General features: G+C 33.1%; 5 protein-coding genes across 9 annotated transcripts; 4 read left to right on the top strand and 1 right to left on the bottom strand.

Moving 5' to 3' along the window:
• The first annotated feature begins 10,312 nt into the window (after nt 1-10,312).
• Nucleotides 10,313-17,112, top strand: LOC132294520 (shaggy-related protein kinase alpha). 4 transcript variants are annotated; one of them, XM_059792413.1, is made up of 13 exons: nt 10,313-10,663; nt 11,600-11,761; nt 11,943-12,035; nt 12,598-12,657; nt 12,738-13,010; nt 13,705-13,779; nt 14,493-14,549; nt 14,635-14,775; nt 14,870-14,920; nt 15,429-15,524; nt 15,633-15,716; nt 16,539-16,641; nt 16,730-17,112. In XM_059792413.1, exons 2-13 carry the CDS (start codon nt 11,648-11,650, stop codon nt 16,810-16,812), a joined length of 1,230 nt encoding a protein of 409 aa, XP_059648396.1. In that variant the 5' UTR covers nt 10,313-10,663; nt 11,600-11,647; the 3' UTR covers nt 16,813-17,112. The 4 variants fall into 4 exon arrangements, with proteins under 4 accessions (XP_059648396.1, XP_059648395.1, XP_059648394.1 ...); XM_059792412.1 differs by having other exon boundaries at nt 11,603-11,761; XM_059792411.1 differs by having other exon boundaries at nt 10,314-10,568.
• A 1,281-nt stretch (nt 17,113-18,393) lies between these two features.
• On the top strand, nt 18,394-22,443 carry LOC132294521 (zinc finger CCCH domain-containing protein 3). The gene is made up of 5 exons (XM_059792414.1): nt 18,394-18,618; nt 18,740-18,801; nt 21,062-21,143; nt 21,456-21,515; nt 22,113-22,443. Exons 1-5 carry the CDS (start codon nt 18,489-18,491, stop codon nt 22,220-22,222), a joined length of 444 nt encoding a protein of 147 aa, XP_059648397.1. The 5' UTR covers nt 18,394-18,488; the 3' UTR covers nt 22,223-22,443.
• Nucleotides 22,444-23,431: 988 nt separating this feature from the next.
• On the top strand, nt 23,432-26,561 carry LOC132294522 (polygalacturonase At1g48100). The gene is made up of 6 exons (XM_059792415.1): nt 23,432-24,566; nt 24,671-24,838; nt 24,925-24,969; nt 25,070-25,277; nt 25,367-25,448; nt 25,864-26,561. Exons 1-6 carry the CDS (start codon nt 24,174-24,176, stop codon nt 26,363-26,365), a joined length of 1,398 nt encoding a protein of 465 aa, XP_059648398.1. The 5' UTR covers nt 23,432-24,173; the 3' UTR covers nt 26,366-26,561.
• Nucleotides 26,562-36,815: 10,254 nt separating this feature from the next.
• LOC132294523 (uncharacterized) lies at nt 36,816-41,994 on the bottom strand. Of its 2 annotated transcripts, none has more exons than XM_059792417.1 (5): nt 41,809-41,994; nt 40,591-40,877; nt 39,259-39,363; nt 39,111-39,155; nt 36,816-37,249 (listed from the first exon to the last, which is right to left on the bottom strand). In XM_059792417.1, the coding sequence occupies exons 2-5, from the start codon at nt 40,855-40,857 to the stop codon at nt 37,010-37,012; spliced, it is 657 nt and encodes a 218-aa protein (XP_059648400.1). In that variant the 5' UTR covers nt 40,858-40,877; nt 41,809-41,994; the 3' UTR covers nt 36,816-37,009. The 2 variants fall into 2 exon arrangements, with proteins under 2 accessions (XP_059648400.1, XP_059648399.1); XM_059792416.1 differs by having other exon boundaries at nt 40,591-40,860; nt 41,809-41,988.
• A 4,711-nt stretch (nt 41,995-46,705) lies between these two features.
• Nucleotides 46,706-48,110, top strand: LOC132286341 (protein NIM1-INTERACTING 3). Its single transcript, XM_059788668.1, has one exon. It carries the CDS (start codon nt 46,916-46,918, stop codon nt 47,339-47,341), a length of 426 nt encoding a protein of 141 aa, XP_059644651.1. The 5' UTR covers nt 46,706-46,915; the 3' UTR covers nt 47,342-48,110.
• The last annotated feature ends 5,183 nt before the right edge of the window (nt 48,111-53,293 follow it).

Genomic DNA, 53,293 nt, shown 5'->3' on the forward strand with positions numbered 1-53,293 from the left:
AAATTTATTTGTTATATATATTTTTGAGGATTATATTGTGCATTCATTTATTTGGTTTTTATTGATTTTCATTTTATATAGATTTATTAAAGGGACACTACCAGAAATAATGCCTAATTTTTTTTTCCAATATAAATCTAGGTTTTTTTTTTTTTGAAATTTATTTGTTATATATATATATATATATATATATATATATATATTTGAGAATTAAATCACCCCTCTCTAATAGTTAGTTAACGGAAGTTAGTTAAATCACCCCCTTTAATAGTTGAGGGGGGTTTTTTGACCCAAAAAAATAGAAAAGGGGGGCTTAGTGAAAAACACAGATAGAAAAGGAAAGTTTAATGTAGTTCACCCTTTAATCTAGTAGTTATTATAGAAAGTGCGGAATAATTTTCTTACTCCACGATAAACAAGAAATCACTATTATATATATATATATATATATATATATATATATATATATATATATATATATAAGTGTTACTTTTAAAAAATGAATTAGTGTTTGGTGATGATGTAAATATATATATTTTTCATAAATAGATCCTTCTATATATTTTTCACCTAAACTTACAAATAAAACTTTAAATTTTAGTTTTCGTTAAAAGCCAAAAAAATTCTCTATTGCGTAAAAGTATTTTTCAAATAAAGGAGGAGGGAGCGTGAAAGGCGCAAAAATTTAAGCTAAGTGAGAGGGAACGACAGTGAGAGCTCGCGGAATGCAAGAGCGGAAGCAGCGCGAAGTGACAGAACGATACCGATTTAGAAGAATTATGTGACTTAGTGTACAATAGTAACCCCAAATACGCATAATAATAGAAACAACAATTAATAACTAAAGAGATTCCCACTTATGGACTAATAGGAGAATAAATATAATCAAATAATTTTACTTTTGAATTTAAGTACTTTTATTTAAAATGAGATGATAAACACCAAAAAATGCTCCAAATAATTTGACGAATTAGGCGATTGTTTTTTAATAATATAGGAGTATCTTGTAGTCCGACAATAAATATCCATGGATCCGTTAAAAGATAAAATCTCATCCTCTAAATTACTACAGGACTTTCTACACTTGGTTAGCCATAATCATATTATTAAGAAATTCTTCATTGTGTATTTATTGTATGGTTCGCAATATCAGTTCTGATTGTGGTATCGGTATCGATCGCGATGTAATAAATTTAGACAAAGTTAATATAAATTAGCCAATATAAATTACGTATCAAACTTAAAAAGAGATCTTATATCGATCAATACGTGACGAAGTTACAACGAGTCGTGAACGAACTATGAACTATTTAGCTAAAGCAAAGTTCTCACAAAATAAGATTGTGAAAAAAATATTCCTGTTGACTGTTGTAGGTCAAACTTGATGTGTTTTTTTCAAATCATGTAAGCCAAATCTGAAACTCAAGGATAAGACTGATGTGTCACGAAACTGTTAGTGGAATCCTAACATTTCATAAGTGCTCGTAATTCATAAATCTTAATCATAACAAATTACCTTGATCATGCAAATTATATATTGAAGGTTAATAATCTTTGGTATTATTTACATATAGAGGTTGCTCTCAAATGTAAATCAATTTCTCATGTCTGCATTATTTTATTAGGAATCTTAATCTTTTTTGTTCATTATATATGTTAATTATTTTCTGATTTAAACAATTTTTTTTTTGAAAATAATCAAATTATACTGTGGCATGGAAAACAAATTCTAAAAGTCTACCAATCAATTTTGAAGGGTTGAAATTATTGATGTTACTTATGGTCTGAGTCTTGCTGTGGCAAAAAGTCTTGTGCTGGTGGAATATTCGCATGTTCAAATTCAGCACAAATAGTGATTCCGACGCTCTAATTGGCAGCCTAAGCGGTCATATGAAATGACAGCAATGTCCTTATGAAAACTTCTGGTCTTTGTGGTTTTGGTTTGCAACTTTTTTTTGTCTCCTTTTTAATTTTAATATTCCCCCGTATGTCAACTAACGAGGCTCCTCTAAGTTCAAATTTTCTAATTTTTTTTGTAAAGTTAAATTGTTAAAAAATTGATATGTGATATTGCTTAAAGATCCTTGATTTTCATTTCCCCTGAAACATTGTTTTTAAAATTATGTCATTTTAACATTTAAGAGTTCAACTTATGTTAATGTACCGTGAAATGCAAAAAAAAATATAATTTGAAAAGCGTGCAAATAACACTTAACATATTTAAATCTCTCTCTTGTAACGTGAAAAGTGAGCAAATAAGGATTTATTTGTCAGTTAAATAAAGTGAGATAGACATAAATAAAAAAATACCCCTTAAGATTCTCTTTACAAAAATAATAGAAGATAAGTAAAAGTTGAAATTACTTAAAAGGGCTTACACAAAATTAGAGAATAAAATCAAATGAAACATAATGTAAAAAATAATAAATAAATAAATAAAATATAATGTAAAATATATATCTTTAAATTAAATAAATATTTTTTATTATTATCTTTATATAAAAAATCAAATGAAATATAATTTATATATATATATATAAATATAAATTCAAGTGCCAAATCATATTCATAAGATATTTTCTTATATTTGTGGCCCACATAATTTGGACACGTAATTTATTTCAAGACTAATGTTATATTATTTGGTCAACTTATAAATTACTTTTTTGGTAATTAATGATTGGGCAAGTGTTTTCTTATTTATTCCTTACTTTAATGGAAAGTGAAATTAAGTTTACTATAAGAAAAACTGATCTTCGCTTTGCCTTTATAGAGTGAATATTCTCATCAATTATGTACATTAATGAAACAACACGTATAAAATTTTATGTGTGCAAAAGGCTAAGCCAGAGAAATCATTGTTTGGAGTTGCAGTTTAGCACTTTTTTGTTCTGCATAGAGGATCTTGACAGATTTGTAATCACAGATCGAGGTATTTATATTTAATTATATGTTTATGCATTATAGACATGCGAAAAAAATAATAAAGTTTTAAGATATTGGGATTCATGTTTATTTATAATTAATGTTTGACAAGAATAATTATAGTTTACATAATTTACTTAATAATATATAATTAAATATAAAAATACTATATATTTTATTTTATACGATGACAAACCCTTAATGTCTGACCAAATATTTCATTTAGAAGAGTATATAATAGGTATAGACATTTAGGTGTGTATATATTCGTCTTATTAATATTTAATTTTATTCTTCTTTTTTTAAAAAATTAATATTTAATTATTTGATCACGTGAATATGATAAAATAAATTACTAACACAATATGTAAATCACTTTTATGTTTTAGAAAATATTAATACTTTTATAAAAAAATATATATTATTGCATTTATACACACTACACAGCAGAGGGCCTCTGATACACACTAGGATTTAAGTACAATTTTTGAAGAAAGATAAATTTAATTAATTTATTATTTATTATTATTAATATTAAAAAAATATATTTTATATACCTGTTATAGAGAAACAGGGAATGAGAGGAGGTGAAAGATATCCTCATATTTCAATTTTTCATGTCTGAAAAAAATATATATATAAACATAAATTAGAAAGAAAAAAAAAATTATAGGGTAGTATTGTTATTAAAGAGTTTTTTTTTTTTTTTTTTTGTCACATGATCCACACCTCATTTTTTTGAGTCAGAAACCCTTAGGGCTTGCTTGGTTTGTAACTCTAATTAAAAAATTCAGAGAATAGAAAATTATATTTTTTATAATTATCTAAAAATAGATATTTTTATAACTGATTTTTAAAAAATTGAACCAAACAAATCTATGAGAATAAAAACTGTCTTCATAATCACAAAACTATTCACCTATTAATGTTTTGTCATAGCATCTCCAGCTCTCCAGCAGTATGTTAAGATATATTACCCCATCACCAATGTACACACATATTTTCTCTCTCCTCCCTTTTCCCACTTGCTGTTCTCTTTCTTCTCTCTCATTCCTTTATGCTTCTTTGTTTCCTACTTTTCTAGAGTGCAATAGAGAAATCTATAACTAGAGGCAAGGTAAGAACTACTCGGCCATCTTTTATTTATTTATTTATTAATAAACATAATTTGATTCATCACTTTCGTTTGATCTTATATTCTGTAATCATACTATAGATTCTAGGATTTTTCTTAGATTTTTTATCCTTTACATTCTATTCCAATGAGATAAATATGTACTAACCAAAGATTAAATATATATTTTAATCACATAATTTCTACATATTATTATTTGTTATAAGTTAGTATTCCGGTGGCGATGGCGTGAAAGGTTTGTTATTGGTGGGATGAAAAAGTGAAATATAGGGAAAAATTATTATTTTTTTTCTAATTGAGGAGAATTGGAACGTGAGGATTAATCGCTAAAAAGTAAACTGAATAAAGTAGGTTTGTAAAATTTATGTAGGACCCTGTGTATGACACGTGGTTGATTGTTATTGATAATAGTTTTTTACACAAAAGATATAAAATAACCATTAAAGTTAAAAATAGTTAGTTTAAAATTTTTGTATAAATCTACTTTGACATATTAAATTTACATAAAAAAATTTAATAAATAGTTAGAGATGCTCTCAACTTTAATGAGTTCGTTTCTAATTTTCTCAAATTATTATTTGGTATCAGCATTTAATTCTCCCGATGATCAATTCCTTGGGTTCTTTGATATTTTATAGCTTGCTAAGGATTTCGTCGTTTTTAATGCAACTTTGTTTCAGTCAATTCAGTACTATACCTCACAAGTTTTTAATTAATTTTTTAGGACAAATATAACGAAAGACAACTGTCAGTTGACAAATTAGTTTCAACTAACCCCAAGTGGCAACAAAAGACAGTCATCAGAAAATTCATCTTCAATTTATTAGGAAGACATCAAATTTATTGTGAGTTTTTTATTTGTTAAAATAAAAATAAAATAATAATATAAATGATTGAAAGTGCCAGTCACAAAGAAATACAGAAAATAACTCGTGAAAAAGAAGTGCATATATATTAAACTATAAAAATGCAAAAATGCTTCTGCTTTGGGAGAAAAATGCTTGTTGAAGATGTTGAAAGCTTATCCACCAAAAGGTGTAGGAGTCTGTTGAAGGCTCAGTTAACTTTCATAGCTTTTTATTGAAAAAAAAAAAAAAAAAAACAGTGGAAAAGAGGGAAGAAAACAATGTTATTTGAAAATTTATAAACTTATGTTAAACCAAGTTAACTAATTTAAAGAAAGTTTGAAAACGATACCTTATTAAGATAAAAAAAATTCACCATGCTTTAACCTGTCTCTTCCATATTTTCCAAAAAAATTTGATCCCTCTCTCTATTCTTGCTCATTCTCACTATTGGGGGAATATTTTCCACGATATGGAGATATGTTTAGATCTTACTGGAGGGTTTTATGACCACATCCACCTCTTCCATAATTGGCTAGATCTACACTTAAGCCTTTCACATCATCTTATCCTATATTCTCTCCTAGAAGTCACATAACTATAAATTTTTTATTTATACTTTTTTTTCTCTCCTCACTTAATCGATATACATAAATGTATTTTCGAAATTTTTCAGTTTTATAGGCCGGGAAGTCCCAGGCAAGACCCACAACCGGAGTTGTAACGCACGGGGACAAGACATTTGACAAAGAAGGGGTGTCATGTCATCTACACCATGAACGAGCCGGGACCATGTGGTCTCAGTCAAATAACAAGTTGTTACGTAATTAAAAAATTAAATAAAACAAAGATAACCACAAGTCATGTAATGAGTTCTTATTGCATTTAATTATTTGGAATGGTGGGTCTAAGCGTATTAAAAAAGTTTTAGTAATACTAGCGCACTTCAGAATATATTAAATATAGGGTAAAGTGCAAAAAAACCCCTTCAACTATTGGCCATTTTACAGAAAATCCCCATGATCTATTAATTTAACATATAAGCCCCTTGAACTAGCCAATTTGGTGTAATTAACCCCATCCGGTGATCAGCCGGTTGAATTTGGCCGTGAAGACGCACGTGATGGGTCACGTGACAACCCAAATTTCTTTAAATGACCATACAACCCTTTACCTTTACACCCAAAACAATAAAACAGATGATACCATCACCACCGTCCGATCCGTCCCCACAACTACACCTTCAAGGCTGAAGATGGCCGGCGAGACAGATCCGGCTGTGAGGATGGAAATGACCGGTGAGATAGATCTGGGTCTTGGACTTGGACTTGTAGCGCGGCAAGCTTGAGGATGTTGATGGCAGTGAAAAGCCGGTGAGAACAGATCCGACTATGGTGGATCGAGCTCACAGCGGATTTGGCGGAGACAAGAAGAGAGTTGTGAGAATAGATTTGGCGGCTGTGTGTTGAGCTCTTGGTCGGCGTGGATTCGGTGAAAGCCGGTCGTATAGATGGATGACTCTTGGCCGTGAGGTGCACAAGCTTGGAGATGGAGATGGAGATGGAGGTGGAGGTTGTTGTAGAGCCGATCCGGTGGCAGTGGATCTGGTTTGTCGTTTGCCAACAATTCCAATCCTTCTATGAGCGCACTTCTGGCTCTTTGATCGGATCCTTTGGAGGAATTCTTGTGTTTATACTGTTAATCTTGTTGTCCGATATAGCCCTTTCTCGACCTTGACGTGAGATGATCAGTCACCCACTCTTCCAATCACTCATGCTCATCAGTGCATCTGTGTATTTCTTTTTCACGTATGTCTATTCCAGTTTGTTTGTAAGAGTGAATGTCAGTGGCTCTTGTCATCTGTTTTGATTTGGATTTTGGAATGATATATTGGGAAATCTTCTGGAAAAAAGTATTTATCTCTCAGTATTCATCTTGTTCATAGCAATATGTCGCCCGCCGCCACCGTCGACTGCAGCAGAATTAGGTTTCGCCGCTGCATCACTATCGCCTTTCTTCTTCTCTTCTGGCGGCAACCAGATCCTCGGCTTATTCGACATCTTGAAGTTCAATCCAATTGCAGAGCGCCATGGATTCACAAGGCACGAATTTATGAAATTTTTGGATGTCGTCGACGCCGTTGCCGGTCTGTAGGAGGGTGCCGTCGGGAGGAACTGAACAAAAGAACACCACGTGTCGGTGAGGGTCGGATTTGGTTGGTTTGGAGGTCCAAGATGAAAAAGGAACTGAACGCCGGTCTGAAGTTTTTTTTTTTTTTTTTTTGGAAACGACGTAGTTTTATGTAAGGGATAAAATTGTCTTTTACTATTTTCGTTTACACTAATTGGTCGGAGATGTCACATTGGGGGTTAATTGCACCAAATTCAATAGTTCAATGGGGTAAATTATAGTTCAGGGGGTTAATTGTACATGGCTAATAGTCGAAATGCGTTTTTTGCACTGTACCCTTAAATATATTGGATGTTATTCTTGTGACTGGTAAATATGTATCAAAATACTCCGAGCCTTCTTCTTGCCTGTATCCTTTAGCAACAAGCCTGGTTTTATATTTATCTATTGAACCATCAGGCGTTTTGAACTTTTGAAGTATCTAAGACTTTCTAGATCATTCTATAGAAGCTGTACAATTTTTGCCGCATCGAAGAGAGAAAAAGTTGTCCCGGTTCTGCTTTCAAATTGATAAAATATAATGCCTAAATTACCCTCCATGATTTTATGTAAATATAATGCCAATTTAGTGGACCAAAATAACCCTAACAGTCCTTTTGCTTTAATGACATGTTTGAATGTTTTATCTACTTCTTTTATTTGTCTCTATGCTTTGGTAATTTGTTACAAAAAGAGGAAGAACAAATGTGATGTTAAGGGGGAGATACCCTTCGTGCCACCTTGGAGTTGCCATGGGACGGGTTGCACTAACTGTTTGAAAATGATGGCAGAAATGATTTTTTTGAAAATGGGGAGTAGCAAAAGATGCAATTTGGGTCAAAAATTGAAGAAATCAAAATGCAAATTTATGGGTGGTGTTCAGAAATGTTAAAAATATTGGGCTATCAATTAAAATATGCTGAAAGATCCTAAGAAGCTTTGATTCACTCTCTTTTTCTGAAATTTAAATTGCAAATTTTTTCTCTTTTTTGAAATTTAAACTGCAAAATTCCTCTTTTTTCTGAACCCAAATTGCAAAATTCCTCCCTTTTTTCACTCTTTTTTTTTTTTAAAAAAAAATCTAAATTGCAAAATTACCTTTAAAAAAAAAAAAAAAAATTTAACTGCAAAATCCAGCTTAATTATTCCCCCAATCCCCAATTTTGGGAATAAGCAAGAGCAAAGAGAGGGAGCAATCTTTTTCGAAAAGATAAGGAGGGAGAATGAAGATAACGTTGTTAAAGTATAGTAAATTTTTCTTATTTTAAAACGATGCAGTTCAAACTTTCTTTAGGTTAGTTGACGTGATTTAACACAAGTAATAGATAGATTTTAAATGTCACCTGTTAATCTGCATAGAATTCAACTTAGGATAATTTAGATAAAATTTTCATTATTTGTGTAAAAAAAGTACAATAGACAAATGTATTCTGAGATGATTTTAGGTTCCATGGTTGATTTTATTGAAATTTATGTTCCTTAATTCATTACTTTATACTATATATATATATTTTTTTTTTTTACAATGGGATCAAATACATTATGGTATGATTAGATATAAGATTGGATCAAAGGTAAATTAATATAAGATATTATTAGAAAGGACGGGATGATAACATATTTGGTCACCCAATCAATACAGTTAGCATATTTAATTACGTGGTAGATCAATATCGAAATCACATGTTTCTCAGAGAATTTAATATGTGTGTAACATATATATATATATTTATTTATTTAAAATTTTAGAATAATTGCAGTTTATTTTTCTTCTCCTTTCTCTTTTTCAATTTTTACTTCATTTTCTCTTACATCAACTTTTCTCTTTTCAAAGCAACAATTTCTTCCCTTATTTTTTTTCTTATGGGAATTTTGCTTCTTGTTACTCCCCTTATTCCAAATACAACATAAAATAAAATATTTACACTAAGAAAAACAAACTAGTATAAGAGTCCATTTGACATTGTTGTAGCTATATCACTTTATTTGTAGAGCTATCAAAAAAAAGTATTACTTTTGAAAAATAAATTAGTGTTTGGTGATGATGTAAATATATATATATATATATATATATATTTATTTACCCAAACTTACCAAAAAAAAAGTTTAAATTTTAGTTTTGGTTAAAATCTCTCTATCCAAAAAAACTCATCTACTGCGTAAAAGTAGTTTAATTTTAAATTACTATTTATTTGATTTCCGTCTTTATTTGTTTTGTGATAAAATACACTTGAAGATAATTTTTAAATTGAAAGCATTTTTGGGATGTACAATAGTAACCCCAAATGTGCATAATAATAGAAACAATAATTAATAACTAAAGAGATTCCCACTTATGGAATTAAAAGCAGAGAATAAATATAAATCAAATAATTTTTACTATTGAATGTAACTACTTTTATTAAAATGAAATATTTTATTTATCAAATAAGGTTCTCCCATCACATTCAAAAACTTAACAGTTGTAGTAGTCTCCACTCATACAATTTGATTACCATTCTCTTATTCGAAATTGGACTAAATTCCTAAGGCCTTTGATGTAATTGAAATACGCATTCATTTATTTAAAAACTCAATTTGTTTGGTAATAGTATATACCAATTTATTTATACGGTAACATCGAATTAATGATTGAACCTAAATATGATACCAAGGGTGGGTGGGCGTTTGCTTATTTATTTAAAAATTTAAGCTGTTGAGAAGTATTACATTACATACCCACTCATTTATGTACACTTCAACTTTCATTCAAATCGAACGTGGTACAAGTTTCACGTGTAACACCAATCCTATTCATAGACAAAGAAAAAGCTAACATTAGATTTAGTTGTTTTACGAGAATTAGAAACAAGCATGGTGAGATTATTTGTCTTGAACATAGACAATTGTAATGTACACTTCACTAGTTCACCGTCCTTAACCTCCATGAATAGAAATCCCACTCAAATTGTGCCCTTATTGGAAAGGATAGGTGCCCCATTTTGCTCAATGGCCACCCACAATGATTGCCCTTTTGTACATTTTTGTGGCTCCTTTTCCTTTCTCTCTTCTTTAAATGGTAAAAATTTAAAGTTGAGTTTGAACGGTCAAAAAGGCTATAACAACAACCAGTACTTGCTTACAAAGACTCAAAACAAATCAAAGAAAGTTTTAAAACACACACAAAACCATTTTTTAAACAGGGTTTTCGTCTGTGACTGTCAACAGCACATTATTGCACCACACAGAAAGCCAACGCAAAAACAAAAACAAAAACAAAAGAAACACACAGTTACACACACGCATACATATATCTATATGTGTATGTATTATTATATGAAAATACGTACTAGTAGTAAATAAATATACCCACCTCTTTCTCTCTCTCTTTGTTAGGCTCCTCTCTCTTTTCCGGACATGACATGCTCTCATCTGCACCACTAATTCTCACAACTATCAGATCGATGATTTGATTGTTTCGTTCTTAATCTCCGGGGAGGGTTCTGATTCGATCGGTACGATTCTCTTCCCTGCGGTTCTCTCTTGGTTTTCTAGGGTTTTGTGTTCGGATTCCGGATCGGAGAATGTTGACTGCGATCTTGTTTTCGGGGTTTGTTGATCTGGATCTGCACATCTTTTTTTTTTTTTTTCGGTGTATCGATCTTGTTTCCTGTTTTTGATTTCGTGAAGATCTTCGTTTTCTGTTCTTAAGATTTGTTATTTTTATGTTTTCTTTTAAACTTGTCTCTTGGAAGTTTTTTTTTTTTTTTTTTTTTTGTGTGTGTGTGTGTGTGTGTGTGTGTATATGCATGTATCAAATTTAATTATTATATACAAAGTTTGGAATACATCCTTGTTACTGTGTATTTATGTTTTCTGAACTTCCCTTTCTATGGTGTATGAATAGATCCTATAATTTTTATTCATGCTCTCTCTCAAACAGACACTTGAAGAAGTGTTTTTTTTTTTCCTTTTAATTTATGCTTAATTTTTACTTGTTAAGACAAGTTAATTCCAGGAAATGTTGTGAACAGCAGCAAGTGTGTTGGTTGTTATATTTTGCTCACTGTACTTCCTGGTGGGTCGAGTCTAGACTTGTCTGCAATGGGAGGTCACAGTTAGAGGGCAAACTTTTCCTTTGAGGGGAATGATCACAAGTTCATCTGTATAAGAAATTGATATCAATAATAATGGGTGCCTCTCTATCTTTTATTTTTATTATATATATGTACGGTCTAACAGCTCCTTTATTTCTTTATTATTATTATTTTTTGGATTTTCATTCACTTTTTTCCACTTCAGATATTTTCTCTGTGTTATTGTATTCATAACTTCTGATATGGCTTGATTGTTGTCATTTTAACTCCTGTCTATTAAATTCCTTTTTAATTTCTGCAGGATTATATTTTGTTTATTATTTTTTCTCAATTAATTAAATATAAGTGGATACTTCATTAATTAGAGAGAGAACAAAGAAAGAATAATTATGTTTCTGGTACATAATTTGCTGTTTAAGATAAGTTTATTAATATCATATCCATTTCAGCAGGTAAATGACTTGTTAGGGTGTAACAGTGATCAAAGTTTTTAGCAAATGGCTTCTGTGGGTGTAGCACCGGCGTCTGGTTTGAGAGAATCCAGTGGCCATACTGGTGGTGTTGATAGATTACCTGAGGAGTTGAATGACATGAAAATTAGGGATGATAAGGTACATTTGATTTAAAGTCTCTTTCTGTATCTCTTTTTACTCTCTAGTTCTCTTTTGCATGTGTGTTCATGACCTTGCCTGTTTCCATGCTGTGCCACACGATTTCTTGCTACCAAGTGTGTGTTTACTATTTTATGTTTATTATTTGCCATCAGTTGATATAGATGTTCTTTATTTTTAGGAAATGGAGGCCACAGTTGTTGATGGTAATGGAACAGAGACAGGTCATATAATAGTGACAACAATTGGTGGTCGAAATGGCCAACCGAAGCAGGTATTTGCAGCAGCTGTTTATTATTCATGACTACTTTTAACGTCTTATCAGCGTGTTTTTGAGGAACTATTTTAGATTGTTCATTATTTTTGTGCTATTTACACCCTGAACTATATTAATTCCTTGATTTCTGAGTTCTGTTACAGTATATATATTTAAAAAATTTTTAGTGGATCACTCGTTTTTATAGAATTAGCGGGCATGTTGAACTCCGTATTACCTTGTCATTTTATTTGCTATTAAGTTTTCTTGTCTGAGATGAAAAGAATCTGAAACGTTATAATTATTTAAACAAATTAATTTCGTTACAACATTGCATGCTTAACCTTCCACACAAAGTAAATGTAAAACTTAACTGGTGTGCTATAGAGTATCCACCTTTGGTCTTCATTACGCGATACACAAGGTCTCACCATTTTAGTCATGCTTCATCACTGTTTATTGTCTCTCAAGATCATTCTCTAGTTGGTATGGGAGATTTTTTACGTTACTATTATTTTTCTCAATTTTATCAATTAAACATGTTTTCCTCTAATTCAAGCTTCTCTGTTAAAAAATTTAGACTATTAGCTACATGGCTGAGCGTGTTGTCGGACACGGATCATTTGGAGTTGTGTTCCAGGTAAGGTTTTTTATTAATATAATTTTCCTCATACACCACAATTACGATGCTGTTATATGCTGATCACTTTCTTTCTTTAGGCGAAGTGCTTAGAGACAGGTGAAACTGTGGCAATAAAGAAGGTTCTTCAAGACAAGAGATACAAGAATCGAGAGTTACAAACCATGCGTCTTCTTGACCACCCGAACGTTGTTTCTTTGAAGCATTGTTTCTTTTCTACAACTGAAAAGGATGAACTTTATCTTAATCTGGTACTCGAGTATGTTCCTGAGACTGTTCACCGTGTAATTAAACACTACAATAAGTTGAACCAGAGGATGCCATTGATATATGTGAAGCTGTACACATATCAGGTATCTTTTTATTCTCAGAAATTTTAGGTGGATGTGGTATTTTTAGTTGTATCTTTGGCTCTTTTCCTATGTGAACTACATTTGAGATCTTGACAAGCTCATGTATATGCAAATTGATCCCTTTCTTTTCAAAAGCTGCACATATCTTCTATACAGAACAACCTCATCCGACCAAGCCCGCAACATGTTTCTTAACTAGATCTGATCTTCCTTGTATGATCTAATGCATGTCTTCCCTTCTATTGACTTTTCAAGAGAGAGAAGTTTTTGTTGATGGTTTGAATATTTTGAACTGCCTTCAAATTTTCATTATGCTGTTAATGTTATTGATGATAGCATGAAACACCATTGGTGGTTTATTTTGAAATTTGATTTTTTTACTTTTTGTCTTGGCAAGGAACTCACCCCCACATACCCCTATGAGGACTCAATTCTTAACCTTCTACTTTGGAAGTTGAGGAAGTGTCATTGGGCTACAACCCTTGGATGATGAGCGTTAATTGTCGTTTTATTGTTTTGCTTGGGTTTCTTACCCCCCACACCCAACAGCAACACAGACACAACTATCCCGTCAGAGGATTGATTTATTCAAAAGTTAATCTTGTGGAGTATAATGTGTTGGAAGTTAATCTTGTAGAGTATGATGTGTTTAAGTTAATCTTGTAGAGTATGATGTGTTGCTGATTTTTGGCAGATCTTCAGGGCGTTGTCTTACATTCATCGCAGTATTGGAGTATGTCACCGGGATATCAAGCCTCAAAATCTTTTGGTATGCTTATTTATTTATTCATTTGTTTGCATGTGATTTGATAAATTAGTCTTAACATTGCTTGCCCTACCGCATATTAGACTATTGGTTCACCATGTCCCCAATATAGTTTATGGACTAGAATTATCCACGTCCTATTATTCCTATATAGTACAGGCACTTTTACAACCATGTTCCAGCCTGAAATGTGTGGAAATTTATACACGTAGGAATCTGGAAAGAGGCCTAGGTTTTGTTTGGCATCTTAGAGTCATAGAGTGTTCCCATTTTGTTTGGGAAGAGTGTTCAAATGCGTAAATCACTGGGATATTACCACTGTTAGGAAATTATTGCCCACAACCTATAGTGTTGTGGATTTCCATTTATTTCTTATCACCATCCAGAGGAAATAACGAATGATTTAGTTTTAGTAGTTACGGGCAGGTAATGATTGTGGTGATTAGATTTCATTTTTATTTAACTCGGAAAAATGTAAACAATTTAACGAGTTTGGGAAATTGACGAATATTAAAAAAAAAAACTTTTTTAAACGATGTTCAGAACAACATTAAGCCTAAATTTTGAGCCTTGTCTTGGGAAATAAACTTATGTCTTATTCTTATGTCAGTATGCTTTTCACAATTCTACTATTATCTCCTGCGGCCCACTTTATATACATTTCTCCCAGCACCTTAACAGCACTTTGCATCTAAGATCTCTGTATCCTTGTGCAGGTGAATCCACATACCCACCAGCTCAAACTATGTGACTTTGGAAGCGCTAAAGTTTTGGTTTGTTCCCAGCTTTCTTGCGCTCTTGTTGATATTACTGTCATTTTGGCTTTTGGTTGGAATGCTGACTGCTGTTTCTTGACAGGTAAAGGGGGAGCCCAATATTTCTTACATATGCTCTAGGTATTATAGAGCACCCGAGCTTATATTTGGAGCAACTGAGTATACCTCGGCTATTGACATCTGGTCTGCTGGCTGTGTTCTTGCTGAGCTGCTTCTTGGACAGGTAGGTAGATGGTTTGTGTTCAAGTTCTTTTGAACTTTGAATCCCTGAACTTCATGATGTGTTTTAGATTAAACTTTCCTTTTTTTTTTTTTAGCCTTTATTTCCAGGTGAGAGTGGAGTTGACCAACTTGTTGAGATTATCAAGGTAATAAATCTCTCTCTCTCTCTCTCTCTATATATATATATATATATATATATACATATATATATATATTTCCAGTGCATTATAAATCTTTGTAGCAACAAATTAATCAATTTGGGAGAGGACTTTGTGGTTTGGACGGTGAAACCAAATTTTTTTTTTTACAAACTCGGTGCACTTGTTGCTGCTGGGAATTGCCATCTGTGAACAGATTATGTTTTTCCTAATGCTCGGATCTGGACATATAGATTAACAAACCAGCAGTTGATTCATTGTATGCCATTGGTTGGTACTGAATCTTGTGAATGACCTGAAACAAGCACGTTAATTTCCGAGTAAGTTTGGGTTGATAATGACACGGAAAGTGGCTCTCTTTATGTTGGATTGGCAAATAATGATGGATGCTTTCAATATCTTATCATTCTTTGCCGAGGATGGCATCTTTTAGTTTCTCATGTTACGTGACAGTGTTCATTCATTTTGTCTGACACTTTTTATGTGAATTTTGCAGGTACTGGGTACGCCAACAAGGGAGGAGATTAAATGCATGAATCCCAACTATACAGAGTTTAAATTTCCACAAATTAAAGCTCATCCGTGGCACAAGGTAATAGGAACCAGAAATTGCTAGTACTAGTGTTTTGTTTTTCTTGCACTAGTTTTTTCTTTGCCTCGCGATGTATTAGTATATATAATCATTTCCTTTTCTTATCAGATATTCCATAAACGCATGCCTCCAGAAGCTGTTGATCTAGTTTCAAGACTGCTGCAGTACTCTCCTAACCTACGGTGCACAGCTGTGAGTGAAATCTCTCTCTTTAATTTAGTTACCATCTTCTTTTTTCCTCTAGCATCTGTCCTAGCAAGGATCTTCTTTGCTTTGCTTTCTTTTCTTCACGGGCTAGGCTATGATTATGTTCACATGACTGCTTGTCATAGTATTAGATTTTAGCAAACTATTTAATGATGTTAAAGAATCACACATGGTTCACTACTTTTCCTTTTCTTTTCCTTTAGCGGTTTTTATAGGGTGGGGGATGCTGAGAGGTTGTTCATATATATCATTTGTCATGCATTTGATGTATAAGAATCTAAACAGAAGCATGTCATTGGTGCCATATGGGAATTATTCTATTCTTAGACTACCTATTTTGTTCTGTTTATTCAGAGGCATAATTCCTATTATCTATGAAGTGGAAGTTGATGATAATATTCCTATACAAGACAATTTATTTGTAATCTTAGAAATTTTCATAAAACCTGAGTGAGAGAGAGAGAGAGAGAGAGAGAGGAGGGGGGGGGGGGGGGGGAGGGTGCGGGGGGGGGAGGGTGCACTAAGGACAATTGGTTATTGCACCGATACAGATTTCTTTTGGATTCGAAATGGAATGTGCCACAGCTTATTTAGTTAAATTTGTTCATCCTACCACTTGAAGTTGGCTGTGAAAACATTTTCTCTATTGAACTTGATTGTCTGCTCGGTTGCTACAATGTTATATACTCATTTCATGATTTTAAACTATACAGGGTGATAAAATAGCTATGTTAGGTTCTCTGTTACTATTCATCCTTTTGTGCTAATTATTCTATTAGTAACTTGATGGGGTTGGTTTTAATGTAGCTGGATGCTTTGACCCACTCCTTTTTTGACGAGCTACGTGATCCGAATATGCGCCTGCCAAATGGACGATTTCTCCCTCCACTATTTAACTTTAAGCCTCATGGTATGAACTCATTAAATTGTTTCTCACATTATCTTTGTTGTCCTATAAACGTTTGAGTCATTTTTATCGGTATTGTTGTGCCTTCCAGAGTTGAAGGGGGTGCCAGTGGAGATTCTGGTGAAATTAATACCAGAGCATGCTCGAAAGCAGTGCCCCTTCCTTGCGTTGTGATTTGATGAAGAATGTTACAAATCAACGAGTATTTCCATATGGAAAGCTTTGTGTTTCTTCTCTCTATCTATGCCCATATGTTCTTTTTCTTTCTTTCTTTCTTTTTCCCCCCTTCTAATGTTTCGAATTTGTATTATCTTGTTTTGTAAAAGCAGATTTAGGAAATGATGCGACTTAATTTTGCCCAAGCCTCATTGGGTGTTATGATTACCCTGTTTCTGTATCTCCAACATATTGTAACATTACATGGATAAGTATGAACATCTGTCTAAATATATTTGATATTGGGTTTCCAGTGTAGTTTAGGAGATTAACAGCGCGATCTGGAGTAGACTTGTTATATAGGTTTTTGGCATGTGCAGTCTTTAATGGTGTCCTGAAACAGGCAACAACAGCGCAATTAGCGAGTGAGGGTGATTGGAAATGGAGTGTGTCTTCCTTGTCATATTACATGGATGTGCAGAGAGAGACTAATTGTGAATGGGAGAGAAGGAATGAATTCCGTCTTAAATTGTATTTCAGAAATAAATTGAAAATATGTTTGATGATACATTGTAAAAATGTATTCAAAGTGAAGGGTCCATTAGTAGTAGCCTAGAAAGCAATGTGATGATGTGATGTAATAACAAGAGCCCCAAATGGAGAGTCATGTTTTGCAATTGTACTGCATGCATCTTCATTGTTCCAAATGGAAAGTCACATGGAAAAACAGCCTATAAAGCCGGAACAAATAACGGAAGAAACACAAAAAAATTTGAAACAATACGTATGCATCAAGAACATAAGGTACAAAGAAATTAAAAATAGAAACTAAAAGATGACAATCTAATCGTGGCATCAATGGACGGTTAAAGGCAATACAAAGAAACTAAAAGATGACAATCTAATCGTGGCGTCAATGGATAGTTCAAGGCAACATTCTGAACTGCTAGCCCCCGGGGCATAGCTATGATGGTTGACTGCTGTGCATGTTGAGGGGCCGGTGCGCGTGGCACAGGTTTGTAACTTGGGGTGGGTCCCTAAGGGGCCTTGCCCAGGGGAGTTCCTGAACTGCTACATTATCTTATCATGTCTGACATATTGACAAGAATTTTTTTTTGAAATGGATTCATTTTTGGGTTGAATGACAAACACGCTTCCTTTTCAACATAATTCTAGGTGGGACAAGGCTCCCCTTATAACATTCTTTCCCACCCCAACTTTACTCTCCCCCACCCGAACTCCACTGGCAACACCCTAATTGCAGTTGGGTCATTCGAGTCTCGTAGTGATTGGGCCACCCTACATACCCGGGTATGTACCCAGGATATCTCTGAACTAAACACTTGGCATGACTCCGGATCAAGGATCGACTCTAAAACCAACCGTAACGGATCAGTGCTTCGCGATTTGACTAAAAAACTTAAGCTATTACGTGCTAACACACAACCTATATATACCAAATTACTTCCCATCAGAATCACCGGACCTTGTAACAATGGTCCGTTTGCTATTGACGTATCAGATTTAGCACTCATTCAACCAGGTTTCGAAACTCAGATTGTTATTGGACTTGGAGAGACCCAATTACCCAAATTTGGAAGGTCCAAGTCCAGCGAAACATTTGAAATACCAGCATTCTGAAAAATAGTAGAAACAATAGGGAGGAGAGGAAAGGAAAAGGAAGGAAAAGGAAAATGCCATTGGGAAAGTACTACTGCGACTACTGCGACAAACAATTTCAGGACACGCCTTACGCTAGGAAGCGCCATCTCGAAGGTCTTCAGCACAAGAGAGCCAAAGCTCTCTGGTACGACTCCTTAAGAGGTCTTCAGCTGCACTTCAAACCCTAATTTTGATATATATGTGTGTCACTTCCGAGCTCTGTATGTTTATTTTAGTTTTCCCTTTTTTTTTTTTTTTTTTTGGTGTGTGTGTATATTAGCAGATCCCAACAGCATTCATCCGGAGTCCTTTGGAAAAGGAGTCTGCAATCGCTTCGTCAGAACGGTACCACTCTCCAATCTTAATGTTATGTGCGCATTTGTGTATTAATGTTTGTCATACTTTGATTTGTGGTTCTGTATTTCTATTCTGTTTTCTGATTGCTTTTGGTGTTTCACGTTAGAAAATTTTCACCTTTCTCGTCTTCGGCATGATATTCACTTTTTTATTTTGTGAAATTACTCTCTCTCTCTCTCTCTCTCTCTCTCTCTCTCTCTCTATATATATATATATATATATATATATATATATATATAAGCAGTCTATTCATGCCTGATATTTGTTTTGGGTTTGCTGAATATGTGGCGTGATTGGGGAATATTTTAAAAAAAATTCCAGAAATTATTAAATTGTTGGGATGAAACCGAGCAATATATATTATTTGGATGATACAGTGATAGCAATTCTGTAAAGTTTGGCATGTAAATGACGACTTACGATTTATGCACCTATTTCATCTCATACTATACATTTCCCAAGCAGAGTGGCCTATAGTTTTATTTCTATGTATTATTATTATTATTATTATTATTTTTAAAAAATTAAAAAAGGAAAAGATAAAAGAAAATTGCTTCAACTGTGTTTGGAATGAAGGGATTTGGATTTGGAAACGGGATTGTTAGGAATTTGCGTTGACAACGGAATTTAAAATGGGATTCAGAATCGATGGGATTTCAAATCCCAAATTTTACCCATTTCAAATCCCATCCAAAAACTTAGGATTTGATACTTACATATTGTACAATTACTTATTTCTAGAAAGCTCTCATGAGAGTGGTTTTGAAAACATCTTATGGTCAAGAGACGAGCACGTTGGCATGGTTGAAGGTACCTTGTGGTCAAGAACACCCAGGCTTATATCTAGATAAGTGTGGTTAAATATATGACATGCGTGAACACAATTGTACTTTTTCTTAAGGAGACACTTAGTGATATGTCTCAATGGGGACAGTATTATCATCCATTCTGTGTTCACTAGGAGAAACCTGACCCTTTTTTTCCTCCTTAAGAGTTGAGTATCAAAAAGGAGACCAAACAAATGTTTACTTATAGTATACATCAGCAGAGATAATATTGCATTGCCACCCCTAGCAACTTTTTTAGATAGTCTATAGAAGGATGAGAATGCTTCTTATGAAATTCTAGAGATTTATCAATTGATTTTTTTTTTTTTTTACTAGTTGATACTCACCCCTCCCCCTCCCCTTCCCCCAAACACACACACACACATTCACAAGGAATTGTTTACACCCAAGAGGAGTCAAACCTTACACCTGAAGCTTCACGAGGCACCAGGGCCAAGTGACTTACCCACTTAAGCCAACCCCTTGGGGTGATTGATCAATTGTTTAAGGATATGCAGAAGCTGCTGGTTATACTACGTAGATATTTGCACTTCGTCTTGACGGTTATGGCAATTTCTATTTGTTATAATCATTATAAGGTGGTAACTCCCAACATACAATGGGTCTGGTAAATGGATGAGGCATTTCAAAATTTAGCTCAAGTTTGCCCTTTCTACAGCTGGGTTGAGATCACCTGCCCAAATGGGGCAGATTGGAGGTCAAGTTGGCTTGATTGCTAATTGAGCATAAGCAACACCAAAGTGGCTGAACGGTTCTTGTAAACACATATGTAGTATTAATCAGGGAATTAATCAGGACAAGACTATATTTGTTGTTTCAATATTTGTTAAAGTGAAAGAGATTCTTCTTTAGGTTTTTCTCTCTCGGGTTGTGAGAGGATTTTTAGCGCTTGAGATTTCACTTTATGAGCTGTATGTTGAATCATTTGTTGCTCTCGTTCTCTCTTTGTTTTTCTTCTCTCTCTTTTGTTTCCTTTGAAGTGTAAAAATTGATATGATAAAATATATAATCAACCATTTTGTAAAGATCTCATTTGTTTTTTGTTTGTTTTTTTACCACTTGTTTTGTTTTCTTTCTATATGGCATGTTTTAAAAGAGCATGCATATGTCCATTCATTGGAATCCATTGATTTTCATCTATGGATTATCTAGTTTTAAACTACTTGTTAGATTATTGCTGCATACAGTCTAATTCAATGGGTATATGAGTTTGTGTGCTTTATTGAAGAAATTTTGTGTGAAAGAGATGTCCCATCAACTATTTGTTGGGTGTTGATTCGTGGGCTATTTATATTATTGTTTTTTATACATAATTATGAACAAAGAAGAGTTTACTTTGGCTTCTAGTATGCTACTCTGGTCTGGATTATTATGTTCATTCATTTCCTTCTCATGCTCAGGGATCTTGCCAGTATGGGGATTCTTGTAAATATTTCCATCCCAAGCAGAACTCTCAAAGTTCGAGTGCACAGGGCATGGCAGGTAATCTCTGTCTTCTTATTATTCCTTCTCTCTTTGATCCCCCTTTCTGCTCTTTTCATAGAAATACTGTTCTGAGTTATGTTAATTTCATGGTCCAAATTAGCTCTGGTTGATGGTATTACGAATGTCCCTTTTGATTTGGAAATCCATAATTTTAGAAAAATCTTATAACATGAGACCAGGATATTTGAAAAGGATTTTATTTTCCTTATTCTTTATTATTATTATTATTATTATTATTATGGGTCAAGACAATTGATGAGTCAAATTTTATAATTTATTTGATCTGACAATTCTTCATAAACTGCACAGATAATATTCAGTCACCTAGCGTTCCGAGGAATCAACTAGTTGGAGGCGCCTCTTTGCTAGGCAAGTATTGGCATTGGTGATAGTTTTGATCATTGGGATCTTGAACCATATTTCGGAATGCACAAGACCAATGCCTTCAATTTCCTGCATCAGTTGAAGGTAGAGCTGCAAATGAGCTAAGCTAAGCCGAGCTTCAATCTGTTCGGAATAGGCTCATTTGTTTGTGGGCTCAGCTCAAGCTCCGCTTGGGATCGTGGCAAGCTCAAAAAGATAGGCTTGGGTTCTACTTTTCATGATTTTGAATAGCTTCACTGTGCTTGTTTAATAAAATTAGCCGAGCTCAATCATGTTTTTTTGGTCAGACTCAGTTTGAGCTCGTGTTAAGATTGCCTGGCTCATTTAGTAACATAATATTTTCAATAACAAATTACAAACACATGTAAAACATGCTGATTCTGGGCTGTTCGAACAGCCCAGAATCTGTTGTTTTACTTAATGAATGAACTCGAGTTGAACTTAAAACAATCTGAATCTGGGCTGTTCGTGAATAGCTCGGTTCATTTGCAATCCTAGTTGGGAGCTGTTTGATTATTTTAATTCTCTTTATCTATTTCTAGCTTGAATTATTTTATCTTATATTCTTAGTTGTTGTAGCAGGTGATATGGTCAGAGACAGCATGGGAATCTCACTGGGAAATTTACCTCCATCCCTGAAGCCTCCTCCAGAGGGTGGATATCCACCTCTTCCCTTTATTGACTGGGGATAGGTCTGCCACTTCACCTAGGAGTACTTTCTTGGTGTCAATTATGACAAACTCTTTTTTCTTTTTCTTCTTTTTGTATAAATATAGTCAGCTGCTCTATTCCAGTGTAAAATGTTGTTAGTGGATAAAGGCAACTTGAGGGTATTTTCATGCTCAAGGAATATGTCTTTTGACTTTAATGTTTGTTGAGTTGATGAACTGAACGGACTCTGTTTTTCTTCTTATTCTTGCATATACTCCCAGTATGAACCTTAGAATATGGGCGGCTCGATCCTCTCCAGCAGCAGGTCCTTGATATAGCGTGCTGTAAAGATTTTCAACGCACTTAAATCTGTCTTTAACACATTTGTTTTAGATATCAACAGCTAAATGTGTTGAAACGCGATTAAACACCATTTCATCGTTTTTCTATGCGGAAATCTAGAATAAATGTGTTGAAATGTGTGATTTAAATGCGTTGAGAATCTCTGGAACCACTATAATGAAGTTTCCGTCTCGTCTTCATACGGTTGTTGTTTTGGTTCCTTGAGAACCATAAGCCTCTGGTATTTCTGTTGGATGAGGAGGTTTTGGAACACTACAAATTTGTTTAGGTCATCAATAAAGTATGAAGACAAATGTGCTCCAAAAAAATTCAGAGAAAAAAATGCTGATACAAACAGAACCGTTGATAATGAATGGTTCAAATTGAACTGAAATCTACCAAGTCCCTATAGGAATAGGAAAGTACCAGATTTTAAGTGAGTGCTATTCTCTATAGGAATGCAAGTATAATATTTTCTTGCCGCCCCCACTCAGTTTGGGCCATAATTAGTGTGATTTCTGTTGTCTCATACAAAGCATTATCCAGTTCATTTTTTAATAGATGGAATCCAAATTTAAAACCCCATTACCAATCAGAGACTGTCAGATATAAAAATAAATAAAAATGGTGAACCAAAGTGGGCATCAACAAGCGTCAGCAAAAGAAGCTAAACAGAGATATGCAAAGCACACAAAGCTATTAGTCGTTATGTTATGCTTACTCAACACCAGCACTTTCCAAAGTGGTCTGTTCATGGCCTCGTGAAAACAAATAAATAAGATGAAAAGCATTTTTAGCAGGTCAGCCTTATAATCATGCTTAAGTTTTGCATTAAGCTCAAATTAAGAAAGTATTGTGTACATCTGACCCTCGGACTTAGCGATAACGACAAAAGCTCGAGACCGGTATTATCTACGATTGGTATTTTTCTCAACACCCAACAGAGGCAGCACCAACACACATGATGGTCTTCCATTAATATTTGTAATGTCTTCTTGCAATGTATTTGATGATGATAGTACCAAAAAAGGGTTCCATTCCAACAAGTTGAAGCAACATATTTCTTTGGCTAGGTATACTAGTTCAGGGACCAAAGAAAGTGAGAGTAATGGGAAGAACATGGGGGGTTCTTAGGTTTACCACTGTAGGTTCCGATACATTCTTATTCCCTACACCTTTTTTGTATTGAAATCTCATGTGCAGACTCCACAATCCTCACCAGAAAAGACCAATCTTTAAATGGAACTGGTCGGTTCCGCGCGCATTAAAATAATTTAATGTGCATACTGGACTTGAAAAGTAGCTTTCCACTAGGAAATTCCTAGTATAAAAGTCTGACTTTGTATCAACTGATGATTCTGCAATATCCTAAGCATGCAGCAGCTAAGTTAGTTGTGTGAAGTACTCAAGTCTTGCAAGTGGTTTTAGTGCTTCTGGTGGTCACACATACACCTTCAATCTTGCTTTCTTTCGGCTTCCGAAAACGTGGGCATCTTGATTCCATCATTCTATGGTTTTGTAGGGCTTTGACAAATAAACTCTTGAAATCAAATGTCAAGTTTGATCTTCAAAACCTAGTAAAAGGACATTCTTGATATAGGAATAGTAGTGGCCTAGTTTTCTTGTTGCTCCATTTTGTTCTCTCTATATATGTACGAGACCTTATCTCAGCAAAAAGCTAAGCTCGCTATGGACTCCTCTAGGAATTTTATCTTGTTTTTCTCCATTTTCTTGTGCTTTTTCTTTCTTCCCATTCAGGGTAGACTCCGCGCATTATCACAGATTTCTCTACCTCCCTCCCCTGCACCCGAGGCTTCTTTGCCCGGTTCCAATGGGAATTCACCTAATTCTCCAGTAGTTTTTAATGTACTATCATTTGGTGCTGTTGGGGACGGCGTGACTGACGACACACAAGCATTCAAGATGGCTTGGGACGCTGCCTGCCAAGTCGAATTAGCCATTGTCCTCGCTCCTCGTAGCTATTCCTTCATGATACAATCTACAATATTCACTGGCCCTTGTAAAAGTGGCTTGGTCTTTCAGGTATTGTGGACACTCCATTATATTCGAAACTTTGCCTTACAAATTTTAAGAGATACTGATAAGTTCTTAACATGTGTTTTTCTTTGTTGATTGATGTTGTAAAGCTCGATGCGACTCTTATGCCACCGGATGGACCAGACTCGTGGCCTAAACAAAACAGTAGGCGACAATGGCTGGTCTTCTACAGACTCGATGGGATGTCAATGCAAGGGGGTGGCCAAATAGATGGTCGAGGAGAGAAATGGTGGAATCTTCCTTGCAAACCCCACAAAGTAAGCAAACTTTTACTTGTAATATATACATATATGTATGCTTTCAGAAAGCTCCCAATTGACCAATCTGTCTATTATTGAAACAGGGAATAAATGGAACTACACTTCCAGGTCCTTGTGACAGCCCAGTTGTAAGCCACACACACACATTTCACTAACTTTCTACAAGTTCTATTCACTTGGTCATGAAAGTAATCATTTTTTTGTTTTTTTTATTTATTTTACTTACAGGCCTTGAGGTTCTTTCAGAGCTCTAACTTGACGGTCCAAGGACTTCGAATCAAAAACAGCCCCCAGTTCCATTTTCGGTTTGACAGTTGCCGGGATGTTCTTGTAAATTCGCTTTACATAAAAGCACCTCCACAGAGTCCCAACACGGATGGAATTCACATAGAGAACACATATGATGTAAAAATATACAATTCAGTCATTGCCAATGGTAATTCAAGAAGCTTTCAAAAGTTATTCCTTTTTGATTTACAACTCTAGATCAAACTCATATTGTTTCTTTCCTAACCTGTTGTGTAGGTGATGACTGTGTATCGATTGGAACCGGTTGCTATAATGTAGACATAAAGAACATCACATGTGGTCCAAGTCATGGAATAAGGTACTTTCATTGCCCTTTTTATAATCTCTGTTCTTCAGGCTTTAGTTTCTTAAAGAAACAAGTTTTGGAGGGAAGTTTAGGCCTCTAAACTAGTCTCTGATCAACTTTAATATATATAAATCATTTTCTATAAATGTCAATTTTACCCTTTTATTATTATCCCAATTTAAACATAAGTGAACAATGAACATAACTACCAAAATTCTGATGAACAGAACTACCAAAATTCTGATACACTAGCCATTTTTCTGACCTATCCGTATTTGTGAATTTTACATGGAGTTAATAAGACCATGTGGAGTGTCTCAGAGCTTCACACCCACAATTTTTTTTGAAGGCTATGGCCAAAAACAATCCCTTTTTGTCATGAGGTTTCAAAGTCTTTACAAAATCAAATACTAATTTCTTGGTGCAGCATTGGCAGCCTAGGCAGCCGTAATTCCCGAGCCTGTGTATCAAATATCACAGTGACAGACTCTACCATCAAGCACTCTGATAATGGGGTAAGGATTAAAACATGGCAAGGTGGATCAGGAGCAGTATATAAGGTTACCTTCAACAATATTCGCATGGACACTGTCCGGAACCCCATCATGATTGACCAATACTACTGTCAAACCAAGGGCTGCATCAACCAGACTTCTGCAGTATCCATTTCCGACATCTTGTATGAAAACATTAAGGGTACTTATGATGTCAGAAGCCCGCCAATTCGTCTGGCCTGCAGCGACACAGTCCCCTGTGCCAACCTCACTTTTTCGGAGGTGGAGTTGCTTCCTGCTCAGGGACAGGTTGTGTTGGATCCATTTTGTTGGAATGCCTATGGAGATCTGAGGACACTCACCATTCCACCAGTTTATTGCTTGTTTGAGGGAAATCCAGCATCGATACCTCAAAATGATATTTACAAATGCTGATTAAAATCAGTTAGATAATGTAAAGTAGATTTAGACATATCAGAAATGCAAAAGCTATAGTTGTATCAAGTGAAAATTCAGTAATGAAACTAGGTAAAGACTTAAAGTTTTAAGAGTATAAACTTGTTTATTTTACTTTTGCCAGCAATTTGTGGTTCTGTTCTTAAATCATGGATTTGGAATTTCGCCAAGGAATATGTTATTGCAAAAAAGAGTTGATAGTTCAATTAATGTAAAATTCTTCCTTTCTTGCAGTAGGCATATTGTCACTCCAAAACCACTCAGAGTGAAATGACTAACGTATAGAATCATTAAATACACTTCAAAAAGGTTCTGTTTATAGAGAAGTTCTACAATATTTTAGTACGTATTTCGGGATTTCTCAACCGTTGAATCATTTATCAGATGAGTCTTACCATCGCATTCAATAGTTGAGATACTCAGGTCACGATATTCTGAAATATCTATTAAAGAAGCCTTCACTACTAACTTCAACACGCTTTATTATGTAAGAATAGTATTAGAAAATTTCTCTAAAGGTCGTAGTAGTTGTGTTTTTATTTTTTTTATTTTTTCAATTACTAAGTATTCTAATCCTGAAAGAAAATGCTTATTTTGCACATGTGGAGTTTAGTCATGGTTTGGAATATTTAGAATCTTTAGTTGGACTTTTGAAAGAGAGAGACAAGAAATTTGTGTAATGTAGTTCCTTGTACAGAGTGAGCAGATCATTAATTAGAGGCCCTTACATGCAAAGTCGATGGTGTTGACAGTTTAACCAAAAAAAATTAAGAATATGGTTGTTGTGGACTGTTTAACCTCTGACCAAAAAGTGATGCTGATAGATGATATCTGTCCTTTTAGCCTTAGATGAAGACATTCTTTCACCAAAAGAGATTGTCCACAATATAGGCATGGGCTATTTGTATAAAGTGCCCGCATGCATGGGGTGGTGCATGGATCATTATCATAAGCTCTTGGCCAGTAATTGTTGAGAATTAAATCTCTTTTTTATCACATACAATATAAATATTAGTATCACATCATTAATAACACATACACAGCTATATCATACACAAATATGAAGATAACAGTCATATGCATTCACGTACAACACAATAGCTTTTATGGTTCACCAATTCTAGGATTACGTCCATGAAAAGAGATTTTACTATTATATATCAATGTAGAAAATATACAACCATAGATGTCAAAACCCCACTCACTCATTTATTAACTTTTTCAGTCTACATTATCAGGAATTACATATATTCTCATCTCAAAATACTCACCATTTCAAGCCCTACATCTTTCTCCTGTCTCTTTCCAAACCGTTATTTATTTATGGAGTCTTCAAACTCAATTCTTGTTAGACAAGAATTTCACAACTTGCTTAATAAGGAGTTATCATATCAATCATCAACTCTAAAGTAATAGCCTAATAAGCCACAACTTCCTTCTTACGTCTTTAGTCTTACTCCACAAGTCTTCAAGCATCTAAAACGAAAAAGAAAACTGCGTCCCACACTCATCGAGCAAGTGCAACTAATTTTTTATTGTACTTTCTCGAAGCTCACTACTGCCCAAGTGCCAACCGATTGCAAATTAATTTTCAAAATATATTCTTATCAAGAATTTGAGCCACAACCCAACAATTAAAAGTGTTTAATTATCAAAGTAGACATATTATTAAAGGGAGATCGGAAGTTAGAGCCACCACCACAAATAATTTTTTTTCACAATTATTTGGAGTCATTCTACTAGATTTAAGGTCATAACCTTAATCAATTATCTTGACATGCAAAAATAAAAGGGTAAATTGCATCAACCCTCCTCGTTATATTATATATTTTTTAACAAAAAAATTAAATAAAATTAAAAAAGATTTAGTGCAAGACGCTACAAGCCACGGAAGATTTATGCAATTCACCCCAAATAAAATAACAAAAAAAGTTGGGTAAGGCTGCCCCACTAAACATTTTTGGATTATTTGTGTCATGCGTGCAAAGAAAGCATGTATATATGGATGTACACATACAAATATGAATGAGTAATGATACATGATTTGATCGTTGGTCACACCCTCACTAAATTTATAAGAGCAATGAATAACGTAACGATGATTTTATCATATTTAATGATATTATGATGATGTTATTTTTTATTTAGTATAAAATAGTCAAATGTGTTTTACTTTCAAACTACTTATCATAATTTAAATATAAATAGACTTAAGGCGTATTCGGATACATATGATTGAAATTTGAAAAAATTTTAGTTCAATTTTTTTTAATTATTTTATCAAATTCTATCAAGCCTCCAATTTTATGTATATATGAGTCAACTTCATGTTATGTTGCTAAAATTGTGTGTGTGTGTGAGAGAGAGAGAGAGAGAGAGAGATTATTCACGCAGGGGAAAGCCGAAAAAGCAATTTATAGCACATCCCACAACCTCAAATTAGAGATCGACACCTATTGCTTAGGGAAAGCAAATCGCTTGACCCAAACTATTGGTACTATGGAATTGTGTGCTAGAGATGGTACCATGCATATAACTCTATTTAATTTTTGCTCTAAACATCATTAAAAATAAAGTTGATTGGTTTAATTTTAATTCAAGTGGCTTGGCAAAGTCAATTAATCGCAGTCGTAGAAGTGAAGTATGATTCAAAATTGGAGGACAAAATGATAATATAGGGATAATGAGAGGAGAATATGGGATAGAGCACGTGAAAGTGAGAGGTTTTTGCACGCTTGAGAATGACACCCATCAATTGGGATATAGGACTGCAATTGCCAGACGGCTATACATGATTAGACCCCCTCTCTATATCTGTCACACACACACACTAACACGTACGGGTGTGTGGATCAACTAGTAGACTTGGGTGCTCCGAAAAAGTGTCCAGAACCGTGCTTAGTGTGTACTTCATCTTATACGTTTCTGACTTTGATACTGGGTTGACGTTTAAATTGATTAATTGACAAGTATGAAACCAGAATAGATTTTTTTTTTTTTCTCAATTTATGAATTAAATAATTAATCTGTTTTTCTAAAATTAAGAAAATCTTTAAAATGTTCTTTCAAATAAAGATTAATTATAAAAAACTGATATTAGTACTCTAATATATTTCTGGCTCTGAATTTGACAATTATTAGTACGTCTTCTTATTTACAAAATACTTTTCCCACCTGTGTTGAGAATTCTTTTGATCACTCCATAATTGTTTAAATATTTATTGTCGTGCCGATAACTAATGGTTAAAAATTGAAAGGGATGAAATTTAGAATTGTAGTGCCAAAACTAATATTATTCTTAAATTGGTAGTCTAACAAACAAGTTTAAAACTTGAAAGGGGTGAAATTTGGGTATGAAATTTGGAAAGGATGCTGCGCACCACAAATCCTCCGATCCTCCAATATTATTGCAACTCACCGAATCAACTCACCTGATCTCTCCCTAGTCCCCCTTCACTATGAAGACAAACAATTGTCGTCTTTGCTTCTCTAATTTGGTGTCTACTCTTTTATATATATATATATATATTTGCATCTTTTATTCTCTCTACTCTTTGAGTTTATATATATATATGTATATAAAGTGAATGAAAATTCATCTTTGTAGAAATAAGGGAGAGGGCAATATAGTTTTTTTATTTTAATAATACAGTGAATTGGAGTGCCACGATATCAACTCCCTTTTAGAGAATAAATTAACATGTTCTAATTTAATAAAATTGAATAATACATAATTACAAAAAATAAAGGGTAAAGTTGATAAATTTTGATACGCTTTTCTAGAATCTTTGAGTGTATCCGGTAAGAGTGAAAAATTTTGACACACTTTTTTAGAATCTTCTTCCAAGAGAGAAATCTTGAGAAAATATAAAAAACGCTTACAAGAATCTATTTTAGATTTTTCTAAATGTTATTATGTGACTAAATTGCACTAAAGATCTTATATATCTAAAATAAGAAAAGTAGATTTTTGTAAGAATATATATTTAAAGAAAATAAGAAGGTGGAAGTGCACTATAAATTCTTAAGGGCTGCCTACAATCAAAGCTAGCAAGCTAGAGTATTCCAATCTCTCTATTGTAGCTTCATCTATGGGATTATGGGATTATGGTACAGTATTGAGAAGACAGCTTTGGGCTGAAATTATTTCTCTTTCAAAGCAAGAATGGGTGAACTGAGGTTGTTACTAATTGATTTTAATGTCATTAGATATAGAGATGAAAAGATTTGAGGTTATAAAATAAAAATCATTAGAGGTTTGCGGATTGTCGATGTCGTGGTGGTGGTGGTTTTTTGTTTTTTTTTTTTTTTTGAATTTTCGAAGGTTATTATATATCACCTACAGACAATAACTTTTACATTTAATCGTTGTTACTCAAGCTTTAGTATTATTATTGGTTTTGAAAATAAAACTTTTAGTATCATTCCCAAATTCATTGTGTTGTTTATTATTACTTCAAAAAAAATAATGGATTTTTTTTTTTTTTTTTTTTACAAAAATTACCTACTGAAAAATATATATATAATGAAAGATGCAACTTAAATATGATAATTAATTAGAAAACATTATATATGTTGTTTTCTTCGGTCATTATTGGAATGATCCCATGGACGATGCAATATATATAGGATACAATTAAATTTATGATGTGTTCAGTAATACTATGTATTACTCAATCGCATGAAGAGAAGTATATACAATTTAATGTCCCATATTTTGGACTCTCACTGCCACGTCATTCGGCTTTTTTTAATTGGCAATTTTTTTATTTATAGAGTTAATCGGGGAATTACTTGACTACATCATCGGATGGAAATTTAATTTTTACTAGCAATTAATCACTGTAACTTCTAGGCAGGTTGGATGTAAAATTTGATCCATAGCTTTTAATGAGTATGACAAAGAAAAAGGTGAAAATTAATTGAGGTACTTTTCAGGTAAAAGTTTTTTCAGTTTTGGCTCAACTTAATTAAAATTGACTCTTGAGAGTGAAATACACACTTTGAGAGAGATTTTAAAAAGAGATTTTAAAGTTGTGACTATCTAATTCCTTAATAAGTGTAGTGTATTAAATCAATGGAAATTCATCGCCCAAGATATTGCAATTTTTTAGAATATGCAAATAAGATTAGGTTACTCTCTGTATTAAAAACACGTGTTCAAGTCTTGTACTTTTCCTTAATAACTCATAACATTCTTGTCATGAAAATAATAATAATAATAACTTTATGCTAACCATCAGTGAGCAGAGAAGTACAAATCACCTATCTTACACACGCTTGTGACCAGTAAAATTTTCACCAATTTGTGTTCCTAGATATTTTCATTGTTGCTTTTTTCGTTGTGCTAACACAAATGAAAAAGGTCTTCAAGACACTTCTTCTCCTGCTAACTTAGCTTCTGTTTATATCATCTACCAAAAAATAAAAATAAAATAAATAATAGATAGACTGAATATATCATTTGTTTATGTCATTTCCTATTAGGCTCAAGGAGAAGCCTAATTCAATTAAACCCTCTTCATTAATAACCTGCTAAAAAAAGGATGGGGAATAGCATGGAGTTGCCTGTAAGTGATACAAAAATGGATTTAGGCTGATGCAGTTGATCTTACTTTGTATCTGCATCAAGTTCTTATATGCAGGTTACATTCAAAGGCATGATTATCACAAAAGTAATTCAGTACCTAACTGCGCTATGAAAAGGAATCCCAATGAAGTTGGGAGAACTAAGAAAGAGAAACAGAAATAATACTGTTACGACAAACACAACGAATTAAGAACAAATCAAATAACACAATAAAAAAGTAAACACGACACAAAAGAAAAATACAAAGATTTGACGTGGTTCGACACAATTTGTGCCTATGTCCACAGTGAAGATCCGGCAAAAGGTTTCACTATGTGAAAATCAGGAGAGTACAAATTTCAGCCCCTAAACCCTAACTCTCGTTCTCACCCTCCAAATTTCAGCCCACTCCAAACCTTAAGCACCGTTGTATATTGGGCTACAAGAGAGTACTAAATGGGTCCACAGCCCACACAAAGCTCAATCATCAGATTGTCAGGTCACCCGGAACCAAATTCAAGCCACAACATCACAAATATAACTAAAAATGATCAAAAACTGTAAAGTGGAGGGAATGATAGTACACAAAATTGCAAACGAAACGGCCAGCATCATTGGAGACCATCACTTCATAGCCCATTCCTGCTAATGCCTTTGGAAATCTCCTCAACTGGAAGAGAAGTCTGCATGCACTTTAAAACTAGAAAACATTACAAATAATGTAATATAATTGGAAGGCAAAAGTAGGATACAAAAATCAAGCACAGGATAAATCAAAACACTCCTCCTACAGAGCCATTCACATTGGTTGGATTACGATTTACATTCAAAAATAGAGAGGCGATTGCCAGATAACCCTTCAAAAGATATGTTCCATCACCAAGACAACATGAATTGTGAAATCTAGAGAGAATTGAGGGGGGTTTTTGTTTCTTTTATACACATACTTTAGGTGAGTTGTTATGAGAACCTCAGAATTGGTACGTGACCATTCAATAATGTTCTTTGAGTATTGGTAGAAGAATTTAAAGGAGTAGCTGTAGAGATATCATCACATGATAGTGTATTTATGCAATTATTATTATTATTATTATTATTATTATTATTTTTTAAGGTGGTTTTTAATGGAATTTTAAAACATATTATGATTTATTAAAAATAAAATAAAAAATTTAGAAAAAGAAAATTAGAAACACTTGAACCCCAGTCAAAAATTATATTTTTGTATATAATATATATATGGAAGGTAAGTAGAAATCACACATATACCCATGTTTCCATAGATACTTGAACCCTAAACTTTCTTTTGAGGAGTAAGAAGGGTCCATACGGCTGGATCTTAATTAGAATTTTTTTTTTTTTAATGAACCAGAAACCGTCCTTAGTGGTACTTCATCTTATGTGTTTGACTTTGATACTGGGTTGAGGTTGAAATTGATTAATTGACAAGTATGATGAAACCAGAACAGATTTTTGTCAATTTATGAATTAAATAATTAATCTATTTTCTTAAAAATAAGAAAATCGTTAAAATGTTCTTTCAAATAAAGATTAATTATAAGAAACTGATATTAGTACTCTAATATATTCCTCGCTCTAAATTTGACAATTATTAATATGCCCTCTTATCTACAAAATACTCTCTTTACAGGTTCTTTTGATCACTTTATAATTGTTCAAATGTCCGCCGAAATGAAAACTCTAAAGGGATGAAATTTAAAATTGCAATGCCAAAACCACCAATATTATTCTTAAATTGGTAATGCAACAAGCAAGTTTAAAAATTGAAAGGGGGTGAAATTTGGAATTGGATGGGGGAGGATGTTGCACACCACAAACCCTCCAATCTTCCAATATTATTGCAACTCACCGAATCAACTCATCTGATCTCTCCCTAGTCTGTTATCTTTGCTTCTTTAATTTGGTGTCTACTCTTATGAATATATATATATATATATATATATATATATATTTGCATCTTTTATTCGCTCTACTCTTTTTGCCTTTGTGATTTCTCTCAAAAACATTTATTTAAGAGAATGAAATATTATTTTTCATAACATAGGTGTAATGTTTCAAGTAATTTTTTTGAGCAGGTAGTTAATTTGTTTCGTCTTGTTGGAGTTCAATGTAATGGGTTCTTGATGATGGTTTCATTAAATCTGTTTGCGTAGTGTTAAAAGTGAAGAGAGAACATATGAAAAAGAGAGAGAAAATAATATATATATATATATATATATATATATATATATATAATGAATGAAAATTCATCTTTGTAGAAATAAGGGAGAGGGCAATATAGTCTTTTTATTTTAATAATATAGTGAATTGGAGTGTCACAATATCAACTCCCCTTCTAGAATCTTTAAGTGCATCCGGTAAGAGTGATAAAATTTGATACACTTTTTTAGAATCTTCTTACAAGAGAGAAGTATTGAGAAAATATAAAAACGCTTACAAGAATCTATTTTAGAGTAGTCTAAATGTTATTATGTGACTAAATTGCACTAAAGATCTTAGATATCTAAAATAAGAAAATTAGATTTTTGTAAGAATATTTTTTAAAAAAGAAAATAAGGAGGTGAAAGTGCACTATAAATTCTTAAGAGGCTGCCTGGAACCAAGCTAGCAAGTTAGAGAATTCCAATCTCTCTATTGTAGCTTCATCCATGGGATAATGGTCCAGTATTGAGAAGACAGCTTTGGGCTGAAATTATTTTTCTTTCAAAGCAACAATGGGTAAACCGGTTAGTAAGAGATTTTAATGTCTGAAAATGTTTGAGGTTAGAAAAATGGAATCACCGCATGAAAGTTTTGGGAATTTTTGCTTTTTAAAAATATACTAGAAATTATAAATTTCTTTAGGTTATTGTACATTACCTATGTGCAGTAACTCAAACTTTAGCATTATTAATGATTTTGAAAATAAAACTTTTAGTATCATTTCCAAATTCATGGTATTGTTTATTATTACTTAATAAAAAAAAATGCTTTTTTTTATTTTTTTATTTTTACAGACATTACTTACTGAAAAAATATATATAAAAATAATTACTAACATTTTTAGGATAACCAAGGTAACCTAATGATAAAGCCGAGTGATGTGTCGGGCAGTAAATATATTGTTTTCTTGAGTCAATTAAGGAATGATCACATGAAAGATACAACATAAATATGATACTGAATCAGAAAACATTATATATATATATATATATATATATATATATATATATTGTTTTCTAGTGTCATTGTTGGAATGATCACATAGAAGATGATCACATAGAAGATGCAACATATATAGGATACAATTAAATTTATGATGTGTTAGTAATATTACTCAATCGCATGGAGAGAAATTTCAACCAGTATATACAATTTATTGTCCCATATTTTCTACTCTCACTGCCACGTCATTCGGCTTTGTTTAATTGCAAACTTTTTATTCATAGACTTAATGGGAATTACTTGACTTCGTCATCGGATGGAACTTAACTTTTTTACTAGCAATTAATTACTGTAACTTCTATGCAAGTTGCATGTAAAATTTTGATTCATAGCTTTTAATGAGCATAACAAAGAAAAAGGTGAAAATTAATTGAAGTACTTTTCAGGTAAAAGTTTTTTTATTTTTGGCTCAACTTAATTAAAATTGACTCATGAGAGTGATATGCACACTTTGTGAGAGATTTTAAAGTTCTGACCATCTAATTCCTTTAGAATTGTGTGCATTAAATCAATGGGAATTGATTTGAGTACATATAAATTCAACATTTTACAAACAATTGCATGAACTTTTTAAAATATGCAAATAACGTGTCTAAGTGATTAGGTTGCTCTCCGTATTCGAAAACTCGTGTTCAAACTTGCACCTTCCCAATAACCCGTAACATTCTTGTCATGAAAATAATAATAATAACTTAATGCTAACCATCAATAAGCAGAGGAGAAGTACAAGTCACCTATCCCACACACACTAGTGACCAATAAAATTTTCACCAATTTGTGTCCCTAGAGATTTTCATCGTTGCTTTTTTCGTTGTGCTAACACAAATGAAAAGGTCTTCAAGACACTTCAAAAATCTCCTGCTAGCTTACTTAGCTTCTGTTTATATTATCTACCTAAAAAATAATAAATAAAAAATAATAGATAGATTGAATATATCAATGTTTATGCCATTTCCTATTAGGCTCAAGGAGAAGCCTAATTCAGTTAAACTCAAATGCGCATATGCAGGTTACATTCAAAGGCAATGATTATATAACCAGAAGCTAATAGGAGATGCAGGTTACATTCAAAGGCATGATTATCACAAAAGTAATCCAGGACCTAACTGCACCATGAAAAGGAATCCCAATGAAGTTAGGAGAACTAAGAACGAGAAACAGAAATATTATTGTTACGACAAACGCAACGAACTAAGAACAAATCGAATAACACAACAGAAAAGTAAACATGGCACACACAAAAAACACAAAGATTTGGCGTGGTTTGACACAACTTGTGCCAATGTCCACGGTGAAGATCCGGTGAAAGGTTTCACTATACGAAAATCAAGAGATTACAAATTTCAGCCCCCAAACCCTAACTCTCATTCTCACCCTCCATTATGTGATTTTCAATGTCTCTCTCCATCCCACTCCAAACCCTAAGCACCGTTGTATACCAGGCTATAAGAGAGTACTAAATGGGTGTCCACAGCCCACACAAAGCTCATTCATCGATTGTTGAGTCACCCGGAACCAAATTCGAGCCACAACATCACAAATATAACTAAAAATGATCAAAAACTGTAAATATTAAGAGGAACTACAATTTACTCACAAATAATTACAAAAGTGCTTGCACATTGAAACAATAGCTCAGAGATGGAAAAACATTGCACAAAATACATTAGATGAATTCCACAAATGCATTTTCAGTTCACATACATTTAACTGTTCATTAGAGCAGAAAAAATCGATAAGCAGCCATCCAACTTCCATTTACATGGCCAATAAGAATACAACCATATTTGCTTCTGAGCATAAAGATATGACAGGGAGTTGGTGGAATACTAGTACAAAGAAGCAAGTACCTCCAACAAAGAAGCAGCGAACTGCATTTGTGTCTCCTCATCAATAATCGAGAAGGGTGGCACGTGCACAAAGAGCGACTTGATCCCATTCTGCTCCGCAAAGTGGAGGGAATGATAGTATACAAAATTGCAGACGAAACGGCCAGCATCATTGGACACCATCACTTCATAGCCCATTTCTGCTAATGCCTTGAAAATCCCCTCAACTGGAAGAGAAGTCTGCATGCAGTTTTAAACTAGAAAACATTACAAATAATGTCACATAATTGGAAGAAAAAAGTAGGATACAAAAATCAAGCACAGGGTAACTCAAAACACTCTTCCTATAGAGCCATTCGCATTGCTTGGATTAGGATGTACATTCAAACATAGAGAGGCGATTGCCAGATAACCCTTCAAAATATACATTCCATCACCAAGACAACATGAATTGTGAATGGTGAAATCTAGAGAGAATTGAGGGGTTTTTTGTTTCTTTTGTGCACATACTTTAGGTGAGTTATTATGAGAACCTCAGAATTGGTACATGACCATTCAATAATGTTCTTGGAGTATTGGTTGAAGGAATTTTAGTAACAGTTGTAGAGATATAGTCACATCATCATCAACTATAGTGGAGATTCGGCTTACAATTGATAGGTGATTGAATATATTTTAGTTCGCTATTAAACGACAACTACTCGTGTTTCTACAAAGATCCTAATCAACCTAGTGGCAACCCCATCACTTGAGCTTCAATTTTACTTGTTTCATTATAAACATTCCAAGAGGAGAGAAACCCAAGGTGTAACAGTGTTCGTAGTATATTAAAGTAAGAAATCACTTAAAATAAAACTGAATGAGATTCAATGAGCTTCACTTTACATCCTTTGTTCTTCTCCCGCTGTTATTTTCTCTTTCCTTTTTTATTGTAAAAGGCAATTATCAAGGGTTGGTCCCACCTATTTAGGGTGTTGGGAGGGGTACACTACAGATGAAACTACTTTTGCCATTATTTTACACGAAATGGTTACTATTAGATGTTCTCACGTTTGTCACTGGAACTTTTACCATTACACCCAAGCAATAGCAGCTTTTTTTTCACTTTTTATTAATCCTATCCTTAAAAAAAAAAATACAGAAAAGAAAAAAGGAAAAACCTTTGATCAGATTACCTGCCACAACTCTATGAGGGCTTCATTGGCTTATATACTACAATATTTCACATTCATCCTTTCCTTAAAGCACAACCTAGGATCTTTTTTCCTTGATAAGTTGTTTAATATACGTAGGGTCAATTATTCACAACGAGGAAGAAATTGGAGATAATGTCAAATCATAAAGCACTTATGTGAAATTGGAGATAATGGATTCAATGAAGCACTTATGGGAAATTGTATAATCAATGTATGCCTCTTTTGTATAACTACTGGAACAACCATACTTTACGGGCTCTAAAGCATGGATATTCCTCGGACACGAGCACGTCCCCAACAAGGACACGCGTGTCGATGGGCCGGACACGTGTCCAACACTTCGTGGGAGTGTCCTAAAGTGTGGTCCAAGTTTTTATTTTTCTCAGACACGGCAGGAACACATGAGGGATTTGTCTTGACAGTCGGGAAACAGTGGAATTTTTTTTTGAAATATGTCATGGGTCAACAAGAAAATAATATAAAATTTAAAACAAAATATTACACCCAGCCCTAGCCCCAAACCATGCTCTCCACCAAAAGTCGATCGATCATAAATAAACACATCCATTAAAATATTGAAGTAGCTTTAGTTGGTCATGTGCACTGAAGACCAATAGCTGTTCCATTGAGAAAAGAGCGATGTGGTCCACTGAAGGCAATCCTATGAGAATAAAACTAAAACTAATATAAGAAAATATGATAACATGTCCTTTCACCGATGCCATGACCTTAAGTAGAAAGGCTTCATTAAGTTGATTTTTATTTTTAGTGATGCACACCTAGAGATCGTCAAGCTCATAAATCTAAACAAACAATTTACATGTGGTCATATATATAAGGTCTAGATTTACTTATTAAAATATATAGAAGGATACATATGAATGAATCATGAAAACCCATTTTACCTCTCGTGCTTGGAAAAGTTCATCTTCAGGAATAACAGGGACTTTCTGCAAACAACAAGAGAAATGAAATTTAATGAACTGAAATTGAAAGGTAACGCTAATATAATCTGCACGTGCACCATTGAAAATGTGATGAAATATATTTAACCTCAGGTTTCCATCCCATCTCATCTGGACAACGGAATGTTGCTTCATTGAAAGCTAGATGCTCAATAGCAAACTTTGTAATAGTGCCATTGACTCCAAAGTGTAGCTGAATATACAATGATAGAAAAAGTCAAAAAAGTTAGGTTCAATAGACCCCTCAACTCTTTAAACTGAACATTATAAAAATAAGATTTGATGCTATTGTACACATAACAGCTAGTCTCGTCAGAAAGCAAAAAGGTTTTGCCCATGCAATATGAAACAAGAAAATCAAGGACGAGAATTCACAAGTCAATAACCAATTTAAGATCTAGTGTTATACTAGTCCTCAGATAAAAATCTAGAATATGATTGCAACTATATTTAAAAAACAAAATCATCTTCATCTATATTCTATTATTTATTGTACATAGTCTATAAATTTTAAATTTCTTTCAAAAGTAATTGAGAGATCTTTGTTGTCTGTGATTCCACTCTATTTTAATTGAAAGCCGAAGTAAATAAATCAAATATAACATCTACTCATTCTCAGTTTTTATAATTTGAAAAGATGACCGCAGGGAAGAGGTTGGACTGTGGCTTGTGTTACGGGAAACAAAGTTAAAACAGAATTTTGTTTACGACTAAATTTTTCTATGCATCATATTCATTGAAATATATATGTCTTGTTTCCTTTTTAGATATTTATTTTAATTATCATTTGTTTTTTGGGGAAGAGGGGGTGCAGATGCTTTTGATATCAGTATAAGTATTAAAGAACATATGAGACTTGCAGCAAGGACGCTTACACAAACGAAAAGCAAGTCACTTTGTTGCATTATGAGGAAGTTCAAACTTATTATGAATAACGTGCTTCAGGTACAATGAGAATGGAGGCTTTAGAATACCATTTCTGGGATGTAATTTTCCCAAACACCAAAGGATATCACAGTCATGATACAAGCTTTGCAATTGGCAAATAGGCCCATTGTGGTTTCTAATTTGATATTGTTTCTAAGGAATTACTTTTTTTTTTTGTTTGATACAATAAGAATGGGGCCTTTAGAATACCATTTCTGGGATGTAATTTTCCCAAACACCAAAGGATATCACAGTCATGATACAAGCTTTGCAATTGGCAAATAGGCCCATTGTGGTTTCTAATTTGATATTGTTTCTAAGGAATTACCTTGTTTTTTTGTTTGATAAGTAAAAAGGTTGCTCCTAGTAAGTTAGTTGCTATCTAAACATTTCCTTTCAAAGCAAAAAAAAAGTGTGTAAAAACGAAAAATGAAAACTCGGAGCAAAAATTAAATCACACAATTCGCGAACAATTAACAAACCAGCAACTCACCCAAATAACTCTTTTGGAATCAGATGACTCGGAATCCTTCCCATTCATGGAAGATTGTAACATCTGGTATAAGGGAACAAGTGCTCCCTCTCCTGCAGTCTCAAGTGTGCTGCAGCTACCAAGGATCACCCCCTTAGGCACACCCCTTTTCTTTATATATGCTTCTAAGTTACTGACAGTCTTCTCGGTTGGATTCTCCGAAACTCCAGAAAATTTCTTGAAACCGGTTACATGTACGGTAACTGGTGGAGACCCCTCAGACCCCATTTACTAAGAATTCAGAGTAACTAAAATGTGTTATTGCATCAACTAGGAATTAATCTATGCATACCCCATCAAGCTTATACGCACTGAGTTAACCGGTCACAAAATTAAAACATGCATATAGTACCCCTATCACAGCTAGAATCATAGCTCCCTCACAGAATTCAATTAACACCCACTTCAAATCACGATAAACCCATAAAATTTGCTAATTACAACAGCAATTGTTATAGAGCATTCCAAGACTACATCCACAAAATTTTCTCATGTCCTTCCATGATTATGTTGACAACTTATGATGCATCCTACTATTTATGAGAAGAAACTGAAGAATCAAACAGCAATAACAAATTAACATACCCAATATTCTTAGTTCAGATAAAGTGTAACAACAGGGGCAGAAAAGATTGTACATTTGCAAAATATATATATATATATGATGTAAGCTCTTTTTGTTGGGATGTAAAATATTTTTCAGTGTTTGATTGTTAATTTACCTATTAATTTTAGATAAATTATTTTTCTCAATAGACTCAGCCTCAACCGGACGGATAGACTCTACCTCAACCTAAATCTTTGTCATACACAAAAAAATAAAAATAAAGAAAATATTTTATCTGCTAAAGGAACAAACGGAGCCGTATTCAACAACCCATTTCCAAAACCATCTTAAAGTTCATTTAAACCTTAAAATCCGATCCAGAAGCAAATATACATAGCATAAACTAATAATTAACAGCTTAAAGTCTTAAACCCATATTATACAGTAATCTCTAAGTTCACAATCCAAGAACCCCCATTTGATCACAGGGTCAGAGTCTAACTCGTCTAAAATCCAGACTAAAACCCAATAGGGATTAAGAGAGAGAAAACTGAAGCATGTAGAATCAAAGTATAATAATAAAGAAACATGTAGAATCTCAATTGAAGAAGATAATGAGCTTTTTAACTCACCTGAAATCGTCGAGAAAGAATGGTTAGATTGATTAAATTCTCGAAAATTAGTGAAAACCGAACCATAAGAAATTCTGTATATTAGAAATGAATTCCTAAAAATAGCATCCAAGTTTTAGTATTTTACATAGAAAAATAAAATAATAGAATATTACAGTGGCACAAACTTCTAAAATTGAGACGATCTAATCGGTAGCGCCAATTTGATGCCGTCTAGAAGTACGACAAACTGTCACTATTTTGATCAATGGTCACGGATTCGAGTTCGAATTTTTCTAAAAGCAGGGTGGTGAGATCAAAAGAAAAAAAAAAAATATATATATATATATATATATATATAAGGTGATAATAAAACAAAATTACATCATACAGAGTATCTCTTTATCATTTATTATTAAAAATCGTATAAGTAAGGGTTAAATCGAATTTTTTATTTTTTTTTTAACTTGAGTTCATATTTTGTACACAACCAATCCATTCTTTCCACTGTGGGATTTCTTGCCTTTACAAGTAGACTTGTAAATGAATGGAATTCTGATTCGAAACCAATATGATTATCTACATATGAATTGACATAAAATCTGATAATTTGTTATCTTAATGAATCGTATATGAATTATAGATAATTCGATCCGATAATGATCTGATATGATTAAAATTAAATTTTTTTTTTTTATTACATTACAATATAGTAATATGAATGTTAAATATATTAGTTATCTACTATTAAATTTTATATATTAATTATTTACCACTATATTTGTTTGGTTCAATAGTTATATTATGTATAGTTCTATATGTTACCAATTCTCCACTCCATCTAACCTTATAATTAGACATGTCAGTAAATTTGATTTTAATTTGAATCTAGATTCGATCCAATCTGAATCCGAGTAAAATAAGAGATAAATTGGAATATTCAATCCGATAACCCATTAGCAATCCAAATTCGATAATATGTTAGTTTAACGAATCGAATATGAATTTGATTGATCCAATTAGTTAACAGACTTATTTACAATATGATGAGCAGATGGGGGCTTGTACCATTTTAAATTGCTCTATCATAATTATTTGATGTCTTATGTAGGCTATGCATCTAATGTGACACCTCCTAATTTCAACATATAAGTTGGTCAGGCTTGTATATATAAAAATTAGGTGATATCAAACACTTGTTAATAAAAAAGTATAGAATAGAAAATGCAGTAATGAAAGAATTAAAGGCGGAATGAACAACTATCATTAAATAAACTCAACATTTTGAAGTAGAAAAGAAATTATGCTAGCTTGATGACGGGAAACAATAGAATCTTTGATCATGCAAACTAACGATGAACAATAACTTAAATCACTTAAATGTGTAAACGTGTACCAACGGAAAAATAATAAACTCTTGAAAAACTCACACAAAGGCCCTTTTAAGGGTTTTAAAATGTTTAATGTAAAAGCCGTGATGGTTTATGTGTGCGTGTGAATGAGAGTTTATATAAAAGATTAGAGACGCCTAGCAAAATTAGAAACCTTCTCAATTTGGTAGTAAAACATCCCTTTAATTCAGGCTTAAAAAGGTATTAAAAGTTGACTAAAACAAAACTTTTCTTGCATATTCAAGAGAAGGTGCAAAAAAATATAATTTACACCTCAAATTATATAATATCTCTAGAACTGAGGAAGAAAAAAAAATTGAAGAGATTCTAAAAGTGAAAGTGAAGTACCAAAGGATCAACTTAAAAAAATGAGTTATTCATTTATTTATTATTTTTTTAACTGCAACTTAAAATATGAGTTAAAGTTTCATCATCCACAGTTGTTACAACCACCACAATTAGAATAGCAGTGAGGGCATCAATGGTAATCTCTCAAGAAATTAAAAAGTATTTCATGGCACATGTCCTGTCCCAGCCTTAGGAACCTATCTAGAAATATATATGTAACATTAAGAATGGGGTAATGATGTAATGCTTTAATTGAAGAATATACAGACAAGTAATGTGATTAAAGGCAATAATTAAGGAAGATTAATGGAACTGTGAAAGAACAGTTGGTTTTATGGCTACTGCAAACCATACAAGGAATTAATTTGAGATGGACATCATTCATATAGATGTCACCATAGTCCATACCAATATAAAGGGTTGTAGATATTAGGTCTCTGAAAAATAGCCTTAACACTCCACAATTAATTTATTTCTTCTTCTTTTTTCTTTTTTAATTATAATTGGAGAGAAAAAATAAAGCTAAAATCATTCGGAGAGGAACAACGATTAAAAATGTTTGCTAATACGTTGTTGGTTAAAGAGCAAAAGGTGAAATCAGATTAACTAGTTACTAAAGTAATAATTAAAAGATGATCAATGTCTGAGACATGGCTTTTCTTTCAAATTTTTTATTTCTTTCAATAGGAGTTCTGGGTATAAAGTCATTATCTAGTTGAATTATTATCATATTTCTATATATTGGAGGAGATTTTAATATACATGTCAATAATGGAGCAAGTCTTTGGGATGAAATCAATTTCATGTTGAATTAGATTTTTATAATCTAATCATATTTTAATGTACATGTAAATGATGAGTGGTGCATCTTGTTGTTCCTCAACAAATATTAATAATCCCATCCTTACCTGCCACTAAATACCACTTCGTCGAGGCAGCCTAATTGACATCACCATCATCTTTGTCGTCATCATGTGATGTTTCTTTGACGATCATTTGTGAACTAGTCTTCCTTTTTATGATGGATACATATATTAAAATTGTAACATGTCTATATCATAACTTTATTTTCTTTCCAAAGTTGACGTGGTAAAGTAATTTGTTTAAACTAATAATAATAATAATAATAATTTGTTTAACCTAAAATTTTTAATTAGTCATGTAGATTAAAATATAAGAAAGCAAGAGATCTCTGATACTTGGTAAAGATAAAAAATTAAAAATTATAAGTCAAATAATTTACTTTTGACAGTTCAATCCAAAAGTATTAGACTCGTTACCTTTTTGGGAGTACATAGGCAAAAAGTAAGTCAGAAAACGTATACAAATCATGAGATAAAGTAATAAAATAAAAATCAGGCTCTAAATTTGTCAAAAAAATAGAGCCAAAATTTTGCAATGAAACCACTACGAAAGAACGCAGCAAACAGGAGCGACTCAAAGGCCAGGTTATTATCAAGGCAACAGCTCCAAAGTTACAATCATAAGACATTTAAAATTCCGCACAAAGTCGGAATAAAACCAAAACCGATCTAGATCTGAAATTTAGCCAGAGAAAAACAACATATTTATTCAAGAGAGTCGAAAACAAACCAATCAAGAACAGATCTAACTAAATGAAATCAAAAACGACGTAAAAAAATACACACGGAACGCACTTATTAAAACACGCCGAGTTTATTATAATCGTGGGAGGTAGTTATCACCTCCCCACTCCCATAAAAAGGAGGAAAAATATCAACTAGGCGGATGAAAGAAAGTAAAAAGAGAAAGGTAGAGAGAAGTGGGAGCGTTTTTGGGTCCAGTCCACTACTCTAATATTAACCATTATCATATATCTTTGTTTGAATTCTATATGAGTGGATTTGATTTTTAACGAATGAAAACTCATTTAAATTAGGTCTGACAGTCAAACTTAATTATCACTCAGATAAGTCTCAAAACTGAATTATTATAAAAAAATCTCACATTCTTGTATTTTGTAAGTACGATGAATCAAAACTTATAAATCATGTAATTAACTTCAAATAATTGAATTAAGAATCATTTTTCAACCAATAATTACACACTCAATATATATATAATTGAGAAAGGGTGTAGATAATGCCACGTGAAAGTTGCGTGTGGGGGACATGTTTAGGTAAATGATTCCAACCTATGAAGTACGGACACCGATACAAGACACGAGTACGACACAACACGATAAATTTTAAAAAATTAGGACACGACGAGGATATGCCTATAAAATAATATATATATATATATATATATATATATATATATATATATATATTCAAAATATAATTACTAGAACCTTGCACATTCATTTTCCTAATAACAAACAGGTATATATAAATACAAAATTGTAAATAAAACAACAACAAATAACATGACCAATTTTAATAATTTCATCTTTGTTATAAGAAAAACATAAACAAGACAAAATATAAAATAAATGAAAAATAAAATTGATCCAAATTTCAAATGAAGATGTGCAAAAAAGATATAGTTATAATGGGCTAAATATGTACATGAATAAACATAAATACTTTCAGTCTTTCACAAAGTGTTGTTCATATAACTTTAAAAAAAAAAAAAAATGTTTTGTTCATATATAGAGATAATTAAAGAAGAGGAGATTGAGAGAGGAAATGAGAGGAAATAAATTTACTGTGTAATACTCTGTTGTCTGAAATTGTTATTTTATTTTTTCAAAATTTTAATTTTAAACTTCTAAAAAATTATATTAGGTACCCATTTATTAAAAAAAATTACAAAATATATCAAGCCGTGTTCTCGCCGTATCTGTCCTCCGCATGTCTGAACAATGTCTACCCCGTGTTCGAACCAACCTTGTCTGACATTGTTACGGGATCCCTACTAAGAGTCTCCGTGAGTCATATATTCCAACCAATGGAAAGAAGTCCGTAGCAAGACGCCACATATGACATGTCAGGGCATGGGCGTCACTTTAAATGGAAACATTACGTTATGGCCAATGACGCATTCAACCATTTTGATTCTTATTCTCCTCAGACTCAGCCGACCCCACCTCCCTCCATTGTTACCAAAACACCCTCCACCTCTTGTCCAATCAAGTCAAGTTAAATGCGCCCATTTTCGTCAATTACAACACGCTTCTTCCTGACAAAGACCAAAACAATCATCTCCCACGCGGACCTGACTCCTTTATATGGGTCAACTTTATTGGAAGCACAGTTCACCAATTCATGCACACACACAGTTACACACACAAACTGATCTCTCTCTCTCTCTCTCTCTGTATGTGTTTGTTTCATTAATCAGCTCGGAGGGAGTAAGTAGTATAGGCCATACCTCACTTTCTCTCTCCTCTCTCTCTCTCTCTCTAAATTTGTACTGTAAATAATATGGAGGGAGGTGGGAGGAAGAGGAAGATGGAGAAGGAACAAGAAGAAGAAGATGAAAATGAGAAGATGGAGAAGTTCTTTGCTTTGATTAGAAGAACCCGAGAGGTCCGCGAAATGATGGGCATGGACGGAGAAAAGAAGAAAGCATCTGATCAAGAAGATAAGCCGCCGGTGGTGTCCGCGGTTTGGAATCCGACATTCCGGCCAGAGGATTTCGTCAAGCTGGATCGTGCTAATCCTCAGTCTAAAGTTCAAACTGATCATGATCATAATCATGATGACCATGCAATTACCCCACCAGTACTACCAGTAGTAGTACTAGTAGCAGGTCCTTCTAAGAGAGAAGAAGATGAAAGTCAAAAACAAGAACACGACAAAGAAGGAGGTGGGGATGGAGATGGCTTGGACCTCAAGCTTTCTTTGTAGCTAGTTGGGTTAATTTGGGGAATTCATGTGCATTGGGTGTTGAATAATGTAATTTGTTAGGTCATGTATTGGTTCAACTATTCCATATTATTTGATGGGTGGTTGAAAACATATATGTACATATACATATAAGGGACACTGAGCCGCCCCAACTTTCTCTCCCACCTCTCTCTGACTTTCTCTCTCTAACAGACACTCCCTTTAGTGGGACTGGGGGGAGATGAAGACCGTGTCCCACTACTGCAATAAACTCGACATGTTTCAGTAAGTGTTTTTCGTGGATGTTTTCTTACGCCGTTTTTTTGTTTTCTTCGTCTAGTTTTGTTTATATTCGGTTCGTTTTCGGATCACACTGGCGGATCTGTTGTTTTCTCTGATTAGATCTCTGGTCTGGGTTGGTTTTGGTTTTCCCCGCCTTGTTTTAATCTTTTTCTCCTTGATTTGATCTTCTGCGGGGTTTCTTGAGTGTTGTAATGCCTTGTAGTTGTAGCTTTGGAGCGGTTGTCGTGATGATGGCCAGACTTTTCGGTCTGTCTTGTTTGCTGCATTCTCCCATAGTGGTTCTGTTTGCAGAGTATTAGATTTTATTTCCTCCCTAAATCTAGAGCCTGTTCTTCATTTATTTGCTTTATTTTAAGATTTGTATGTTTTTTCTAACTTGACTTTATACGTTTGTACTATCATCTTGGCTTTAGGCCTTTGTACTTTTGAATGACAATATATATATATACACACACACATGCAATGTGCAACTTGTTCTTCTTTAATCATTTTCTGGTTAGAAATTTTAAAAGTTTAAACTGCTTTTGTTCCTAATTAATGGATTGTAATGGCTTTCCCACCACTAAGTCAGCTTACTTGACCCTACTTAATTATCACATCAATACAGTATTAGATTGTCAAGAATCGATGAACTATTAAAAGATATTTTAAAATCTGAATTAATTAGTTAAATTTTTGTTTTTTTTTCATATCATGAGTAAATTAAATATAACAATGACTTGCTTAAACATAACAATGACTTGCTCAACATAGGGCCAGTTTTGTGATTATCAAAATTTTGAAAGGCTAGGTGAATTTTAAAATACGAGACCTTTCTACGTAAGGCTTTCGTCACAATTATCCGATCTAGATTTACGAATTATTATAGATTATTCTTTGGTAGAGGGGAAAGAATTAGGGGAAGAAGGGCTCACATGAAATGAATGGAAAGATCGGGAAATTGGAAGAAGAAAGGATTTTTTGGTTAGTTCGCATGGAATTAGCTAAGCATTTTATTTGAACAAATATAGAATCAGAATGGCAAAAAAAATTTAAGAGTAAAATTTTCATTAAAATGAGCTCGAAATAATTTGGGGCCTTAGGTAAAAAATAAAAAGTGATATTTAAATAGTATATTAATATTAAATAATATTTATTTAAAAATCATCCTTTTAGTTTGTGAAATACAAAATTACTAATTAGATTTTTGTATTTAAGTTTGGTTAAAATATACAAATATATGAAATATATATATATACACAAAATTATAATAACAAAATTAATAAAACTAAAAAATAATTAAAGAAAAAGAACAATAGAACTTAATTTAGAATATCGCCTGACCCTTCGCTCATTAGAGAAGAGCTCCAATCCAGTACTCTTACAAATTCTTCAATAGAATGAAAATGAGTTCAAATTGAAAGTAATGAATATTAAGTGAAGAAGAAAGAGGAGGGGGACGACTTGTCGAGAGGGTAGAGAAAGTATGTGAGGAGTAAGAAAAAATAAAAAAATAAATAAAAGATAAAAGCTAGAAAAATAATATAAAAAGTTTCACTACTTTCTCAAATAACAGAAAAATAATAGTAGTATATAATATTTACTGAGAGAGAGAGAAAAAAAAAAAGAAAAAGTTATTTAAGAATATAAATTTTTGGAACCAATATTAAGATTTATGTGAGGAGGAGAGAGAAAGAGGAAGAGATAGATAGAAAAAAAAATAATAATAAATAAAAGAGAGGAAGACATTAAAAAAAAAAGAAAAGAAAAGAAGTCTTTTAAGTATATAAATTTTTGGATCCAATATTTCACGAATGGCTGGGGAGACATCATTTCTACTGTTGCTTTGAACAAAAGCAAAAAATCCCATCAAAGGTGGAGAAAGAGGTACACATTTGGACAATAATCCTTTTTGGAAAATATATATATATCTAACCATTCACTACAACGTACAATAACTTTCTTTAATTATATAACAAATAAAAAAATAAAAATTTTATTTAATTATATTTGATATAAATAAATAATTAAAAATTATTTGTTTAAACAATTTATTAATAGTGTTCCATATGTGATTATCGCTACACGTTAGAGAATATAAAAATATCATAAGAAATATTTACTCCATGATTGATTTAACGTCAGATTTGGCTAAATTTCTTGTGATATTTCAATATTTATGGTAGGTCATCATGTTCATAAATTATTGCATAGGTTCAAATTTCAATTATATCCTTGTTGATGATGATAACGTGACTGAAGCTGCTGACAATAACAAGTGCTATGATTTTAACCCCGTAAGCGGGTCCCATTGAGCAAAGAAATCTTGCAAGATGCTCAATACTATTATTATTAGGATCAATATGATAAGAAATATTGACGATTTGATTTACTTGATTCAATCCAAAGAAGTATTTGATTTGTAATTTATTAGATATTCTTCGTTCTAATACCTCAATAGTAATGAAGAGTGAAGAAAAATTTATATAACTTTAGAGCTCTAAATTCTAATACCATACATAATAAACAACATTTTTTGTTATTATTATTATTTTGTTCAATTGCATACCGATTGAACGACGAATAATATATGTATAACATATTATATATTTATATTTGATCTGATCATATTATACATCTGGACAATAATTTTTTTTTGGAGGAGGAATTGATTATTGCACGTTGTGAATTGTTAGATTTATTATTTTTAAAAAAAATTTTATCAATTGTATAATAAATAAAAAAAATAAAATATTTTATTTAATTATATTTGATATAAATAATTATTAAAAATTATTTATTTAAACAATTTATTATAAGTATTCCGCGTGCTTATGTCCGCTGGTTAGAGAATATGAAAATATCACCGGAAATATTTACTCCATGATTGATTTGACGTCAGATTTGGCAAAATTTCTTGTGATATTTCAATATCTATGGTAGGTCATCATGTTCATAAATTATTGCATAGGTTCAAATTTCAATTATATGTTTGCTGATGATGATAACGTAACGTAAGTTGCTGACAATAACATGTTCTATGATATGATTATAAGCCCCGTAAGCGGGTCCCATTGGGCAAAGAAATCTTGCAAGATGCTCAAGATTATTATGGACAATACTTGTATCCAAAGTTCAATCATATGGCGATACGTGTTAAAAATAAAATATAAATTAAATTAGATAAAATTCAGCTTAATTCGGGTTTGACCAGTCTAACAATTCCAACAATTTTAAGGACCAAAATAACCCTATCTTCTCCCTCTTCATTCTCTCTCTATCAATTCCCTCTTCTCTTTCACCCATGTCTCAAACACCATATACCGTCATCAAGGTTGCCGCCGCCGTTTACCACCACCAACTCTCTGTGATATATATACATATATGATTATACACATATATACACACACACACACATGTTTGCACACAGAATTGTCGGCAGGACATATACCCAATATTACACATAAATTGGGTATATATATAAATTGGTATGTGTTTGCATATATATATATATATATACATATATGAGAGATCGCGAGGAGTACCATCTACTGGACGGCGAGCTCTGATTTGGGGAACGCATGCGACTAATTTGGTCTTGTTTATAATTGGTGATGAGGTTGTGTTTGGTGGGGTGAGCAGTGGTATGTTTGGGTTTGTAATTGGCAGAGAGTTCTAATTTGGGCGAAGGCGGCTGATTTGGGTACGATCTTACTGCTTGGGGAGAATTACTGCTGGGCACAGGCTGACTAGAAAAAGGGTAGTGGTGGAAGCAACGCAAGGAAATTCCGTCTCTCACCGGGTCGCCTCCGGCTCTGTCGCCTGTCGCCACGCTCTGCGGCTTTTGTCTGATGAATTCCAGTTTCTTTCCCGGGTACCACTGGCTTTTCTCTGATGATGTTGTGTTTGGTGTCGAAGTGGTAGAGGCGGAAGGTGAGGTAAGGGAATGTTGTGAGGATGGTGCGGCGGAGGTCGGCGCGGCGGTGGTGAAGGAGAAGATGTAGAGAGAGAATGAAGAGGGAGAAGAAAGGTTATTTTGGTCATTAAAATGGTTAAAGCAACAGGTCAAACCCAAATTAAGTTGGGTAATATTTAACTTAATTTTAAATTTTGTTGACACGTGTCATCGTATAATTGAATCACGTACTCAAATTGACAAACTTCATCCAAATCAATCTAATAAGAAATATTCACTATTTGATTTCATTGATTCAATCCAAAGAAGTATTTGATTTCTAATTTATTAGATATTCTTCGTTCTAATACCTCAATTCGTTCAGAGAAATATATATATTTTTTTATTAAAAATTTAAAAATAAATTAAGAAAAGTGAGAGAAAGATGACCACTATCTGGACCATAAAATAGAAGAATTGAGACATTTGATTCTTAGTTAACTAAAAATAATAATGAAGAGTGAAGAAAAATTTATATAACTTTGGAGTTCAAAATTTCTAATACCATACATAATAAAATATTATGTAAACAACATGTTTTGTTGATTTTTTTTTTCTTTTTCAATTGCATACCAATTGAATGACGGATAATATATGTATAACATATTATATATTTATATTTGGTTGATCAAATTATTAACCGATACCATATTAACCTACTTAAGTTGTGAAATTTAAAGGAGATGTTATTTTCATTGACAATAAACCAGTAAAAGACGCAGAGTATGTCTATTCGATAAATTCAAACCACATTTATGTCCAAGATGTGAAATTTGGGGCTGTTTTTGTCGTCGTTTGACAATAAAGTCAACATACTTTGAAATCGATTAGAAAATGGGCTCCTTAAAGCTCATGTTTGAATGATACTGAACTCGAAAAATACTAGCAGTAGTCAGAAGTGGTCCAATTTCATCAAGTGATCTTAATCAACTGAGAAGTCAAAACGGTGCAGTCTCTTTCTGTGTGTGTGTGTTTGTGTGTGTGTGAGAGAGAGAGAGAGAGAGGGGGGGAAGATATTTGCTGGAGTGATGCATTGGAATGTGACGTCATCACCAATAATCTGGGAGACAAAACAATAGAGGGAGGGCATGTAGAAGATTCAATTGAAGGCACTACCTGTGGACTACATTCAAAGAAATGTCACCAAACTAAATTGATACGTGGTGGTTGTAGTCTGTAGTACCTCTTTAACGTGTCCCACTTTACACAGCATTTTTTTCAACGATTTAGACTTTAGGTTGTTCGTACTTGATATCAAGAGCGACAATTCATCGAAATAGATCTAAAACTGAACTATATACAAACCATTAGACAGCATACGAAGCATGCACTGATCAGCAACCATGGAAGAGAACAGAAAAAAGAAAGCGGCTCGAGACGAGGAGGAAGACACGGATGATGAAGAAAAGATGGAAAAATTCTTTGCAATCATCAGAAGGTTCCAAGATGTCCGTGCATATGGGATTATCGGTTTGCACGAAACAGAGGCGAGTCGAGCAGTGAAGAAGGTCCATATCCGAGAACCTGGCTGGATTCCTTCGTTCGAAATAGAAGATTTTGCGGAGCAAGGGTGTAGAAATGCGAAAAATATTAAGCCAATCTCTGTCGCGGAAGGCGCGGGAAAGGAAGAGAGGAAGGAAGAAAAATGCAGTGGATTAAACCTCAATCTTACTTTGTAATGTCTAATATTATGATCTTATTATTCTTATCCTGGTTTATTATGTAGTTCTTGAATT

The sequence above is a fragment of the Cornus florida genome, unplaced genomic scaffold (assembly GCF_030987335.1).
Source record: "Cornus florida cultivar Cherokee Brave unplaced genomic scaffold, ASM3098733v1 CherokeeBrave_3.0.0_Hap2_Chr02, whole genome shotgun sequence".
Taxonomy (NCBI): domain Eukaryota; kingdom Viridiplantae; phylum Streptophyta; class Magnoliopsida; order Cornales; family Cornaceae; genus Cornus; species Cornus florida.

Bases quoted from the DNA above. Each gene is read 5' to 3' on its own strand.
- LOC132286341 (XM_059788668.1), top strand. From the start codon at position 46,916: ATGGAGGGAGGTGGGAGGAAGAGGAAGATGGAGAAGGAACAAGAAGAA.
- LOC132294521 (XM_059792414.1), top strand. From the start codon at position 18,489: ATGCCATTGGGAAAGTACTACTGCGACTACTGCGACAAACAATTTCAG. The intron at 18,619-18,739 runs GTCTTCAGCTGC...GTATATTAGCAG, and splicing joins CTGGTACGACTCCTTAAGAG to ATCCCAACAGCATTCATCCG. The intron at 21,144-21,455 runs GTAATCTCTGTC...TAAACTGCACAG, and splicing joins GAGTGCACAGGGCATGGCAG to ATAATATTCAGTCACCTAGC.
- LOC132294523 (XM_059792417.1), bottom strand. From the start codon at position 40,857: ATGGGGTCTGAGGGGTCTCCACCAGTTACCGTACATGTAACCGGTTTC. The intron at 39,364-40,590 runs GTGAGTTGCTGG...TTGTATATTCAG, and splicing joins ATTCCAAAAGAGTTATTTGG to CTACACTTTGGAGTCAATGG. The intron at 39,156-39,258 runs GTTAAATATATT...TGTTGTTTGCAG, and splicing joins AGATGGGATGGAAACCTGAG to AAAGTCCCTGTTATTCCTGA.
- LOC132294522 (XM_059792415.1), top strand. From the start codon at position 24,174: ATGTACGAGACCTTATCTCAGCAAAAAGCTAAGCTCGCTATGGACTCC. The intron at 24,567-24,670 runs GTATTGTGGACA...GATGTTGTAAAG, and splicing joins AAAGTGGCTTGGTCTTTCAG to CTCGATGCGACTCTTATGCC. The intron at 25,278-25,366 runs GTAATTCAAGAA...CCTGTTGTGTAG, and splicing joins CAATTCAGTCATTGCCAATG to GTGATGACTGTGTATCGATT.
- LOC132294520 (XM_059792413.1), top strand. From the start codon at position 11,648: ATGGCTTCTGTGGGTGTAGCACCGGCGTCTGGTTTGAGAGAATCCAGT. The intron at 13,011-13,704 runs GTATCTTTTTAT...GATTTTTGGCAG, and splicing joins TGAAGCTGTACACATATCAG to ATCTTCAGGGCGTTGTCTTA. The intron at 15,717-16,538 runs GTGAGTGAAATC...GTTTTAATGTAG, and splicing joins CTAACCTACGGTGCACAGCT to CTGGATGCTTTGACCCACTC.